Source organism: Pristis pectinata, chromosome 1 (assembly GCF_009764475.1).
Source record: "Pristis pectinata isolate sPriPec2 chromosome 1, sPriPec2.1.pri, whole genome shotgun sequence".
NCBI lineage: Eukaryota > Metazoa > Chordata > Chondrichthyes > Rhinopristiformes > Pristidae > Pristis > Pristis pectinata.
The window spans coordinates 131,406,499-131,478,587 of NC_067405.1; positions in this window are offsets into that span (position 1 = coordinate 131,406,499).

A 72,089-nucleotide genomic window follows, 5' to 3' on the forward strand; every position below is an offset into this window, starting at 1 on the left:
CAGCCAAGATGGACCACGTCATTGGCATAGAAGGGTTGCAGCTACATTTTAAATCTCATTTTGCAATTTTTAATAATAAAGCAGATACAAGTAAGGGGTTAACACGACTCTATTACAGCATCAGCGATCAGGGTTCGATTCCTGTCGCTGTCTGTAAGGAGTTTGTACGTTCTCCCGTGTCTGTGTGGGTTTCCTCCAGGTGCTCCGGTTTCCTCCCACATTGCAAAGACATACGGGTAGGTTAATTTGGGTTTAAAATGGGCGGCGGGGACTCGTTGGGCCGGAAGGGCCTGTTACCACGCTGTAAATAAAATTTTTTTTAAAATTTAAATATATAGTCTGTGCTTAGAGCTGGCTACTAATTTATTTATTTTAAAATATTTTAGTGCAACCAGAATTTTAAATGCTATCGATGGTTTTAAAGGATAATGTGGCTGGCCCAGATGGCCTTAATCTGACTGAGGTCTGAAAGGTGGACATCAATACTTTAGCCAGAATGGTTTGCTCTTGAGTTAAAATTGGTAAAATACCACCTAGAATGAAGTTGGACAGTCCTTATTTCAAAATCTGACGGCATTAATAAATTAAAATCGGTGCATTGTTCACATTCAGGCATCCCGTGTTCCACAATCATACCGCCTTGAATATAAAACAATATGATGAATATAATTCATCAAATGTAAAAACCTTTTAGTAAAACTCAAATATTATGAGGAAATGTTCTGAGATGCCTCATATAAAATCAATTAAAAATGAAAGCAAAGAATTACAAAAACCATTTAAAAATTTTGAATTTCTGCATGGGCTTCAATATATTCGGGAACCAACTCTCTAACCTCTCACTCCACCTATCACCCATGCAACTGATCCACTGATCTACTCGTGCACCCAAATACATTTTGAAAAAGCCAGGGGTAATTAAATGGTTTAGTATTATTAATCTTCCAATTCTTGATGGCATTAAAAATAAAGGTTTTATTTTTTGATGTCATATTAAAAAGCCCACAGTTTTCTTCACATTGATTTCCAGACCAGTTTTAAAACAAAATTTCTCAACAATTTTTTTTTACATGCCCTTGAGAGAATCACTCAAGGACTATGTCATCAGTGAAGACTAAAGTGATACAAATTTTACCACCAATATCCAAGTAAAACAATACACTACTATCCCCATCTATGGAACATAATAGAGTCCATAACTATACTAAATAAAATACAATAATGCAGGTCACCTTACTTAAATCCTCCCAATGGGACTGGGCTCAGTTTCAGTTTTATTACCTTTGAATGTTGTGGTTGAGTTTGAAGATATGTCCATGAGGAGGTCAGTAAAATGATCATCAATCCCCATGTGACCCAAAGATTTCATAATTAACTTGTGTCCCATGGGGTCACAAATTTTAGAGGGGTCTAAGCGAGACCACTGAGAAATCATTGTGGTTTCTTTTGGCCCTTGTTAAGTCATTAATATATCGTACAAAAATCAAGAGACTGAAGCCCTGTGGAATCTTACTTTCAGTCACAAATGCATCCTGCAATAATTACCACAAAACTGATTTTGGATTAGGTTTGTCACTCACCCTTGGATCCCATGGACTTTTACACAGACTGTCGTCTGTGAGCTTGTCACAAACTATGCAGGTTACATTGAACATTCTACCGACCTTGTTAGCTCCTCAAAACCAAATGTGTTCAAGTTACTTTCCCTTAACAAATTCATGGTACCATTCCTAATTAGTGTGTGGATTTCTAAATGAAGCCCTATATCATCCTCAAGAATGGATTTTATTAATTTGTCCACCACCAATGTTAAACTAACTGAACAGTGATTATTTGGTTATTACTTTCTCCTTTTGTGAACAATGGTCTAACATTGGTAGAGGGAATTGAAAAATTGTAGTCAGGTCCTCCATAATTGCCTTCCATTTTTCTTTTATAAACAACTTAAGATATATTGCATCTGGCCCTGATGACTTATCCATTTTCAAAGATAATAAACTGCTTAATACTTCCTCTTTCTGTGTTTATTCCATCCAATATTACACTTGTTCACCTTAGCCTCAAGAATGGATCATTTCACTCTTTTTTCAAGACCGCCACAAAAGATTCATCAAAAAAAACTGTCATTCACATACCGCCTCCATACAATTTGCTTTTTTTGGTCCAGATATTTCCTATTCTTTAAGTTATTCTCTTGTTCTTTATGTACTTAAAAATGTGCCTTTGGATTTTTTTTTCTGAATTTACTTGCAGGTATTACTTTCTTCCACTTTGCTTTCCTAATTTATTTTTAAATTTTACTTATCGACTTTTTGTAGTCTTCCAGACTTGCTGCTGTATTAAGTTCTCATTGCTCCCTCATTTTACCCTCCATGCACCTTGTCATTGAGAGGGTTCTAGATTTGGCAGTGCTAACTGTTTTCTGTATGGAAAGTTGTTTACTCTAAACCCATTAAGTTTCCTTCTTAAATGTGTCTCATTGATTTAGCTTCAAGCAGTTGCTCCCTATCCAGTTTTAAGAAATCATTCTGCAGTCCAGTAAAATTGGTCTTAAGACCTTCCCTTTATGTTAGAAAGTGTAATTAGGGAAAACAAAAAGAAGACTGACCATATTTTGTTTATGTAGCTTTAAAATAAGGTTGAAGCAGAACTGGTGACAACCCAGCATTTAGCAAAGTAGCTTCCTCCAGTACTCAAGTATGAACTCTTATGCCAAGTTCTAATCACTGGAGTCAACAATATTGGGCTCACTTGGTTAACAGAAGGATTTTAGTCTCTTGCTACTATGGATAAATCACTCAGATTCTTTCTAAAGCTGTCATGCTTTTGAATTTGAAAATCACATCACTGTTCCTTAAGGACATTCACCATTTAATTTCACATTTAAAAAAATCACCTGTTCGTGTGTTTTTGCCAATCAAAGCCAATATGCTTAAGTTGGGACCTGAAGGTATATCCCAAAGAGGTCTCAGTACCAGATTTTGACAGTAAAATAATAAGTCTACTCAATGAACTGAGATGAAGCAGATTTCAGTATTAATACACAGCTTTATGTAAGAGTTTGAGAAGGGATTTGTGGTAGCTTGATGTATAATGTGGAGTAAAGCTCTTGACTTTTTAATTGCATTGTCACTAGCACTACAACATATGTAATGAAGTCAGGTATGTGATGGGTCTTCACTTGAATTGCTTCAAGATCTAATTAAAAATTTCATCAAACAGTCCCAAGCTTTATTGACCCAGAGGAATTAAAGGCAACACAGCCATTAAACGAACAAACCATAAATAGCAAACAGGATTTCAGTTGATATTGGTCAAATGCTAACATTTGCATTATGTCTTATTACAGCTGGTGGCTTGGGTCAGCATTTTATTTGGAAGGATTAAGTTCTGCATAAACCATGAAAGTCTCAGGATTTTTCATGACATCCTGGGAATCGTGGTTACATTGGGCACAATTTTCAATGCTAACTAACTACTTGTGTTAAAAGGGCACAGACAGTCCCTTCCTCTCCCATTAATCCTCATGTCTGTTCCATTATTTTAATGGGTAGAAAGCCTAACACTACAGTGATCCAATATCCCCATACATGGTTGGCAGATGAGGATACAATTGCAGCACAACAGCTGATGTGTTTAACACAATAAATATTAATATTGCAATAAAATAATTGAATGGGGAAGATGGAAGTTCCAGCCGCCAGTTTTTTTTCCCAGATCTACAGGTTAGGGATTGCTGCCACTGTAAATATACTTTAGTTGTTCATCCAAAACATCTCTCCACATTTTGATAACAGAGGCTGAACTGCTTTTGTTAAAGCACAAAATAAAAAGATTTAAGTTGAGTATATTCTGGCCTGGAGGCAGCATTTGCTCAGTGGTAGAATTTCTCAGTGAGAAATTTACAAACTTGAGCCATGTTCCGGGGCTGAATATTTCATTGAAAAGTCAGCCTATCAAGATGTCCATCACTTCATTGCCAACATATCCATCCTCTGGAGACCTTAAGTAGCCCAACACAATAGGTACCATAGAACAATTTTAGGAGTAGTAGCAACACTCCTCAGGTCTTTCACTATACAATGATATTTGTGGAAAAATGCTGCATGCAAGTTGTCTGATGTCCACAAAATTAGATAATCTTCAAAAGGCCATAGTTGGCTTTGGTTAAACTGCAATACAAATTAATTCAGAATATATTTTTATCTTTAAAGACCTGTGCTTGAATACAGGAAGTGAGAATGGATTAGCTGTGTTAAGTAATTTGGGAGTTTTGGAGCAGTCAGAGATGATCTGTTTTGTTATTAATTATTGGGATACAAGTGATGTTGGCAACGCTGTGGATGAAATGACTGCCATATTTTTCCTGATAAACTAGGAGGGGATATTTTCAAAAACTCTCTCCTTGTTACCCTGAACAGGAGTGATGAGCTGTCTTCTTGAAATGGACACAGTCCTTGTAGTGAGGATTCTCCCATTGCAGCAGAAGTCTGGAGTCTCCAAGATTTAAATCCAGTGACAAAGAGGTGTGAATACCAAATCTGATACCAGCGATACCAGTCACAAACTGTTCCGCCCAAGCCAACGCGAGTTTCTTGAGTGTGGTTGTAGTTCATCTACTGAGATGACTAGCAAGTATTTTACCACAATCCTACAATTCTGAGAGATCAGCTGGCAAATTATTCACCCTCAAAGCATGTAAGCCATGATATTGAGATAACATCAATTGTTTGGGCATAGGAAGATCCATTTTGCACAGAACTGGTGTGTACACTTGTGCTGCCATTTACCATTTTGAAAAGAGTTGTGGCCCACCCTGTCATATTTGCAGGAATGCAGAGCAGTCACATTTTTATGTCAGTTTCAGTACAATACTGCTTTGATATCAATGAGACATGGCTGCAGGGAGATCAGACCTGGGAAATGAATTTTCAAGGGTATACATGCTATCGTAAGGACAGGAAGGTGGGCAGAGGGGGTGGGGTGGGCCTGTTGGTGAGGAATGAGATTCAGTCCCTTGCAAGGGGGGACATTGAATCAAGAGAAGTAGAGTCAGTGTGGATAGAACTGAGGAACTGTAAGGGCAAAAAGACCCTAATGGGTGTTATCTACAGGCCTCCGAACGGTGGCATGGATATTGGGTGCAAGCTGAATAGTGAGTTAATGTTGGCATGTGGCAAGGGTAATGTCACAGTAGTTATGGGGGATTTCAATATGCAAGTGGACTGGGAAAATCAGGCTGGTACTGGACCCCAGGAAAGGGAGTTTATAGAGTGCCTCCGGGATGCATTCTTGGAGCAGCTGGTACAAGAGCCGACCAGGGAGAGGGCTATTCTGGATTTAGTGCTGTGTAATGAGCAGGATTTGATAAGAGAACTCGAAGTAAAGGAGCCATTGGGAGGTCGTGACCATAACATGATAAGTTTTTATCTGCAATTGGAGAGGGAAAAGGGCAAATCAGAAGGGTCAATTTTGCAGTTGAACAAAGGAGACTATGGAGCCATGAGGGAGGAGCTGGCTAAAGTTGACTGGGTGGGCATCCTAGCAGAATTGTCAGTGGAACAGCAATGGCAGGTATTCTTGGGAATAATGCACAAGGTGCAGGATCAGTTTATTCCCCAGAGAAGGAAAGACTCAAAGAGGGGAAAGGGGCCACCGTGGCTGACAAAGGAAGTCAGAGATAGCATTGTGTTAAAAAGGAAGAAGTATGGCAGAGCCAAGCTGAGTGGGAAGATAGAAGATTGGGAAATTTTTAAGGTGCAGTAGAATTTAACTAAAAAGGTAATTCGGGAAGAAAAAATGAGGTACGAAGGCAAGCTAGCCAGGAATATTAAGGAGGATAGCAAAAGCTTTTTTAGGTATGTGAAGGGAAAGAAGTTAGTTAGGAACAATGTTGGGCCCTTGAAGACCGAATCCAGTGAAATTATTATGGGAAACAGGGAGATGGCAGTCGTATTTAATAAGTACTTTGGATCTGTCTTCACGGGGAAAGACGTAAGAAATCTCCCAGAGGTAAGGATGGACAAAAGGCAGGGGCTGACAGAGGAACTGAAGTGGATTGACATTAGGAAAGAAATGGTGATGGGTAGACTAATGGGGCTGAAGACTGACAAATCCTCAGGTCCAGATGGTCTGCACCCCAGGGTACTAAAGGCGGTGGCTCTAGAAATTGTGGATACATTGGTGATCATTTTCCGATGTTCCTTAGATTCGGGGTCAGTTCCTGAGGATTGGAGAATGGCTAATGTTATCCCACTTTTTAAGAAAGGAGGGAGGGAGAAAACGGGGAACTATCGTCCAGTTAGCCTAACATCTGTGGTGGGGAAGATGCTAGAGTCTATTTTTAAGGATGAAATAGCGGCATATTTGGATAGCAATGATAGGATTGGGTCGAGTCAGCATGGATTTACCAAGGGCAAATCATGCTTGACTAATTTACTGGAGTTTTTTGAGGATGTAACCAGGAAAATAGACGAGGGAGATTCAGTGGATGTTGTATACCTCGACTTTCAGAAGGCATTTGATAAAGTGCCGCACAGGAGATTGGTGGGTAAAATTAGGGCTCATGGAATTGGGGGGCGGGTATTAACATGGATAGAAAACTGGTTGGCGGATAGGAAACAAAGGGTAGGGGTGAATGGATGTTTCTCAGAATGGCAGGCCGTGACTAGTGGGGTGCCACAGGGCTCGGTGCTGGGACCACAGCTGTTTACAATCTATGTTGATGATTTAGATGAAGGCATTGTGAATAACATTAGCAAGTTTGCTGATGATACAAAGTTGGGTGGCAGTGCGACATGTGTAGAGGAAGTTAGGAGAATTCAAGGTGATTTGGATAGGTTGGGTAAGTGGGCAGATACTTGGCAGATGAAGTTTAATGTGGATAAGTGTGAGGTTATCCACTTTGGGAGCAGGAACAGGAAGGCGGATTATTATCTGAATGGTGTGGGGTTAGGTAAGGGGGAAATACAAAGGGATCTAGGAGTCCTTGTTCATCAGTCACTGAAAGTGAATGAGCAAGTGCAGCAGGCAGTGATGAAGGCTAATGGAATGTTGGCCTGTATTACAAGAGGAATTGAGTACAAAAGCAAAGAGATTCTTTTGCATTTGTACAGGGCCCTGGTGAGACCACTCCTGGAGTATTGTGTACAGTTTTGGTCTCCAGGGTTAAGGAAGGATATCCTGGCTATAGAGGGCGTGCAGCGTAGGTTTACGAGGTTAATTCCGGGGATGTCGGGACTGTCTTATGCTGAGAGGTTGGAGAGACTGGGATTGTACACGCTGGAATTGAGAAGATTGAGAGGGGATCTGATTGAAACATACAGGATTATTAAGGGATTGGACAAGATAGAGACAGGAAATATGTTCCAGATGTTGGGGAAGTCCAGGACCAGGGGGCATGATTTAAGAATAAGGGCTAGGCCATTTAGGACAGAGGTGAGGAAAAACTTCTTCTCCCAGAGGGTTGTGAATTTGTGGAATGCACTGCCTCAGAGGGCAGTGGAGGCCAATTCTCTGGGCACTTTCAAGAAGGAGCTAGATAGGTTTCTTATAGATAGGGGAATCAAGGGATATGGGGACAAGGCAGGAACAGGATATTGATTGTTGAGGATCAGCCATGATCTCAAAATGGCGGTGCAGACTCGAAGGGCCGAATGGTCTACTTCTGCTCCTATTGTCTATTGTCTATTGTCTAATACTGTGAAACTAGACCTCGCTGATGCAGCTAACACCATATGTTTAACTCATACTGCAGAAACACATGTTTATGGCAAGAAAGCACCTATCAGCACTGCCATGTACACACACACACACACATACACACACACTCAAGAGACCATATTCACCAAGGACATTTAGTGAATGATTCACCATGTGCTTTGAGGGATAAAGGCTAAGAAGACTATACTTATCATGGGTGCTGAGAGAGCTATGCCATGTACCAACAAATGTGACTGCAGTGGTGTGGTCTAGAGTTGGTGTGGGGACAGAACTGCTTTGCTGGTTGCTGTTAAAGATTTGGCGAACAATTTCCATTCTAGATCTTCTCAGGCTGACACAAGATTGCTTGCAACTTACGGCACAACAGGGAGATCACAGATGAACTCTGCTCCAGTCACTTCTGTCAACCTTGACAGAAAGCACCAGGTAGCAAGACTACATAGATTTGCCTGGATGTTGAACTACCTCAGAGCTCAGGATGCTGCTGACTGCACCCACATGATGTCGAGGGCAGCATGTGAAAATCCTAAATTCTGCAACCAAGAGGGCTTTCAATCCTAAACTGGGCATATGTGACTCCAGACCCACAGCAATGTGACTGATTCTTAAAAGCCCTCTGAAAAGCTGCACCAAAAAATAATGTATACACACTATCAATCACAACACTCCAGAAACCAGTTATTATGCATGAATTCAAGATGTTTTGATGGTTGAAAAAAAGGGTACCATACAATTTTGAAAGGTTGAAAAGTACCATTGTCGAGCTTGCTTAAATTAAGTAGAAACACATATTGATAAGGGCTTTTGTGAAGAGTTTCTGAGTTATTACTCCTGAACAGGTAAACAAAGTGGTGAAGATGAACGGCATACTTGCCTTCATCGGACAGGGCATTAAGTACAAGAGTTGATACATCATGTTATAGAGTCATGGAATAATACAGAATGGAAACAGATCATTCAGCCCAACTCATCCATGCCAACCAAGATGTCCATCTAAGCTAGTCCCATTTGCCTGCATTTGGCCCATATCCCTCTGAGCCCTTCCTATCCATGTTACAGCTGTAAAGGACGTTGGTGAGACTGCACCTAGAATATAATGTGCACCAGTTGCCATGTGATAGGAAGAATGTGATTAAGCTGGAATGCAGAAAATATCACAAGGATGTTGTCGGGACTGGAGGGCTAGAGTTATGAGAGACTGGATAGGCTGGGACAGTTTTCTCTGGAGCAAAGGAGACTGAGAGGTGACCTTATAGGGGGGTTTATAAAATCATGAGGTGCACAGATAAGGTCGGAGTCTTTTTCCCAGGGTAGAGGAGTGTAAAACTAGAGGGCATAGGTTTAAGGTGAGACAGGAAAGACAGGACACCTGAGGGGTATTTTTTTTTCTCCTCACAGAGGGTGGTGGGTATATGGAACGAGCTGCTGAAGGAAGTGGTAGAGGTGGATACAATTACAACATTGAAAAGATGTTTGGATAGGTGCACAGATAGAAACATTTCTTAGAGGGACATGGGCTGCATGCAGGCAAATGGGACTAGCTCAGGTTAGCACCTGGTTGGCATGGACGAGTTGGGCCGAAGGGCCTGTTTCTGTGCTGTGGAACACTATGACTCTATGACTGTAATTTCTTTGTGAAACACATCGCAACACTGCATAATTTACACAGTGGATAACATGTCAAGAATCAATTGAAGGCACTGGCAGGTCAAGCCATATTTAGATTCTGAAAGGTTTGATTCTCTTTTTCCAATACTTTTCTTTAGATAGTACACTTGAGAAATTATAATGCCTTTTTAAACAAAAATCATTATCCTTTGATGATGATTATATGTTTGTCATTTTTAAGCTGCCTTCTACAGTTTCAGGTGGAATCTAGAGTTTTTTTTTAGTTAAATTTAATTTATATTTTTACTGAAGCCCCGAAATAAAATTTAGTCTCAGCTTTTTTTTAAATGGCTTTTAATTTCAGTATTCCAAATTTTTGGTATACAGTTTCAGAAGGTTATTGTCATTAAGTAAATTACTGAGGTTCCTTGGTTGTTATAGCACTGAATTAATCAGATTGTCATTGAATTGAATTAACTTTATAATATCAATGTTCAGACTTCTGATCAACATCTGATCAAATTTAATATTCACTCTCAGTTTCAATAAAGCCCAGCACATGTTCAAGGAGTGACCCATCATCCTCCCAGTGCACACTGTACAGCTCTGTGGATATAGCAATGAATTTGGTAGCTTGATACAATTAAGAATTCACACTTCTGACCTACATAGCCGTTTCTGTTTCTCTTTCCTGCTGGTAATTTCAGATGCATCTTCTTTTATTCACACCTCATCCAGGCCTACTTCATATTATCCCTTAAATACCTTTTCTGATCTTTCTCACCTGGCTCCATCATTACTAGAGTCAATTTATTGCTCCTGCAGCCCCCACACCCCCCAGTGTATCCAGAATTCTTTTCTTCATTCATCTTCTCATTTTGCATTTTAAAAACTTGTTTTATCTCTAACTTTTCCCAACTGGGATGATAGTTTACATTTTAAGTCAGTAACCTTTATCTCTCTCCACTGATGCTGCCTGGCCTGTTTGGTATCTCCATCATTTTCCATTTTGGATTTCCAACATCTGCATTACTTTGCTTTTTTTTAAAACCACATTAAGACTATGTAGTTAAGTTAATGTACTTAGTTATGAGCTGCAACTGTGCCCTAAGGTATCAGCAGACTTAGCACATTTGTCTGAAGTTCCTTTAATCTTTTAATAGGAGAGTTAGCCTGGCATCTGATGTAGTATTAAGGGGATTTCAAGCATTTGAATTCTTATTTTGTACAGTGTGTTTTCGCCCCATGATGTTTTTGGTATAATATAAAGACTTAAATAAATTAGCTATTGCATCATCTTCCTGTTGAAGCCACTATTTTCCACAACTAATTAGCTAAAACTGGAATATAATTTGTCAGCTCATTTGAAATTATTGCTTTGAAGTCAGCAAAATGTGCCATCAATTGCATATGGTTTAGTGTAAATAAAAACAATGAACTCTGATCAAAATATCAAGGGGAATGATGCTGTGGTCCTGAGAGATTCTTCACTTCGAGGGAGACCAGGATGATTGTTAGCAATCAATTGATAAACTGTTTAGATTGGAAGCAGTTTCAAATTAAATCCCAGAGCAGCCTGCTCTTTCAATCATGAAAAGACGTATTTTACTTTGATGGGGAAATAAAAGATTTAGGTTTACCCAAATATTAATCAGCAAACCATCAAGAATTAAATAGCAAAGGATTTAACAGGGTCTCAAAAAAACTGAACTCATTGGGAAGCACTGAAGCAACTCAGAAAAGGTATAAATGTTTAATAACCTGTGTAAAAGACTGAGCAGTACACCAAGATTTGAAATTTCGAGTTGAAGTTGAATCACAGAATTGTTAAGTACCGAAAGAAGTCATTCAGCCCATTGAGTTCCCATTGTCAAGTCATAGAGATGAATTCAAGGACTTCTTTTTTTAAAATGGAATGTTAAAATTCATACACATACAGTTTCAAGATTCTGAAAATAAATACTCATTGCTGATTTGAGCCAGGAAACAGTGCATTATTTCAATATGCTTGATAGCACATTGCTCTTCAGAGCAATGATTGCAAGCCATGGATTCACAGATTTATTCTGTTCATGACATTTATATTGCTGTTTAGATCTATTGTCAAACTTCCACCTGTAAATGAAACAATATTACAAACCATCATCTCCTTGTATTTTATTTCAGTGGGTTGCGGCTTCAAGCTTCAGAACATTGTTGAATGTCTTCTGCTGCAGTGACTTGAATGAGAATAATAATAATATTCAGTTTGCCATTTAACCACAATCAGTTGTGTGAAGACAGAAGAGTGACACTGGATCACCAAAGCTGAATATAACCATATATCCTGCAAATATAATACCTTTCAAAAAGTTATTTGTTAAATTATAGATCCTAATGAAATTGTAAAACATTACAATGTTATTTGATTTTAAAGAAATAACCGTTTTCTTCTTGGAAGCAGGGCAGAATTTTACAGAATTTTCCCCGTTCCAGCAACTTCAAACATTTCATTCTTTAAATAAATGGATGACATTTGAATTGATTGTTTTATGGCATCGTGCCTTCACTTTAATATCACATCACCTGAACATCTCGCATTTTAACATTTTATTTCCTTCCTTTGCAAGTTAAAGGCATCATTGTCAGAACCAGGAGCAACAAACAATATGCTGGAGAAACTCAGCAGGTTGAGCAGCATCTGTGGGAGGAAATGAATCATCAACATTTCGGGATGAAACCCTACCTCAGGAACCCTTCACGAGTCTTGATGCAAGGTCTTGACCCGAAACGTCGACAATTCCTTTCCTCCCACAGATGCTGCTTGACCTGTGGGAGTTCCTCCAGCAGATTGTTTGTTGCTCCAGATTTCAGCATCTGCAGTCACTTGTGTCTCCATTGGCAAAACCAGCATCGGTTCCTCAAAACAATTTCCCTTTAGGAGGCCAGTGGATGGGTTTTCTTGGTTTCCAGTGTTTCTTCACCCATGTGGTTATCATAAGGAAATCGATGAAGCAAGGCAGTGTGCTATATCTGAAGGTCGTATGAAGCAAGACTAAGTGGAGAAAATGGCCTAGTACTGCTGGGTTAAATCATCCCATGTGGTTTTGTCATTGAAATTATATAATTAGAACCTTGGAATAGCAATAATAATCATTCTTAAAAAATGACCACTAATGTAAATTTAGATAATAATTGATATTTAAATGATAGCTCACAATAAGTCTTAATAGTCAGCTTCAAATCAAATTACTTGTCAAGATTTTAATACTAAAAGGAATCTCCAGCAAGGAAACTTATGCCTCTCACATGTCTGTCTCTCACTTGGGCCGACAGTCCAAATGAACCATCTTCCACTCATATCCAGCATACAGATACACTGGGAAAGGAAATCATCATCCATTTCCATTCGTCTACACACAGACCATTGAAAAAAATACAATGAAAGGGATTTGGAGTTTCATTACTTTATGCTCAATGGTAATTAAGTGCTCAAGATTCTCCATATCAACAATGGTGATTGCAATGGTAGAAACAAGGGTTCTTATCTTTTGAGAGGTCATACTTGATCAATGATAAAAAAAGATATCATCAATTCCTTTCCTCTCACAGATGCTGCACAACCCGCTGAGTTCCTCCAGCATGTTGTTTGTAACATAAGATTTCTTTATTAGTCACATGTCCATCAAAACACACAGTGAAATGCATCTTTGGCGTTGAGTGTTCTGGGGGCAGCCCGCAAGTGTCGCCATGTTTCCGGCGCCAACATAACATGCCCATGACTTCCTAACCCGCACGTCTTTGGAATGTGGGAGGAAACTAGAGCACCCAGAGGAAACCCACGCAGACACAAGGAGAATGTACAAACTCCTTACAGACAGTGGCCGGAATTGAACCTGGGTCTCTGGCGCTGTTACAGTGTTACGCTAACCGCTACATTACCGTTAAGTGACAACATGGATATCAAAGAATAAGCATTCTGATGAAATGACACAGACTTTCAAATACTTTTAACATTAATAACTTCCTTGAGAAAGGGACACTCTTCCACAAGATTAGAAGACTCACAAAGTGAAAATTAGACCACCATAAGAGAAACAGTTTTAAAGACACTTCAGACTATCATTCACAGTTGTTAAGACACATTTCAATTGGAAATAATCTGTTAGAGGCACAGTCTGATTTTCATGTGCAGAGAAATATTTTGCCTTAAAATTTAAATGTAACAATGAAGCAGGTTTAGCACTATTGACTGGAATGAAATCAATGAAATGCATTTTGGAGTCAGAATACAATATGCTGTTGCAACAATATAGACCACTCAGGATGACCCTGAATTTCTAAGCAATTCTATTGAAAAAAAGTATAACACAATCAAATAATAGAGGTGAAGATGGTTTCCATAATAAGTATGGCTATTTTATTTTAGGTGCATAGTTCCCATTTTGGAGACCGATTTACAGTTGCAGTTTCACAATATTTCTGGTATTGTGTTGAATGTTGGATGATCACGAGTCACGCAAATGTCATTTAGTTTTGGAGGATGTGCTACAGTCTAAGCAATGATCTTGAAAAAGACTACGGAAGGCCGTCAAAGGAAAACAAAATTACTTTCATTTACAACAAACACTGAAGGTTGCTACCAGCCTCTTACAGTGCCCTGCCTGTCTCTTCCCCACTAACTCACCACCCATATTCATCGTTTTATTTGATCACTGGGTGCGGGATGAGACTGACATCATTCATCTCTTACTGGCCCCTGAAATGAGTGGTTTCCTGGACCATTTTAGAGGGCAGCTATGAGATAAACAGATATGATGGGTCTTTAATCACATACCAGCCAGACTGGGAATGGAAAGCAGATATTCTTCCTCAAAGAATATCAATGCATCAGAGATAAACATTAAATCAGAAAAAAAAAATCGAAACATCCTCTTTTATTCTGAATGCAATTGTGGGATCTAAGTGGGATATTTTTTCTACTACTCACTAATAGCAAATAAAAAACAAGTTGGCCATGAATGAAAATCATGGGCTCAGCGTCCTTGGTTTTCATACATTGGCTTGAACGTTAATGGGCCCTGCCATCATGAATTTCTGATGTGCACCTGTATTGGGTCAGGTACTCATATACTTTGGGATTAAACGTCTACTTGAACAGGCAGAAAAGCACCAAGTTTAAAATGTCTTCCAAAGGACAGGACCCTCTGACAGCACAATAACTGCTCAGTGCTGTACAGGAATGGTCAATCTACATTTTGTGTAAGAGCTGGAAAAGACCATCAAGCTTCAATATGATCTTCACTCTTCAAATGTTAAATTCATTCACCCATGCTTTTTTTATGATATCCTGTGGTTATTTCTCTTAAAAACCCATCTAATTATCTCATTGCTGATTATGACAGGTTACATTTCCAGCTGTTTATTTCACTTTATAGTCACTTATGTCTAAACCTGCAGCATTATTTAAATACATCAGCTCTGTTACCACTCATTATCTTGAAAATACCCATGTGATTGCCACAAAACAAGCCTCGATTTTAAAGTTTCACACTACACCTTAACCTCTTCATATTAGCTGCTCACCTCTGCAATCTTCACATGTAAATCTTCCTATGATTAAGAAACAATTACACATGGTGCTCCAGGTGGCAGTCTCACAGTGATATAATGTTTATATAATAATTGATACAATAGAAAAGGGAAAACATGTTCTGATTTATATCTAGCCTAAGTTGAGGTTATTAACCAATATTGTTACCATATCTTCCTCTGCACTGCAAATATTAACAAATACGCCTAATTCAAAAATAGCCCTTAACAACAATAAACGTGTTAGGTTGATAAATCAACTGCAACAGATTTAATATGTACTGTTCTTTTTTCATATGTACTCCACATGTCATAAAGAAAGTCAAGAATAAGATGAAAGAAGCTCCAGCAAACATTATCCTCCAGAAAGCTGTAACTGTACCAAAGTATCTTGAATACGAATCGCAAGCAAATGGTTATCTGAACTGAAATTTATGGAGCAAGTTCTTGGGTGTCAAGTTTGTACCTCCTGTTGAGCTTCTGTCCCTGAAGAGGATATCCCTGAAAACCTATTGGCCAGAGCCTGTGAAATAAATCCTCTGACACAATTCGGGAAGTACTTTAATTGTAGCAGGAAACTGCCTGTAGATCCAACAGTGAATGTTTTTGATATACGAGTTTATCATGTACTGATGTAATGTCCATGTGGTAATCAAAGAATAGAATTACTTCAGAACAAAGGTCTTACACAATGCAAAATGTGTCCATTAGCTTCGCAGTAACAATTTTCTTTGAATATGACTTTTAAGTTATAATGTATTGAAGTTGAATAGTACTAATGCCTCTGCATTAACAGATACGCAAATCATTTGTCTTAAACAAGAAAAAAGTTTCATCCCTTTCTAACTTCAAATTTAAAACAGAGGCATGGTGGGGAGGGATGATAATTTTAACATAATTGGTATTGGTATTGGTTTATTATTGTCACTTGTACCGAGGTACAGTGAAAAGTTTGTCTTACAAACCGATCTTACAGGTCAATTCATTACATAGTGCAGTTACATTGAGTCAGTACAGAGTGCATTGATGTAGTACAGGTAAAATCAGTAACAGTACAGAGTAAAGTGTCACAGCTACAGGGAAAGTGCAGTGCAGTAAGGTGCAAGGTCACAACAAGGTAGATTGTGAGGTCATAGTCCATCTCAATGTATAAGGGAACTGTTCAATAGTCTTATCACTGTGGGGTAGAAGCTGTCCTTAAGTCTGGTGGTATGTGCCTTCAGGCTCCTTTATCTTCTACCCGATGGAAAAGGAGAGAAGACAGAATGTCCCGGGTGGGTGGGGTCTTTGACTATGCTGGCTGCTTCACCTAGACAGCGAGAGGTAAAGCCAGAGTCCAAGGAGGGGAGGCTGGTGTCCACAACTCTCTGCAGTTTCTTGTGGTCCTGAGCACAGCAGTTGCCATACCAAGCCCTGATACATCCAGATAGGATGCCTTCTATGGTGCATCTGTAAAAGTTGATGAGAGTCAAAGGGGACAAGCCAAATTTCTTTAGCCTCCTGAGGAAGTAGAGATGCTGGTGAGCTTTCTTGGCCATGGCTTCTATGTGATTTGACCAGGACAGGCTGTTGGTGATGTTCACTCCCAGGAACTTGAAGCTCTCAACCCTCTTGAACTCAACACCATTGATGTAGACAGGTGCATGTAGACTGCCCCCTTTCCTGAAGTCAATGACCAGCTCTTTTGTTTTGTTGACATTGAGAGAAAGGTTGTTGTCATGACATCATTCAACTAAGCTCTCTATCTCCTTCCTGTACTTTAACTCATTGCTGTTTGAGATATGGCCTACAACGGTGGTATCATCTGCAAACTTGTAGATGGAGTTAGAGCAGAATCTGGGCACACAGTCATGAGTGTGTAGGGAGTAGAGTAGAGGGCTGAGGACGCAGCCTTGTGGGGCACCAGTGTTGAGAATAATCGTGCCGGAGGTATTGCTGCCTATCCTCACTGATTGTGGTCTGTTTGTTAGAAAGTCAAGGATCCAGTTACAGAGGGAGGTGTTGAGTCCGAGGTCTCAGAGTTTGGTGATAAGCTTACTTGGGATTATTGTATTGAAGGCAGAGCTGTAGTCAATAAAAAATAGTCTAATGTAGGTTAATGAACCTTTGGGAACACCGACGGGATTCAGAATTCTGATGGGATTGGAAAGATTGGTTTTTAACCTACTCGATTTAACTCACAATTCAAATCAGAGTAATATTGGGCGGGGAAACAAAGGACTGCAGATGCTGGAATCTAGATGAAAAACACGATGATGCTGGAGGAACTTAGCTGGCCAGGCAGCATCTGTGAAGAAAAGCAGGCGGTCAATGTTTCGGGTCAGGACCCTTCTTTAGGACTGAAGATAGGAAAAGGGGAAGCCCAATATATAGGGAAGAAAAGCAGAGCAGTGTGAGGTGATGTTGGTATTAGTTTATTGTTGTCACTTGTACCGAGGTACAGTGAAATACTTGTCTTGCATACCGATCATACAGGTCAGTTCATTACACAGTGCAGTTACATTGAGTTAGTACAGAGTGCATTGAGGTAGTACTGGTAAAAATAACAGTAAAGTGTCACAGCTACAGAGAAAGTGCAGTGCAATAAGGTGCAACAAGGTAGATCGTGAGGTCATAGTCCATCTCATTGTATAAGGGAACTGTTCAATAGTCTTATCACAGTGGGGTAGAAGCTGTCCTTCAGTCTGGTGGTACATGACCTCAGGCTCCTGTATCTTCTACCAGATGGAAAAGGAGAGAAGAGAGAATGACCTGGGTGGGTGGGGTCTTTGATTATGCTGGCTGCTTCACCAAGACAACGAGAGGTAAAGACAGAGTCCAAGGAGGGGAGGCTGGTGTCCGTGATGCGCTGGGCTGTGTCCACAACTCTCTGTAGTTTCTTGCAGTCCTGGGTGAAGCAGTTGCCGTACCAAGCTGTGATACGTCCAGATAGGATGCTTTCTATGGTGCATCGGTAAAAGTTGATGAGAGTCAAAGGGGACAAACCAAATTTCTTTAGCCTCCTGAGGAAGGAGAGGTGCTGGTGAGCTTTCCTGGCCGTGACATCTACATGATTTGACCAGGACAGGCTATTAGTGATGTTCACTCCCAGGAACTTGAAGCTTTCGACCCTCTTGACCTCAGCACCATTGATGTAGACAGGTGCATGTACACCACCCCTTTTCCTGAAGTCAATGACCAGCTCTTTTGTTTTGTTGACATTGAGGGAAAGGTTGTTGTCATGACACCATTCAACTAAGCTCTCTATCTCCTTCCTGTACTTTGACTCATCGCTGTTTGAGATACAGCCTACAACAGTGGTATCATCTGCAAACTTGTAGATAGAGTTAGAGCAGAATCTGGCCACACAGTCATGAGTGTATAGGGAGTAGAATGGAGGGCTGAGGACACAGCCTTGTGGGGCACCAGTGTTGCGAATAACCATGCCGGAGGTATTGCTGCCTATCCTCACTGATTGCGGTCTGTTGGCTAGAAAGTCAATGATCCAGTTACAGAGGGAGGTGTTGCGTCCTAGGTCTCGGAGTTTGGTGACAAGCTTGCTTGGGATTATTGTATTGAAGGCAGAGCTGTAATCAATAAACAATAGTCTAACGTATGTGTCTTTACTGTCCAGATTGTCCAGAGCTGAGTGTAAGTCCAGGGAGATGGCATCAGCTGTAGACCTGTTTCGGCGATAAGTGAATTGCAGTGGGTCAAGATTGTCTGGTAGGCTGGAGTTGATTCGTGCCATGACCAACCTCTCAAAGCACTTCATGATTGTGGATGTCAGAGCCACTGGTTGGTAGTCATTGAGGCATGTTACCTTGCTTTTCTTCAGTACCGGGATGATTGTGGTCTTCTTAAATCAGGTTAGAACCTGAAATTGAAGCAGGGAAAGGTTAAGTACATCCACAAATACTTCTGCCAGCTGATTAGCACAAGATCTGAGCACACAGCCAGGGACAACATCTGGGCCAAGTGCTTTCCTCATGTTCACTCTCCAGAAGAATGATCTTACACCCTCAACTGTGATCACAGGTTCAGTTACATTGGAGGCTGTCAGGGTGGGTGGTGACAATCCACTTCCCTTTTGTTCAAAACGTGCATAGAATGCATTAAGTTCATCAGGAAGAGAAGCACTGTTGTTAACTATGCAGCCCGACTTCGTCTTGTAGCCTGTTATGGCATGTAAGCCCTGCCATAACTGGCAGCTGGTCAGGGACTCTATTTTGAGTCGGTATTGCCTCTTGGCATCCCTGATAGCTTTCCGAAGGTCATATTTTGATTTCCTGTACAGATCAGGATCACCAGATTTGTGTGCGGCTGTCCTCGACGTCAGTAGAGAGTGGATCTCCCGGTTCATCCACGGTTTCCTGTTTGGGAACACCCATATTGTCTTCTTTGGTACACAGTCCTCCACACACTTGTTGATAAAGTCTGTGATGGTGGTGGCATACTCATCAAGGCTGGCAGCTGAGCCTTTCAACATGGAACAGTCCACAGTCTTAAAGCAGTCACGTAGGAGCTCATCTGTTTCCTCAGACCAGCACTGCACGACTCTCTGTACCGGATCCTCCCGCTTCAGTTTCTGTTTGTATGCAGGGAGGAGGAGCACAGCCTGGTGGTCTGATTTCCCAAAAAGAGGGGAGGCGTGGTGGGCACAGGGTGGTGATGGGTAGATTCAGGTAAGAGATAGTGATAAGCAGGTGCGGGGCAGGAGGGGAGAGCAGATCCACCGGGGGGATGGGTCAAAGGCAGTGAGAGAGAAGAAAAGAATGTGGAAAAAAAAGAGGCTTGGAAAGGGAGGAAGAAGCATGGTGGAGGCGGGGGTTGTGGGGAAGGGAGGTGGGGATTACCTAAAGTGCAAGAATTCAATATTCATGCCGTTAGGATGCAAGGTTCCAAGACAGAAAATGATGTGTTTTTCCTCCAGTTTGCACTTGGAATTCTCCTGGCAGTGGAGGAGGTCGAGGACTATCATATCAGTGATAGTGTGGGAGGGGGAGTTGAAGTGACTGGCAATGGGGAGATGCAGGTCGCGGTTACGGACAGAGTGATGTAAAGATATCATTCCACCCAATCTCACACTTACTACTTAGGTTAAAATCCACCATGCGTGTGTGGTTACAGATGCAAGAGAGCAGTGCACTAATGCATTGCAATAGCCAGATCCCATCAAAATATTCTCTGATAACTTTAAAGTTTTCTTTCATCTAATATGACAACATTCAGCCTTGCAGAATTTTTTTAGAAGCATCATTAAAAGAATCAGCTGACATTATAATAAATTGATCTGAACCTCACTTGCATTTCAACTCAATATCATTCCAGATATTAAAAAAGAAAAATCAATCAAGCATGTTAAGATGTGCCCCTGCTCATAAATATCAGTGACTGAGATGTTCCCAAATTGAATTACTTCCCTGTTGATTGTGTTACATATTTTTCTCAAGTAGCATTACCATTGCTAGTGTGTTGTGGCTTCACTTTAATGTAAATCATAACAATTATTAACATACCAGAGTATCTCATGGCACTATTTTGTTCATTGCCTGGGGTCCAGATCATAGTTTTGATGTTTAGCTGCTAACTTACTTTTCTCCTTAAGGCTACTGGTTAAGTATTCCTTGCAGTAACTTGAGAAATTGCTGACCCTCGTAATGAATTGAGGTCAATTAAAGGTTAGAAAATTGCCTGTAAATTTCAGGTTAGGCAGCCCCGGGTGTAATGGCAGGATTCTATCAGATTATTTTGCATCTGTTGCAGAGTACCATGCCAGGAGAGCCAGGTGTGAGATTTGTGTGCATATGTATTCATTAACAGATTTCTCATTTACTGTGAACAGTGATATCATGGGGTAGCCTTTGAGTATGGCAGTGTTTAAAATCTAACTGGCCTTTGAAGGGAGATCCAAAAAAGACCCGTGAGCACCGGAAGAAGACTCCAACAGTTCCAGTAGCACTGAACAGGGGACAGATATACTAGGATCTTCCATAAAAGTCATCTAGGAATATGTGGTGTTAGACAGTTCTGGAAGCATTGGAGGGAATTATGAGATCAGGGATCACTGGAAGTTACGGAGTTTGTGAGCCATGATTGCAAAGTTGCTGGATCTGGGAGTGGGAAATGGGGAAGTCTAAAAACAGAAGAGCTCAAGGTAAGTAGCTTGCGGATAAGGGCAGCTGAGGAGAAAGGGGCCACACTGCCAATGGAATCAATTCTTACATATACAGTGTGTCAAGGACAACGTCACCACCTCTTTCCTCATTCCCATGCAGTTTTCATCTTCAAGTTCTTGCCCTCGAGCTTTTAATGATAAATTTCTGCTTGTTAAAATTAATGGGCAGAAAATGACAGGACGAAGATACTGAATATCTTGAGTTAGAAATTGAATTACCACAATTAACAATTTCCACCACCCTTAATAAAAACACATTTTCTTAAACATAAAATAAATACTGAACAAAATGGACGAAGTCCTGCATTTTTACAGTCAGCAAGATTTGCAAAATAAATGAGACCACTCATTCTCTGTGTATGTTATTGGAGGATTTAATGTGTCATTACTCTAGCACAAGACTAGTTCCAACCATCGGCATGGGTGTCAGAGGATCTTTTTATGATCTAGTGACTAATGGCTAAATAGTCCATAGATAGTGTGGAAATGCTTTGCTGGTAAGAGCTCCAGTCATTACCACTTGTTTGATTTTAGCTAATATCTAATTAATGACACTTGGAAACTTTATGACCTTGAAATTATGCTGCAGCGTACCAAATCATGAATACTTAAAATTTCCATCTGAAATTTCTCTTTCCATTATTTTAATGGGAGGCATTAACCCATTGACTTAAAATAATATCCCTGCTAAGATTAAGAAGAAAGAAGCTTTAGCTAAGTGGGTTAATCATTTGCAAATTATGCTTCTGTCATGTAAGTTAAAGATTCAAGGTAATTAGGACCAATGAAGTTTACAATACAGAAATGAACCTTTTGTACAACGATATCTCTGGATACCCACAGGCAAATCCAAGTACTACTCTCTTTTAATGACGCTGCAGCATCTCTGCTTCAATATTTAACCAGTATTTATGTATCTAAGCATTGCTCATGTACAGAGGTTGGACCGATCTTGGTTCTAGGGAGAAGGTATCAAAGGCTGAACAGTCTCTTTTATCCCATAGATTAATTCCGCTCCTGTAGAGAGCTTGTTAGAGATGAGATGCAGTATTACAGTGACCAAGAGTGTTAAGGGATTGGTGCAATTACTCCAGTTTGCACTGGGATTGGGTCTGTTGTGGGCCTATTAGTGAGGATCATAGCTTGCATATCACCATGTAGCAGACAAACAATGATAAACATATTTCTGAGAAGAAGCAAGTTTGTGAAGAGTTCTCCACAATTCTTTTAGCCGATGGAACTGAAGACTAGAGTGGTAGAAAAAAGCCATGAATAGGCATTGCTGCCATCAATTTTGTTAGATTTTTCAGACAGTGAATGTTATGTCCATTACAGTCAGGTATGTCCCCCTACATGAAGGGCATTCTCAAAATTCCATTGTTAAAAACAGCGCCACCTAATCGTGGGAATCCCTGGCCCATGACTGCTCAAAATAGTGATGGAGCATTTGGGAAGCTACTGAGCTTCTCTATAGCAGGAGCAGATGATTTGACACACAGACGAGAGGCAGTGAGCACAACATCCACTACCCATCGTATCATGCGCCAACTGTGCCAGTGGCAGAGTCTACAAATCTTTAGCATCTGTGGAGATGGAGTGGAAGCAAGTTATCCTTGTCTCTGAGGAAATGCCAAAGAAGAATTTAACCATTTTTCACAAATACTGTTCAAGAGAAGTTTTAGAAGAAATTGCAGCAGATGAGTGCACTTCATGTCGTCTGCCCGAACATTTTCTGTGTGAATAGGTGCCCAGTTTTGCTTGCTAATGGTCTAGTAAATAGTCTCCAGACACTTTCTACATTAAAAGATCAGATCTTTAGTCACATGTACATCGAAACACACAGTGAAATGCATCTTTTTGCGTAGAGTGTCCTGGGAGCAGCCCGCAAGTGTCGCCACTCTTCCAGTGCCAATATAGCATACCCACAACTTCCTAACCCGTACATCTTTGGAATGTGGGAGGAAACCGGAGCACCCGAAGGAAACCCACGCAGTCACGGGGAGAACATACAAACTCCTTACAGACAGTGGCCAGAATTGAACCAAGGTCGCTGGCGCTGTAATAGCATTACGTTAACCGCTACACTACCGTGCCTGCCCATAGGCTATATATGTACAAAAGGTGCATATATATGTACAAAAGGGCTATATATGTACAAAAGGTGCAATGACAGCATTTAAAAGATGGCAAGTACAATAACAACATTTAAAAGTTATTTGGATAAGTACGTGGGTAGGAAGAATTTGGCGGGATATGGGCCAAATGCAGCCAAATGGAACTTAAGGTGGGCACCTTAGTCAGCGTGGACGAGTTGGGCTAAAGGGCCCGTTTCCATGCTGTACCACTCTATGACTCTGTAAAAGATCCAATACCCCTGGCTCACTCACTGGCCTTGGTTAAGTATTTCACAAATTAACAACTTTCAAGTCAATCCCCTTTGTTCAATCTCTCAGTGGTCATTTTAAAATGTTGAGCCTTGAACTTTAAGCTCTTTTACTCAAAGTTCTTTATAACTTAATTGTCTAATGCCACTCTTTTTGGTACCTTCAGTGTTTTTATTGATATTTACCAAATGTTTTCATACTGCCCGACTACTCCTGTGGCTCCAATGATGCCACAATTTTATCACCAGTCAGAGTCACTTTCAGAGACTAAGCTCTTGCCAACACATCTGCCCCCAATTGGTGCTGCCAAACAAAGAATGGATAGGGCAGTGCAGACCAAGGACAGCTACTACTATGCAATTCTACAACATTGCACTAGACATGATGGCTAAAGATGGCTTTAGCAAATGCTTCTCTGAAGTACAACTAAAAATCTCATGCTTAAGTCTGCTAGTTAGAAAATGTACAGTTTTGAACGTGCATAAGCATGTGCGAGTATGTTAAGGAGCATCTTGGAACAATATAGTGATACAGTGCAGGAAAAGGCCCTTCATCTCACTGACCGTGTGCCAATCATTAAGCACACATTTACACAAATCTCATTTTATTCTCCTGACATTCTCATCAACTCACCCCAGATTCTACAACTTCCCTGCACATAGGAGGCAAGTTGCAGTGGCTAAGTACTCTATCAACCCATATTTCTTTAGGATGTGGGAAGACATCCGAACACCTAGCAGAAACCCTCATGGTCGGAGGAAGATCATGCAAAAGTCCACACACAACACTGGGAGGTCAGGATTGATCATGAGTCACTGGAGCTGTGAGTTAGCAGCTCCACAAGGACAATGCATGTTGTTTCAAGAAACCGTAGACTGCAATTGGTTTAAGTGCCTTCTGGCATAGGTTTGGCAGTGTAATGGTTAAGTTACGGGACTATCATCTAGAGTTCTGAACCATTGGTCCAGGGAAAGAGTTCCTATCCCACCAGAGCAGCTGGAGAATTTAAAATTCAATTAATACCCAGAACTTAAAAACAATGCTCGCCTTGGTAACCGTTTCTATGAAATTTCTGAACTTTCAAAAAAACTTCAAGTTCACTATCATCCTTATCCGTTATGACCTTTTTGTGACCTCAGACCAACCAAATTCTTATCTGTCCCTCAGTTCAGCATCAATTAGGGTGCTAATCAATAGACAGTGAGAAGTTATTGATGGAATTCAGTTGAAAACATCACATGCCACAGTGAAAACTGAATAATCTTTCCCACATAGAATATTTATAGCACTGACACACTCATTTGCCTAGAAATACTTTTCTATAAGCAGGCAATGTAGTGGAATTTCTGTGGCACAGCATAATGCCTCATTTTGTTGAGGTCAATGGAATGAACTTTTGTGGCAGAATATCCAAGTTGATGTTAATATGTAGTGCATTTTATGCTAAAAACCTATGAATTACCAGGCTGTTATGGGTATTATCTGAAAGATACGAGAACATGCTACAATATTACAAAAAAACTGTAAAAGGACACATGATAGAATAACCAAACCTGTATAAAAAAAAGTTGAAATTAAATTAAAAATGGAAGGATCTGAAATTGCCACACATATTTTCTTTAAAATCTATACTTGTGCTCTTTTAGTATCCTTCCCTCTGCAATAATATTAATGCTGTTTCTGAATTTCCACATCATTGAAAATATTGTTCTAATGCCAGCAAAAGTAAACTTACACACACTTGTGTATCTAAATATTGTATTTCTGGATAATGTTCACCATAACTAACAACACTTATAATTTAAGATATTTCAGCATGTTTCCAAATAGAGTGCATTCTTTCAGCATGGAAAGTGAAAAATGTTGCACATCTTTGTGAATTGGATTTGTGCGTCAATACATTTATCATGATTTGTAGGACAAATTTTAATAATATGAGAATGTGAGCATATGCATGTCAAATCATTTCCAATAATTCTTTGCTTTCACTGATCCAAATATAATTTAGTTTTCTTGTAAAACTGGTTCTTTTGAGATTTTATGATATAACTCAGTTGAAAACTGAAAATTCGCCAATGACACTACTGTTGTTGGATAAATCACAGGTGGCGATGAGTTAGCTTACCGGAGTGAGATAGGACACCTGGTTGAAGGTGCCACAAAAACAACCTCTTGCTCAACGTCAGCAAAACTAAAGACTTCAGGAAGTGGAAGGAGGATGAACATGTACCAGTCTACACTGGGGGATTGGTGGTAGAGAGAGTCACAGCTTTAAATTCCTGGGCATTAACATATTGGATGACCTGTCCTGGGCCCAGCACATAGATGCAATCATAAGGAAAGCGCGCCAGCGTCTTCACTTTCTTAGGAGGTTAAGGAGGTTTGGCTTGCCGCCACTGAACACTCTAACACGCTTCTACAAATGTACTGTTGAAAGTATCCTGACTGGTTACATCATGGTCTGGTACGGCAATTCGAATGCACAGGAACATAAGAAGCTGCAGAGAGTAGTGGACTCTGCCTAATACATCATGGGCACATCCCTCCTCACCACTGGTAGTATCTACAGGAGGCGCTGCCTCAAGGCGGCGATATCCATCATCAAAGATCCCTACCATCCGGGCCATGCCATCTTTTCGCAGCTAACATCAGGCAGGAGGTACAGAAGCCTGAAGTCCCACACCACCAGGTTCAAGAACAGCCACTTCCCTTCAACCATTTGGTTCTTGAACCAACCAGCAAAACCGTAATCACCACTACAGTTTAGCAACACTATGACCACTCTGATCACTTTGCACTAAAATGGACTTTTTTTTTCTTCTAGTTGTGTTTTTTCTTGTAAAAATTGTATATAATTTATGTTTAATTTATGTTTTTCCTGTGAATGCTGGTTATATGATTCTATGTACCTGCAAGTAAGTTTTTCATTGCATTTGTGCATATGACAATAAACTCGACTTTGACTTTGAACTCTTGTTACAATCTGAACAATAAAAAAAAATTACCAATTTCAATGAATGAGTCTGTAGAGTTTGGATGCAATATAAATTATGCCAGTCAACTGAACCATTCATGTCACCCTTTATCCTTCAATGATAAAATCTAAAACAGTTAAGCACCCTCTCTCAACCCTTTATCCTACATTAATCTTGTCAATTTAGTATTGAATGTGGACCTATTTTCACCTTCTATCACTAATACTGAAAATAAAGTGCTTAGCTCTCCCAATTTTTATCTCTTCATGCTCTACTTGTGCAATATTATTGATAAGGCTATCAACTCCATCTCATTGTTTGCAGTTCTGAGAACTGGCTGTAGAAGATATCCCTTAAAGTAAAAACTCACCTCTTGTTGAGTTCCATGATCAGGCCACCTGCGATCAGAGCTCCCAGCTGTCACCTCTCAACCTTTGCCATAACTTTGTTAATTATGATCATTACCCAATATCTCCAGCAGCCAATCGTGATCTCTGCCCCAATTCCAAAGGTCCAAAGCTACCCTGGAGATCCTGAACCTCCTCAAATGGCACATCAACCCTCCCTGTTCTAGCCTCTCTCCATCACGACCCATAAACACAAAGTTGTGTTGAATACAATTACTTGGATAAGTACAAGTTACTGCCCTTACCAATATGGTCTCAGGTTGACAAATATTGGACTAGCACAATGACAGAGCTTGTAGAACCGCTGCTTCATTGTATCAGAGACTCTGGTTTGCATGTTTTTCTGTGGCTATGTGGGTTTCTTCTGGGCGTTCCATTTTCCTCCAACGTCTCAAAGGTATGCAGGTAAATTAATTAGCCATTGTAAATTGTCCCCTGCGTGTCAGTAAAATCTTTTGGCGCATTTGAACGGGAATTTGGGGAAAACTTTTTAAGAAGTGTAAATGGATGTTTGATGGATGGCATGGACTTGGTTGTCTGAAAAACCTTTTTCCTTGTTGTAAGGCCATGACTCAAATTATTGGCCTCCCTACCTCTTAAAAATTTTCATTATCTACAGTAGAAATTTATAGTGATGGGCCTTGTGTGCAAGCCTGCTGCATATCGTATGTTTAATAAACCTTTCCCAGTGCTAAAGAATTTCATTAACAATAACAACCCGAGGTATTGCACTTATGCCTGCTGAGCTTGCACTCCCAAAATCCCTTTGTTCTCCTGCAGCACTATGTTTAGCATACAATTCTGATAGCTTTGTTGAAACCGAAAAAAATTTCACCTCACAGATTTTGAATTTAAATTCCCCTTCTCCTATTTTAATCAATATTCTTCTTCAGCTTTTGTTGATCTTCTAAAGACTGACCCTATGTCTAGAAATTCATCTGCAAAGTATCACTTTATTTCCAATACTTTTTAAAAGAAAATGGTTAGTCCTGGAGTGGAAAACAATTGGAATGAGTTTTGGGCAAAATCACACAGATTTTACCTGGAGGTTAGACCAGGTACTTCCAGTTGCAAATCCTACTTGCATGGATTATCTTTTCCAACCAGATGAGTATGGAAATGGCATCATTCCCAATGAAACTCTCCTTTAGAGTGCTGTTTAGGAACTTTGGTCATATTGTTCTGAGGTGTGCCCATCAATGACCATTAAAGCAGTGAAATTTTAGTTGAACTGTTTCCTGAGCAGATCTCAATCTAAAACTGGGAGCCCCCCTCAAGTGGGTTTTTTTACTTACGTCTGTTACTCTGACGACCATCACCCTCCACCCTGAAACCCATTCCAAGGTCCTGAAAACCCCCTACTCACCGATCCCACATTCCTACTCTCCGAATGCCCTCTTCTTTGCCCCAACCCCCAATTCCTCTCTTACCATTCAACTCTGCAATGATCCTGGCCCCTCAGCATCCTCCTGACTCTCTTATCCCTGACTATCTAATACATTTTTTTGTGTGCTCCACAATGATGTGGCATGCCACTCAGCAGCACCCAATTCTTTGGAAATTGGGCACTACCTCACATTTCAGGAGTCTTGTTCAGTTTCCACAGATGTATTTTCACTTATAGTTATGTATAAAAGACTTCTGATATTTTTATTTAATACTTATATTTAATTTTTCTTCAAACTTCCTCATAATTGACTTAATCCTATTCTTTTCTGTTTCTGCCCCATATATTTAAATCATTTCCCACCTTCTACACTGGCTATTCTGACTTTTTTTGACTGGTTTATAACCTCCTGATTTAATCTTGACACCTCACAACTAAAAAAAGGTTTATTTTCTGTTTTAATGAAACATGCAACTATTGTAAGAAAAATTGCAATGTTCATTGTGCTTTAGTCCTGCCTGCCAATTTCTGCTGCATTTCTACAACCAATTCATTCCACATCTTTCTGAAATTGATCTCACTCCAATCTAATTACTTAGTTGTGTAATTATTTTTCTTTTCCCTTTCTAAAATTGCTTTTAAGACTTTAATCAGATTGTGATTGTTATTGCCAGGGTGCTCCCCTTATTTATCTCACCCTCCTAATCTACTTCATTACTAAAAGCTATATATGGCAACAACTCTACTCCAGCTGATTGATTTACATTTCATTGGTGATAAAAACCTGCAGTTATTTTAAGAATCCCAATCACTTATGCTTCATTGTCTTTTTCACAAACAGAAAATGAATAATACTAAATTCTCCTGCAACAATAAATTTGTTATTCTGATTCATCAGTCTAAATGCAGTCTCATGGGCTGCAATACTCTTCTACTCTGGGAAGTGATTTAAATTAGGAATTTTGAAAGGAATTCTAAACAGCTCGGGTTGATTTTCTTTCAGTTTCAGCCCTGGCTCAGAGACAGAAAGTTGTAGGGCTGTTTCACGCCTGCATGAAAATCCAAGGAGTTCAGCACTTTAAGAGGTGTCATCTTTCACTTAAGGTATTAAGTTAAATAAAAACAGAATATGTTGGAAATATTCAGACCCTTCATCAGAGTGTTCAATCTGAAACATTAACTCTGTTTCTCCTTCCACAAATGCTGCCTGACTCACCGAGTGTTTCCAGCATTTTCAGATTTCCATCATTTGCAGTGTTTTGTTAAGCCAAGTTCCTAATTGTTCTATCAAGTGCACGTCAGTAAGCTAATAAAATAAGAAAAGTTAAATTATCTCCTTGGCTTGCTAATGTTTATACCTCAACCTAGGTTACAAAATTACTAAATAACAAAAACAATATTAGCACATTGCTTTTCATAGGAGCTTGCTGAATGCAAATCACAAGAGTGAATACATTTTAAAAAGCTACTTCATTAACTATAAGTCACTACATGCTGTCCTGAAACAGAGGGAAAAAGTCTTTTGCTTTACTTCCAAGACAGCAGATACAAACTGTCATGTCCCTTGGATAAATAAGGATGTTCTCAACTTTTGATAGCCATTTTTAGCAAAAAAAAAGATGCAGTTGGATTAAAACAAAACATCTACACATTTGGAAAATTTGAATTAGTAATAGGTTATCTGTTTGAGAGGTGTTTAAAAACAGGTCCTGGATTCCAGTAGTAGGTATTTACATAATTTCAGTGGAAGGGTTAAAATAACTAGGTAATTGAAAAATTTCACCATCAGGTCACAAACTGATTGACCTACAATCAGATCGACTAACCAATATACAAAGGATCCAATTTTCCTTTCCGTTGATTTGCCTGGCAATGAGAGATAAAATCTGTCCCAACGATGAGGAGCATCTCTTCTCCTATTTTGCTTTCAAAACATTAGGGGAAGCACATCTCCTTGCTATTGCAGTGGGCAGTAACACAGCAATTGTCTTGATTACATAATACTTAATGGAACAAATAACTGCATAATAATAAATGAATTCAGTTAATGAATGCATTATTGAAGCACTCCAATACATTTCACCCATTTCAAAACCCCCTTGACTATTGTTGTGTAGGTAAATACAACAAACAGCCAGTCTATGCAAGCCAAGGCTAAATGAAGTGTTCCATATATCAAATTGGCTCAGCAATATTCATCCATTCTAAAACACTAAGTACAGGAAGCTGATGCTTCATAATTATTTTGCAGCTCCTGCTCATATGTTATATTTCTTGACTGTTTTCTGATAGGTAGTGAATCTGCCTGCTTCAGGGACACAATCTGACCTTTCAGCTGTGGTATTCTGTCATAACAAATAACATCTGCCATTTAATTGAGATTCACAAGGATTGTAGCTGGGAAAGTGAAGCAAAACAAGAGACAGAATCAAAGTTCACATGAATAATTAATTGTTTTTTTTTAAACACCATATTAGTTTGGCAGTGCATAACAGGGCAAGTTAACCTTTTAAGAATACAAATAGACCTGTGCATTATTCACACTAATTGTTGTCAAATACAGTAAGTGTCAAGATCTCATAGAAATGATAAAATACAACTTCAATTAACTATATTGAATAAAGTTTATAAACTATTAATTTTATTGGTAACTGCAGAAAAATAAAACTGATTGAAATAGTATTCATAGGAACAAATGACTCATTATTCTTGCATTCAGTCAAAATTTTTGGTTTTTGTTACAGTGACATGAGCTCATCCAACACTAGGGTCCATTCAAAATAAAACCACTTCAAACCTGAAATATTATTTGTACATGAGATGCAAGGGGACAGAAACAAATGCTTTAAAGTAAAAGGAAAGATTAAAAAATGGGAATAAACAGTTTGTTTTCTGGAACAGTCTCTAAATTTTCATGATTATCAGCCACATATGGAAAATTGTGGAATAAAAGATGTTATCCAGGTAATCATTTGTCTCTTCTAATTCAACATCTGTGGTATATGAGGTTTCAGTTGATGTTATCTTTCAAAAACTTATGAAGTTCAGGTTTGAAAATCAACACGTAATGAATGGCAGTAAAGGAAAGGCTCTTAAGCCTGTTCACAAACAACCAGGCTTATACCTCACATTGGACACCAGCCCCTCACTATGCCAAAACCACAGCCGCACTAAGGTTTTGTGAATGGATCTGGACAATATTGTTGCCATTGATATCCCAAGAGGCAGACGATCAGTGAATTCTGAGATCCCACCCTAAGCCTCCTCAATGTCTTCATGACCGTTCTTGCTGCAAAGGCTTTTACAATGATTCCAAATATCTCTGATAATCAAAGATGATTAAAAACTGTTGAAATAAATTTAATTTAAAGAAAAGGAAAAAATAATGTATTGAAAATTCATTTAACTGATCTTATTTAATGTCAATATTTTAATTAAGAAAAATAATATTACTTTTCATTTAGCTTTTCCATTCAGATCAGCAACACTATTTAAATAAATTGAGCCACACTTGTGTAAAGTTGAAAGTCTGGATACAAAGTGTGCCCAGCCTTTCAACTACTAAGCTTAGCACTACTGAGCTCTGTCCCAGGTCTCCACAGAGTCGAATGGTGGAGTGGAACATCTGACTTTCAACATATTCTACAGCCCCGTGCTACAATGCAAAACTGCAGACACCAGGAAATTCTGTTAGCCTGTGATTTTCTGTTGAACTGCTGAGTGAAGAGGTGCAGAATCTGGCCCATTATATTGTTACAATACACTCCTTTTAGGAAATTAGGAAACATTTCTAAAAAGAGAAGGATGCAAAAAGTTTGGAACTTTGTAGATGGGATTTAATTCTAAATCAGCTGTTAATTTTAGGTTTGTGTTTAGGATTGTATTTTGTTTAGCAAAGTTAATAAGTGATATGAGGAGTAGGCTCATATGCAGAGTTAGGCCACAGCTCAGCCTTGACAGGCAGAACAGAAGGGGCTGAATGGCCTTTGCTTATTCATGTTTCTATGTTTTCTCTCAGTACCTTTTATACATCTGCTCCAAGTACAAATTTGAGCTGGTCAATTGTCTTAAGGCAAACTTGTGCTATTCCCCTTAGCGGGAAGTTAAGGTTGAGATGATCTGACAATGTGAAATTGGAGCCAAGGTCTATATCTTTGATAGATCCAGTAAATGAATATAGACTCAGTTTTCAGAGTACTGCCAATATTGTCCTAAATGATTTACTCAAAATATCAGATGAACTATTATTGAGATTATTGTTCCATTCTTTTGGCAACAAATAATTCTGCTTGTTCAGCTACACCACACAACTGGTCATTTTTTTTCCCTTTTCCATAGGAGGTTTATTCAGTGATTACAACATCACCTTATTACAATATTACAGTGCTCCATGAGTCACCAGATACAACAGTGCACACAAGCAAAGAGTAACCATTGTGGGGGACACTTTGGGTGTAGCTGGGTAATAAGAATGAAACCAGGCCAGTACAGTCTAAGCCAGATGGAGGATGGTGGAAAGGCATTAAAGAAGGATTGTGTGGTCAACCACACTGAGCTCTCAGTACTCTTCTGGCACAAACCGGATGTGTGACCTTCTTGATACATAATGACATTGTTGTTCTTTTCCACAGGACGAGACATTTATTGTCAGCAGTCTAGTACAGTAGTTAATTGTGTACATTGTAATAAACAACTACAGTCAGCAGGACAAGGAGTCTGTGCCAGCTGGAAGGGAACTCACTGCGCACACAGCACTCAAGTAGTAAAGAGAGTCGACTTCGAATGACTTTGCAAGGTCTGCTCATCTCTATAATGATCATCTGCTGCTTGCACAGATTGGATGATGAACTGGGAATGAGAGCACTGTGTGATATCCGGAGGGTTAGCAAGTCCTAAAGAGTTGCTTCTAACAGTTAAAGCCACACAGCACACTGGAGAGGTTTAGTTTAAAGGATTACAGCCATTGAATCAACATCCAAAATAACTGTGGACCAATACGTGTCAGACCTTGATGAAAAACTGCTTAAGAGATGCACTAAAAGGAGCCTGAGGTCACCTTTCAATCAGATTCAGGGGAAGTCTGTTAGATACATTAAAAAGAAACAGAATAGTTTCCTACATGAGAAAGAAATATGGCCACCTTGGGAAAATTGTCACTGTGTGGGAATCAACAAGTCGTCAATAAATGGAACTTGCCCTCGATTGTTACTGCTGCATGGAGGCACCACAGAGGATGCTCATACAAACTTGAAGCTCTTCAACAAATGCTGATACGTTCCCAACCTTGTTTCAGTGCTTTGATGTTCATTTTTCAGGATGCTGAAAAGCCAGCATTTGTGGCCTATCCCTAATTGTTCTCAAGAAGATGGTGACTAACCACCTCCTTAAGCCATGGCAGTCATTCTGGTGAAGATACCCCCATGGTGCTTATCAGGTAGGAAGTTTCAGGATTTGGACTTGGTGGTGATGAAGAAAGGCAATACATTTCTAAATCTTGGATGGCATCTGTTGTTCCAAATAAATACTGCCTGTTAAAAGCATCAAGTCTGTGACTCTGAAAGATTGACTTGCACATTGAAAGACCATAACCATACATTCTAAGTCATGGTCCAAGCAGGTTCATTGAAGTAAAGCATCAGAACAAGAGACTCATCTGCACCACACAATGCTGAAGAATAAACAGGGTTTATTTATTTTATATGCATCTTGAGAGTTCAGTAATCAGTAATGGATCAGTAATTGAAGTAGTGCAGAGGGAAGTGCATACAATTTCAATTTTTATGCATTTGGAGCCAGGATTATTTATACTTGGGGGGGGGGGTGGTGGGAAGAAAAAACAGCACTTAAGTCAGTGTCTTGATGGATTGAGCCTACCTTAAAGCTCTTTTTATTTTCCAAAGTTATATGCCTAAACTGTGCAGTATGACCTCAAGCTCAACTGACATGAATGCAACATATTTCTACTGTCTCTTCTTCTAATGTAGCAACATTGTGCTCTGTACAAAAGGCAGTAATGATCTTTCATATTTTCACAGGTAATCCAGCCATAGACACTTTAACCTACCTGAACATGAAAGTCAAAAATCATCTTGATGATCACCAATGCCTTATTATATCAAAACACAGCTCTTTTTCTCAAAATTTAAGGGATTATGTGGCAAGATTGTGAAGAATTTCCCTGATCTCAGAGGTGCCATTATCCACTCTCATGGTAACGTACATGATTATAAAGGTAATACATAGATGCTGGACGTCCACCTCATATCTAAACACAGTCCATTCACTAAACTCATCTGTGTAACTAAAACAATATTTACTTTCTTAATTAAGGTTGTGACAACTTAAGATACAGCTGCCAAAATGACACAAATATTAATATGTTGACCCTGTACAGATTTCTGCAAAAAGTGGTCCCAAAGCTAAACTGAGAACTCAGGCAATGATTTCAACCACCAGCCCCTCCTCCTCCCCCCAGCACCACCACACCCTCAAATTCCTTGGAGAACTTGGTTACTGAAAGGAAACAAACTTTTAAAAGGAGTTATTTGCTTTTAAATTATGCTCAAAAGTGACCGATTCATTCATCTAGCATACCTAACATTAGAGAGACTCATACTTCACTGTATTCCAAAACTGGAAAATATCAACATCTGGTACTTTAAATGTCTTCAGAATTAACTTAATTCTTGTAAAGAGAGAGTTAATGAATTGTGCTGTGGTTCAGAATGCTGAATCTCCATTCACTGATCACACCTGTTCTCCTACCTCGTTTATGGCGTCACACCAGCAGAGTACCAGCTGTGATTACAGGATTGAGGTATCTTGTATCACACTTGAGTAATGAGAATAAAACTTGCAACTACATTTTTCCTTTCCAACTCTCAATGTGTCCCATAATTGTTCACAACCAAGGAAGTACTCTGGTGCAATAATTGATTTTTAAATGGAAAGAAACACAGCAACCATATTGCACATGATAAAGTCTTACAGGCAGTCCTACAAACATGGCAAAAGTCCAACAAGCAATGGCGTTGGCTGAGACATAAATATCACACCTTCTCTAATCTGCATCCATTTGAGGTGGTAGATGGGGTCTCTAGAAGTAGTGCTTCTACCAGTGCAGCATTCCTTCAGTGCTGCAGTGGTGTCATCTAGGATTTAGGTCTCATTTAAATCCTCTGGATTATGTTTATATCTGCACCTTTCTGGCTGAGAGGATATGTGCCCAGCAGTGAGTCAAGAATAAGCACAAATATTTTAATTCTCTTGATGGCAGCTGCATTGACTCAGCAATGTCCAGTTACAGTCAATAGCACTAAGGCATTGAATAAAGCAACAAGTATTATGAAAAACAATTGCTGTAAGGCTAAAATAATAAAATGAATAGAAAATGGAGAAAATGCTCAACAGGTCATGCAGTAGGTTGGAGAGAGAATCTGAGATCCTTCATCAAAATCCAGTCCTGCTTCTCTCTCCGCAGATGCTGACTGACCTTTTGAATATTTCTAGCATTTTTTACTTTTATTATGACAAATATCTCATGCAGATGCGGTGAGGACCTTTCAGAGGTGACATGGTGAGGTGATTAAGCTTCAGGGGTTCAGGGATTGCATTGGGAGGGAGAATGGCTCCCAGCTAAATAACTAGATACCATTATTTCATTGATATTTAACTAACACCTATCTGTAAAACTCCAATGGCATAGAAATTGAATATTGTGGTCACTCTTGCATAATTCTGGGTTATGTAAACATTCCAAATCCTCTTGACTTTTCACAAGTGCAACATGTCATCTGTTGACAAATCCAAGTCTTTGAAGTAAGCACATGGACTGATCAAAGTATTCTGTGTACACAGAAGTATGGTGTTATGAATATGATATCAGTTATTTTTTTTTAACTTTTCATTTCAGTTAAATCAAAATACTATGTGACTATCATAGTTTTAGATTCTGTCTTATCACACAAATCAAAAATATTGTAAATTGAAATTTAGGTACAAAGGAAAGGATTTTCAAATTGATTGAGTATTACAGTTTGGAACAATTAAGATGCATAAGATCCACGGTGAATTACTTGTTTGGATTCAGAATTGGATTCAGTTTTCTATGGAGCGGTGGAGGCTGAGGGGATATCTGATAGGGGTTTATAAGACTATGAGAGGCATAGATAGAGTAGACAGCCAGTATCTTTTTCCCAGTGTTGAAATGCCTAATATCGGAGCATATGCATTTAAGGTGAGGGGGGTAAGTTCAAAGGAGATGTGTGGGGCAAGTTTTTTTTATATATACAGAGAGTGGTGGGTGCCTGGAATGCACTGCCTGGGGTGGTGGTAGAGGTAAATATGATAGGGGCATTCAAGAGGCTCTTAGATAGGCACAGGGATATGCGGGAAATGGAAGGATGTAGACATTGTGTATGCAGAAAGGATTAGTTTAGTTGGGCATTTGATTTACAATTTAGTTAGTTCAGCACAACATTGTGGGCCTTAGGGCCTGTTCCTGTGCTGTTCTATGTTCTAACTGTTAACTTTATACAGGTCCTTCCCAGGATATGAACACCCAGCTTATGTACCACCCACACACATGAATGAACAAGCATTTGGGGGACTGGCAGGATGGATTTTCCGGGGCTACAGGCATCTTATGTCACATGGGAATTCAGTTTGTGGCTCCATTTCCGATGTGAACTGTCTGGGTTATGAATAGTTCACAAGAACGGAACTCTGCCGTAGCCTGGGGAGAACCTGGATGGCTCTCAACAAGCAGGTCAAATACTGGGTTTGCATCAGCTCTGGAATTCATGCTCCATAATTTAAAGGACTGTTTTAATTTGCTATAAATTGTAGAAACTTCTAGCACAGGCAGAGTTCATCCAACCATTGTGCTGTTGCTGGCTCTTTGAAAAAACAGGAGTCCTCCACCTCCATTTGTGAGTTAGCCTGCAAGTTCTTTTTGAAGCCCTCTTAACTCAATTCCTAACCTTCTTTGTTTCAATAAAAACAGTCTGACTTTTCCAAAATCTAAGTGTATGCTTCTCCTCCCAATGAAAGCCCAGTAACTGTCCTCTGAAGGCCATCTGCTTAGCTCCTGCCCCCTCACCACTACAGACCATGCAATTTTCAACATTGGTGCCCCACAAGGCTGTGTCCTCAGCCCTCTACTCTACTCCCTATACACTCATAACTGCATGGCCAGATTCTGCTCTAACTCCACCTACAAGTTTGCAGATGATACCACCATTGTAGGCCGTATGTCAAACAACGATAAGTCAGAGTACAGGAAGGAGATAGAGAGCTTAGTGGAATGGTGTCATGACAACAACCTTTCCCTCAATGTCAACAAAACAAAAGAGCTAGTTGTTAACTTCAGGAAAGGGGACGGTGTACATGCACCTGTCTACATCAATGGTGCTGAGCTCGAGAGGGTTGAGAGCTTCAAGTTCCTGGGAGTGAACATCAGCAACAGCCTGTCCTGGTCAAATCATGTAGAAGCCACAGCCAAGAAAGCTCACCAGTGCCTCTACTTCCTCAGGAAGCTAAAGAAATTTGGTTTGTCCCCTTTGACACTCACCAACTTTTACCGATACACCATAGAAAGCATCCTTTCTGGATATATCACAGCTTGGTACGGTAACTGCTCTGCCCAGGACTGCAAGAAACTGCAGAGAATTGTGGACACAGCCCAGTGCATCATGGACACCAACCTCCCCTCCTTGGACTCTGTCTTTACCTCTCGTTGTCTTGGTGAAGCAGCCAGCATAATCAAAGATGCCACCCACCCGGGACATTCTCTCTTTTCTCCTCTTCCATCGGGTAGAAGATACAGGAGCCTGAGGGCATGTACCACCAGACTTAAGGACAGCTTCTACCCCACTGTGATAAGACTATTGAACAGTTCCCTTATACAATGAGATGGACTATGACCTATCTACCTTGTTGTGACCTTGCACATTATTGCCCTGCGTTTTCTCTGTAGCTGTGACACTTTACTCTGTTATTGTTTTTACCTGTACTACCTCAATGCACTCTGTACTAACTCAACGTAACTGCACTGTGTAATGAATTGACCTACATGACCAGTTTGCAAGACAGGCTTTTCACTGTACCTCGGTACAAGTGACACTATTAAACCAATACCAATACTAATACTTCCTTTGTTATTATCTATTACTTTTCACTATTAGTATTATTTGTCAGCATTACACCTGAATTGAGCTCATTTATAAAAATTGAAAAGATAGGACTTCAAATTGATCTTTTGAAGGGGAGGGGGGGAGAGGGGGAGACACCAGATTAGTTACTTGTCTGATAAAGATCTTACCCTCATCATCCTCTATTCCCGACAGTAGGCCAATTTTACATCCATGACACAATTTTCATCTTAATTCCATGGGCTTCTATTTTCTTAATAAGCTCCCTATCTGGCTTTCTGAGAGTCCATTTATGCAGCAGCTATCTTGATCAATCGATTATAAAAGGATGCAAAATGTTACTTTTCAGAAGCAGTTGCTATAGTGCACAAAATGAAAGTTACACTCAATGATGTGTTCTGAATGTCATATTTAAATGTACGTTTGCTGAGGCATTCAAATACATTTGAGTTGAAGGGAAAATTCACCAATGTACTGGTAACAGCTCAGCTGAGATATTAGCATTTACCCATTGTCATAGTTCCAAACTACACCAAAAGCTGGCTAAAGGCACACATCATCAGTACCAAGGTACTGATTCCCTTCAATATTCAGTAGCTAGCAAAAACGTCATGGTGCTGTCGAAAAAAAGCATAGGAAGTTCTCAGCTTGCTAACTAATGGTTATGGGAAGTTTCTTCCATACAATAGCCTCAGTTTTTGCCTGTGTAATAGCAACTAACCCATCCTAAAGTAATTTATAATGCAATTTAGGAATTTGGTCAAAAGGAGCATTATGTAAACATGCATGTCTTGAAATCCATCCCCAAACAGCAGAAGTTAAAAGTTGTACAAAGTAAACGCTGCTTCTGAAATTCAGTTCCTTTCATTATATGTCAATGGTGCTTGTCCCATTTATAAAATTATTTTCAGATTCTTATGGAATATGTCAGATCAGCGAAACAAAATACCAATCATTTATCATGAAGCTATGTTGCTCTCTAGTCACGAGTTGTACAGCTTCTGTAAGGGATGCTTTCCAAACTGACCAAGTTGGCATAGGAAATTTTTAATCCATTTGTGCTCCATTCCTGCCAGGATCCTTTCTGATCAGGGTTTTGCCAGCCAGTTTTAAATTAGGCTATTTCCACCACTGCATCTTTTGATTTCCTCAGTAACACTGGATCTTGAAAGGTAGTAATGGTATACAAGCTGTGATATTTTGTGAAGTGCTTGATGTATTGAAGATGTGGGGACTGACACTTCAAATTGATATGAAATAGACATCTGCTCAGAAGTTTTATGCAGGTTGAATAAAGTGCTTCCAGGTGCCAATGTTGCACTTGTCAAAGGTGGGAAAGGGAGATATCTATAACAGGGTAATACAACGCTATATCTATAACTGCATGTTTCTTAAGTATTGTACAAGAGTGAAAAAGATAAACTGATTTACTGCAAAATTTACTATTCTTGTCTCCCACTATACCCGGCAATATCCTTGTTCAATATAACTTGCAATGTTGAAGGTTTGACATCCTTGTTTTATTAAAGTTCACCTCAGTACACACTTTCTTGAATATTAAGGGTTCTCATATTTGTTTTTTTGCCAATTAGTCTTGTTTTTTTATATAATTCTGAAACTTCTTTGATTCAGAAACTTTAATTACAGTACTGACCGATCTGTTTCTCCCCCACACAGATTGTCGGACATCTCATGTTGAATTTTCATAAAATGTTAACTCCAGATTTCAACAAAGTACACCATCTGTGCGCCTTCCATATGGTGACATTTTATATCCCTTTTTCTACTTTGTATGTTAATTCCTATGAAAGTGGTACCTCTAGGTGGATTGAAATTGTCACCTCAGGCCCTTGTATACAAAGTAAAATGCAAGCAGGTGCTTTCAGAGTCAGTGTTTTCACAGTAGGAAAAACTTATCCCATCAAATGTTGATATTTTAGATGTTAGCGGGTTAATGATAGTCTAGATTGTACAGTCTGACCTTATGACCCAGATACTTAAAAGGTCAAAAAGCAAGTAGCAGCACTTTTCAACGACGAGGAAAGCTGGAAATATGAGAATGGTGGAAATCAAGTTGAACTTAATGGGAATACTGTATTAGGATCTCTTTATATTTCCACCTGGTTGCCAGCTTATGAGTTGGTTGCTGGGTTGGAAATTGAAGAGGATTGTAGACCATGTGATTGGCGTGAAACACTACAGAATGAATGGAATGAGCTTGTATTGTTGTGAAGATGGAGAGAAGAGTGTGAAATTTGGAAGAAGTCGGGTTTAAGGCAGCAAGGATGGTTGGGACAAGAGAAAGAAAATGATCCTCCTCCTCCTGGCCACAAGAAATGTTGGAAAGTATTTACTGGTTAGATCTGTGGAACCCAACCACCCTTCAACTGCTGGGTCTCTCCAAACCCTGAGAAACCCATTGTGGGTGAACCTATTTCAAAATACTGATGTCATCTGAGGCATGAAACCTTGGTTGTAAATCACAATTAACCACCAGGCAACCTTTTCAGAACATGTTATACAGCCCAAGATTTGGTAGAGTTAAACACATTTGTGCCGAGTTCAGGGTCAGGATTTCCATTTTTAATCACTTAACCTCATCTGTTCAACTCTTCCCAAGGGAGGGACAAAGTTCCTCTATTTCACTCTCATGCTTGTGTATGAATAATTTCTGATGGAATAGAAGCTTTTACCATTTGTTGCCTGACTGAAGTAAATCCTCACAAGGATATGAAGATGGGTTTACAGATTCATTTCTATAAATGTAGGTAGATTGAAGATTTTTTGTTTCCTTCAAACATTTACCAAGTACAGTAGTTATTCTTCATGCAAAGAAGTGCACTGACATAAAAATGTCACCACATATATGATAGGCCAAGGGTACCAAGAGGAATTAGGCAGAAACTGACAGAGACCATGTCCATATTTACCCTAGTTTTGGAGACAAGAATTATGTCCAAGGACTGCTGGCTGTTGAATTGCACGTCCCTATTCATTGGGAGTGATAACTCAAGGAAGGGGATGAGTTTTCACAACTATAGACCACCTTAAAGTGCAATGCAGCCAGAGAAGTACTTTTAAAGTTTACGCACTGTTCTCAGGCAGAAAATATGGTTGCTGTGCTTAGATTAGCTGCATTTCATAAATGGCATTGTGATTAGATTAGTGATATTTATTGGGGAATAATATTTTCAAGGAGAGCAGGATAACTTCCCTGTATTGTTCAAGACAATGCCATTTCTTCCTACAGTATTACTGGCAACTACCATAATGTTTTAGCATTAAGGAGATACTCGTTTCCTTGTATCTGGCTTGGTTAGATAAGAGATTGGGGCTTACATATTTTCATATTGGAAAAGACAGCACTGCAAACATTGTTACATTTTATATTGGATTAAGAGCCTATTTTTTTTTATTTTCAAGTGCAAGAAATGGGAACTGAACTCAAAACTCTGTGAGTCAGAGGCAAGGGCAACTCCACTGAGCTACTTCACATTCCACTAATACAACACAGGAAAATATAGCTAAGTTATTCTTTACACTTTTGTCACTTCATGCAGAGAACAAGTATATTTCAAAACTAAATTGAAAGAAATTTGATTCAGGGCTAGGGGTAATAACTAACCATTAAATATTTCTACACATTCTGTTGGGGAAAATTGAACAATTGAAAAAAAATCACTCAAGATCTAGGTCTGTTACAAGTGTCAAAAGGTTTATTACTACGCAAGTGGAGAAAGAGCTCCTGAATATCCCAGACAGCTTCTCCCTTCTGGTGTAATATTAATACTTTGACATTTGTAATGGACTTGGGTCTCGAATAATTCTTCAGTCATTTGATACATGCATTTATAAATGGACAAGAAATGGTTGATTTTGTAATATGTTCCACACTGAACTTCATGTATTTACCTTTGTAAATGGTAATGTAAAGAGGTGCCTTTGTAAAAGATACTTGGACAGGTAAATGGATAGGAAAGATTTAGAGGGATATGTGCCAAATGCAAGCAAATGTGACTAGCTTAGATTGGAATATTGGTCAGCATTGACTGTTTCCATGTTGTATGGCTCTATGGCTCTAGTACCAATGTTTGGCGTGTCTGAACACTGAAGTCCTGAACTAGCCAATACATTCTCACCAATAAATCCTTCATTAGACAAAGCATATATTTACTTAAAATCCCAGAATTTAAGCTGGGGAAACTGCTCATGAATCCCATACCAAGTTCTAATTGACACACTATCCATGAGCCCATTCATTTGAATGGAGATTTAATGGAGGTAAATTAATAAAAAGTAAAAAAAATGTTATGTAATTTTTTTAATTATTTGTGATTAATATAGTATTCCTCAATGCTTTTCAGTGCTTCTGGAAGTCATTCATTACTCCATCTGTTTTGTGAACACTGTATATGTTGGAGCATGTGAAGTAGCTAGTGAGAGGCAATAAAGATGCAGCATGATATCTCCATTCTGCTGAGCTACAATGTACTTGTTTAATCACTAATATAAAAGCTAAATCAGAGTTTACAATTGTAATGATTTTTGTGTCATAAAATGATGTTGGAATTCTTCATATCTTGTTACAGTCTTCCTTCCCCCCTCAACAGACATTACACATCCATCTTCTCTCTGTATTTAAGATAAAGTTCCATCGTTTCCTGCAGCCTTTCTAATGCTATGGAGTTAATTGCCTTTTCAAACCCATTTACAAGAGTGTTTTGTTTAAAGCTTCTTGGCAACCCAAAATCTGGTTTAAAGTATATATTTCAAGCATAAGACCATAAGACATAGGAGCAGAATCAGGCCCTTTATGTCTGCTCCGCCATTCAGCCATGGCTGATTTGATTCATAAACAGGATGACACGCAGAGAAACCCTCCTTTGTGGGTCTTAGGTTGGTACAAGTGGTGGCAGCAGGTAAATGGGAAGAATGTGTCATAGACTTTGTTTAAGCCCCACTTCACCAAGATACATGTGAACAACAGTTAAGTGGCTAAAAAGTTTCAAGGCAGTGATAAAAGTCAGTAGAATGCAAAGTATTTTTTTTGTCCAGAGACTAGCATCAAGTCTTATGTTTCTCTATGTGCAATTCAACATTACCTTCCTTGAAACATTTCTAAAAGTGATTTAAAGCATCAAACTAAAATATCACACACTCAAAGGATAGATTACTGATGTTTTTTTGTCATTAATGCTAGTCAACTGGCTTGTCATGAAGTGTTAAAGGATCATTATTGCAGCTGCTTCAAGACTGACTGCATTTAATGGTCCCCTAAAATCAAAATGTATCCTACAAAATTGTTGGTTTCAAAGTACTGGTATTAAATTTTTTTGACATGTCAGGAATTGAAGCATCAAATTACACTGCACAAAAGGTGACATTGGCTCCATGAATCACCTAAACAATTAGTCCACAATTTAATAGTGATATTGTATCTTCTGGAGAATATACTGCAAACAGTAACTGGATATAATGCAAAGAAAGGGAGTGCTAAATGGCACTTTCTTAAGTTGTTTTAAAAATTGCTTATGCTTTACTCTTGGGCTAAAAAAGTCTTGAGAATCTTTCAAGTACGCCTCATAATTTGTGCTGGCTCATGATTCATTTGCTGTGTAATACATTATTCGCACTAAATGTGTATTAATATCAACTAATATTGTAATTACAATGCTTTTACTCTGTAATTACATAGTTATTCATGGGAAATAAAATATTACTGGAATCCTGTTGTGCATGAAAATTGTATAGTATGTAATTGACAGTAATTGAGAATAGTTTGAAGAAAAAAATCTTCATTAAAATTTTATGTGGATTTATAAACTGACAACCAACATGGTTACATTTATGGCAGACTTTGATCTGCCTCATGTAGGCTTAACCCTCAGGTCATTCAGTCACTACTCCTAGTCTTGAAGAATTATAGCTATAAAGACACTTTAGCCCAGCAGTTTCACTTTCTACATAATCCAGCCACATAATGTGCCACTTAATCTCTCATTTTTCAGACAAACGTCTAAAATTGCTTTCAAGGTTCACCTGGAGGCCGGCTACCACTCTCGCCTTGTGATGCAAGGATTTCTTTCAGGACACGCTTAACACCAAACTGCTGCTGAGAAGCTCAGAATGGGATTACGCTTTACAGTCAAGCCAAAAAGATTTACAGCCATCACTGCTGACATCAAAGAGACAGCTGACCTCAGTATATTCAGCACTTTGGTCCCGCTGTTCAAATGTTGGCTTTGAGCATAGCTATGTGTATCCAGCTCTATACATCAAGGCTTTTTATTGCAAATTGAATTAACCATATTCTGCAATTGCCAACAGCTGTTATATTGCAGTTTACTGGGGGTATTGCTAAATTTATGATAACATTGAAGCTGTAAGCATGACCCATTAGATATTGATATCAGAAATTATGGATGGTGCTATATTTCCATTTCAAAATATGAACTTAGATACATGAAATTTTATCAGACTGCAGTAAAACAATTCTGTTTATTGGGTTGGTATTATACAGGGCCAATAATGAGACCCTCCTTGGGGAAAAGAAAGAAGAAAAATATTCAAGCAAACTACTTTGAGAAACACTGAAGGATTATCTCCATCCTCCAGTGCCTGCCTTTGAAGTTTCTTCATAAATGTTAACAGTTCCAGACCAATAGTTTAACTTGGGAATAGCCCTTGAAATCTATTTGCAAAGGCTTTTCTCCCCCCCACCCCCCACAGACACTGGCAAGAATCAATTTAATAAAGAGGTAAGAAAGCTAACATTGTTCATTGTTTCATGTTAAAAGAAGGTTCATAAATATTTATCCTTGGCTGCGTTGCATTTATATATTTGCCTTTTCTAAAAGCTTCTCAAAAACTTTAAAATGAGTATTAAACAGTAAAAGAGGAAGAAAAGAGATAGGTGACATCTGTGAGTGGACAGGGGTGGTGGGATATAGGTGGAGCAGGGTTAGCAATTCAGGAGGATAATCTTTCATGATTTCCTTATGACCTTTCCTAATATTTTGTTTCAGGTTTCCAGCATCTGCCGTTTTTGATTTTCAATCCCTGGCCAACTCGGATACAACTTGGTTGTTCTCTCTCCACATATGCAGCCTGATTGGCTGGATATTTCCAGCATTTTCAGTTTTTATTTTAAATGTTTTTTCATTGTGTAACATTTGGTTCCTGTCTTTTCATCTTTGAGATTCCTATAAGCTGCAGAGAAGAGGGGATTCACATAAAGCTAACATCTGCACCCCATTAATTTGTGACTACCTCAAGCTGTTGATACTAAAGCTCCTGGTATTCAATTTATAACTTGAAAATTTGCAGTGCTTTGGAAAAGGAACAATTAGATACCTCATTCAAAAGGTAAGAAAGGCTGGAAATCTTCCATCTGAATTAATAACTTGATGGATGATGTTGATTTAGATGTCGTTCTAGCTTCTGGAGCATCCATATTAAATTTTAAGATAAGATAAGATATCTTTGTTAGTCACATGTACATCAAAACACACAGTGAAATACATCTTTTGCGCATAGTGTTCTGGGGGCAGCCCGGAAGTGTCGCCACACTGCCGGCGCCAACATAGCATGCCCACAGCTCCTAACTCGTATGTCTTTGGAATGTGGGAGGAAATAAAAATGTTCCTTCTTATCTCCACCTTAAATGGGCAGACCCTCATTCTAATGTCCTCCAGATTTCCTTCAGGTGCTCTGGTTTCCTCCCACATTCCAAATACGTACGGGTCTATAAGATGTCTTATGTTACAAACAACATCCTAGAGGAACTCAGTGGGTCATGTAGCATCTGTGGAAGGAAAGGAATTGATGACATTTCTGGTCGAAACCCTGCATCAGGACTGAGAGTGGAGAGGCAAGGTGACCAGCATAAAGAGAGGGGGAGTGGCAATGAAGGATTCCGAGGCGACTGGTGGACTGAGGAGGGGTGTGAGATGACAGCAGGTAGTGCCAGGGAGGGGAGGTCAGCAGGGGTGGAGTTGGAAGACTATGGCAGGTGAATGACAGATGGAGGCAGACAAAGAAAGAGGGAAAAGAGATAAAAAACAGATGGAGCAAGGTGGGGGGCGGGAGGGAGTGTAAAGATGGGAGACAGCTGCTGGAGGGAGATAGGCAGAAACACAAAGCAATACCAGAGCTGTATTCAGATAAGTAAAGGAGGTGAGAATGGGAAGGATTACGGGAGAGGTGAATGATAGTTGGAACTAGATGGGGGGTGGGGGGGATGGGGGTGGAAGCCTATGTGTGAAGTGGGTGGATAAAGCCAGGAGGGGAAAGGGGATGAAGATGAGTAAAGGGGGGCTAGGAGAAGGGTGAGAAAGGGGACAAAAATAGGAGGACCAGAGGACAAGGCGAGGGAGCGGGGGTGGAAAAGGGAGGGCGGGCAAAAAGAAGGGGTGACCTAAAATTGGAAAACTCAATATCCATGCCATTGGGTTGTAGACTATCCAGGCAGAATATAAGGTGTTGCTCCTCCAGTTTGTGGTGGGCTTCATCCTGGCAGTAGAGAAGGCCAAGGATGGACAGGTCAGTGCGGGAATGGGAAGGGGAGTTGAAATGGTCTGCAACTACAAGCTCAGGATGACCATTGCGGACTGAGTGTTGGTGTTCTGCAAAACAGTCGCCGAGTCTGCACTTGGTGTCACTGATGTAGAGGAGGCCACATCAGAACCAACGAATGCAGTAGACAAGGTTGGAGGAGATGCATGTGAACCTTTGCCTCACCTGGAAGGACTGTTTAGGTCCCTGGATGGTGGTGAGGGAGGTGGTGTGAGGACAAGTGTTACACCTACTGTGAGGGCCAGAGAAGTGCCAGGGGTAAGGGAGGAATGCGTGTGGACCAGGGAGTCACGGAGGGAGTGGTCCCTGTGGAAGACGGAAAGGGGTGGAGAGGAGAAGATGTGGCTGGTGGTGGGATCTCATTGCAGCTGGCAGAAATGACAAAGGATGAAATGCTGGATGCAGAGGCTCGCAGGGTGAAAGGTAAAGACCAGGAGAACTCTATCTCTGTTCTGTCTGGGAGGAGGCAGGGTGAGAGCAGAAGTACAAGAAACAGAGGAGATGCGAGATTGAGCTCCATCATCCACAGCAGAAGGGAAGACAGGATGCTAGTGATTCAGTCCATATCCCCCTATACCTGCTTCACACCACCCCACCCAACCCAACCAGAAAAGATAGATGATATTCATATGCCTGCTCCCCTTGTCCTGAGGAAAGCACACAGAAGACAGCCAAGGTTGAAGTTCAAACAGTGAACTCTTATTAGACCAGTGTAAACAACAATTGAGGTAATTATTGCAAAATTTTAAATCAACTTTGATGCAGTTCGTTCAAAACTTTAAATAAACAACGAGCTTAAAAGTTTAAATAAAATGAAGTAATTAGTCATTTTCTACTTTGAGAACAATTATATCATGGTGGTATTAATTTCTTCCAAAATGGTCCTGAAAGACCTCTGAATAAGCATCTGAGAGACACAAAGAGGAAATAAAAGCTTTGTACATGGAATTTTGTCCTAGCACCTTTACAAATGCTAATAGTCAAAAGTTATCAAATCAGCTGGATCTAGAAAGAAAGCAGAGCTTTATTCACTGAGGACTAAAGGGGGAGGTGAAGTGAGAAATGCTGTCGGATCAAAGGGCAAACTACCATTACAAATGTTTATGGATAATGGATAATGGGTTTTTACCTTAAAAGACAAACCTATTACACATGAAGTTATTGCTGTTAGGAAAAATGAGCTTCTGTTCTTAAAAAGCATGTTCAACTCAAAATATTAATAAGATTTTTCTTTCCACAGATGCTGCCTGACATGCTGAGCGTTCAAGAATTTTGTTTTTGGTTAAGGTGAGCTGGTCAGTGGATCATTAACAAATTAACATATTATCTTGAATATATCCAGGGATCAGCTCAAAGCAGTGGTAGAGAAAGGGAAGGATATTTTAGTTCATCTAATACATTAAAGTTACAGTAATCTATTACCTCAAATAAGGATATTTCACCACAGAACAAGGAATTCTGTTTCTTTTTGTCATTTACTAAAAAATCCCCAGGCGCAGCATCAGTACAGTCAGGCGTAATTCAATTACTGGGCCATTGCAAACATAACTAGGCAGAGAAAAATACCAGGCCTACATATTCGGGTGAAAAAAAACTCCTTAAATCCACTCCAGTCCATCTTCCAATTGCCATGTACCAATGTCCTTCATTATTGACCTTGCCGCCAAGTGAAATAAGTTCTTTCTGATCATCCTGTCGAGGCCAGTCATAATTTTGTGTACTAAGTGTCTAAATGTTACTAATGCTTCTGATTGAATTGCAGGATGCATCTTCACTAATTACTGCCATCTGGTCAGAATTTCTCTTGGTCAGCTTCAGATACTGTTCAAATGCCCTGCAGGGGGTTTCCCACTGTGCAATGAAATGGGCGGACCCCATTTGTTGCTCTGCTGCCACTAATTCCATGTAGATTTTAAATTTGGCAATGGAAATATAGCAGGCAACAGATGCAAAACAGCCTGCCAGCTCAATGTTGCCCTTTTTGTTATGCCACAGAATGAGAGTACTTTCCTGATGTTCCCATCCAACACAGAGGAAGTACATTTAACATAAAGGCTGGTCTGTGCTGCCTGTCACACCGATCGATACAAAATCAATATATCAAAGAGAAACCTCGATCACACTGATCCCTTTGTGTATATTTTAAAAACAGTATTTTTGCAAAAATGGATTGTTGGTCCAATACAAACTATTCAATTCCATGGTTGTGTCTTGATCCAATATGTTACAATGCACTCCAGTTCATGACGATGTGTGGTTGATTTCATAATTTATATTCAGCTGTCAATTCCAACATTACTTTGAAACACGCAATCTGAAGTTACAATGTTAAACTATAGATGACACTCTCAAACCCATATTTAATTTACAGATACATTTGTTATTGTATAAAAGCATCAGCAACACATGTAGTATGCTTATGAGACATTGCAAATGGTAACCATTATATAAGAACATTTTTTTAACAAGTGAATTAGGGACAATGTTCTGGAATTTCTAAAACATGTGGAAAGATGTGTGGAAAAAATGTTCAGTGTACTCTTATTAGTTTTCTACTGGGTTATAGAGAAGCAATAATTTTATCGTGCAAAACACACATAGTCATGTGCCACAAATCTCAGGCCTCCAGCTGAGAAACAGTCTACAAGTTTGAGAAACAGATGAAGAACAAAAACTTACAAGCATGGTTGCTCAATGTGACAGAAGATCTTAAAGCCGCAGTTCTCAGCAGGAGCCATTGATTCAAGTAGCAGAGCTCAAGTGCAATGTCTAAAGTAGGGACAGCTAGCCACTGTACTGTCCTAATGTATGAGTAGGTAGTGGTAGGGAACATTGGAATAGTCAAAGCCCTCCCCCTCCAAAAAAAGGTAAGAACTTAAATTTACAGGGCAGTCCTCACTAATGAAAATAACTTGCCATTTAAAAATAACACTTTTATGCAAAGTACTTGGGGAAAAGTTTGTCAAAGTTCCTGCCTGTCCTATGTTTTTGGGCAAAATTAAGGTGAACAACAGAAGAAATGACACAAGGTCAAAGTTCCAACAGTAACAGAGTGGAATTATACAATTTCCTTTTGAACATGATGAGTGATATAGATATCAGTGACCCAGATATGAAATGAAGGACTGAAACCATTCATGTATATGATCTGATGTCACTTGATCGATAGGCTGCAGAAAATGTTTTCTCTTGGTACCCGATGCTGGTGTAGGTAAGAGGAAAATACAATTCATAAACCAAAAATTAATCCATAAAATCCAAGAAGGACAAAGGGGAAGAAATATTACAAGTATTCATTGAGGGGTCAGCGGCGGAAGGAGTGAGCAGCTTTAAGTTCCTGGGCATCAACATTTCAGAGGATCTATTCTGGGCATCAACACATTGATGTAATCATGAAGAAGGCACGCCAGTGGCTCTACTTCATTAGGAGTTTGAGGAGATTGAGTATGTCACAAAAGACTCTTGCAAATTTCTACAAAAGTACAGTGGACACTGCTTACATCACCGCCTGGTATGGAGGCTCCAATGTGCAGGATCGACAGAGGCTGCAGAGGGTTGCAGATTCAGCCAACTCTATGTCAGGCACAGCCCTCCCTGCCATCAAGAACATCTTCAAGAGGCGGTGCCTCAAGGCGGCAGCATCCATCATTAAGGACCCTCACCACCCGGGACATGCCCTCTTCACATTACTACCATCGGGGAGGAGTTACAGGAGCATGAAGACCCACACTCAACTTTTCCGGAACAGCATCTTCCCCTCCGCCATCAGATTTCTGAGTGGTCCATGAACCCATGAACACTACCTCGTTATTCCTCTTTTGCACTATTTAGTTTTGTAACTTATAGTAATTTTTATGTCTTGACTGTACTGCTGCAGCAAAACAACAAATTTCATGACATATGTCAGTGATAATAAACCCATTTCTGATTCTGAAATGACTGCATGGACTGAATCTCCAAATTCAAACATGCCTTTGAAAATGATTTCAGAGATTTGTCATAGATCATCAGCAAAATTTCACATCAAAGCAGCAGGCACACATCTCCCCACATAAACTCTATTTAATATAATGTCTTGTTGCCAGTGGAAGTGAACACTTCAGTGTCCCACCAACTAAGGAACCATCAATACTTTAACAAAAGCAAGTGTTAATACAAGAGATCAAGGCCACGTTTCACAAGGATTCACTGGATAGCACGGAGCTTAAATGAGCAGGAGTGAGTAAAGGTGATAGTGAAGAAGGATTTATTTGCTGAGCCTTGGGAATGGAACCCTGATGTGCTTGAAGTATAAAAAAAATACTTGCAGCTTCCATGTTCTTTTCAGCCTATGGAATATTTTTGATGTATAACACTGGTACAATATAAGAAACATTGTAAGCAACACGTCCCAGGCATTTGCGTAAAAAAGAACTTGCCTCAAATCTCCTTTAAACTTTCCACCTCTTACATTAAAACTATATGTCCATTAGTATTTGACATTTCCAGCCTGGAAAAAATACTCTATCTACCCTATCTATGCTTTTCAATTTTATATACCTTTATCAGGTCAAAATATACTACCGTCAGGTTTCAACTAATGGAACAGAAGGGGTGGTGGGAATGACCTGAAATTGGAGAATTCAATGTTCATGCCCTTGGATGGTAGGCTACCCAGGTGGAATATGAGGGCTTCGACTTCAGGAAGTGGGATGGAGTACATACTCATCTGTATCAATGATGCTGAGGTGGAGATGATAGAGAGGTTCAAGTTTCTACTTGTAAATATCACTAACAATTTGTCCTAGTCCAGCCACATGGACGACAAATGCACACCAGCATCTCTACTTCCTCAGAAGGCTAAGAAAATGCGACATGTACCCCATGACTCTCACCAATTGTTAGATGCACCATCGAGAGCATCATATCCCGATGCATCACAGCCCAGTCCATCACCCAAATCAGACTACCCACCACTGGCTCTGTCTACATTTCCTACTGCCTTGGGAAAGCAGCCAACATGATCAAGGATCCTTCCCACTCCGATCATTCCCTCTTCTCCTCCCTCCCATCGGGCTGTAGATACTAAAGTTTGAGAACACATACCACGAGGCTCAAAGACTGTTTCTATCCCACTGTTAAAAGATTCTTGAACAGACCTCTCATATGGTAAAGATGAACTCTTGATCTCTCAAGTCTATCCTGTTATGGCCTTTGAGCTTCATTTGTCTACCTGCACTGCACTCTCTCATACCTGTAATACTATATTCTGAATTATGCTTTTTTTTCTTTTGCACCACCTCGAAGTACTTATGTATAGAATGATTTGTATGGATAGGGTGCAAACAAAAGCTTTTCACTTTATCTCGGTTCATGTGACAATAATAAACCAATTATCATTGGATGTGCTGTTCCTCTAATTTCCATTTGGCCTCACTCTGGCAGTGGAGGCAGCAGAGGACAGAGAGGTCAGTGTGAGAATGGGGAGTGGAGATGAAATGGCTTGCAACTTGAAGCTCAAGATGTCCATTGGATTGAGAGCATGGTCATGTAGCGGTTAGCATAATGCTTTACAGCGCCAGTGATCCGGGTTCAATTCCGGCCACTGTCTGTAAGGAATATGTATGTTCTCCCCGTGTCTGCATGGGTTTCCTCTAGGTGCTCTGGTTTCCTCCCACATTCCAAAGACATACAGGAAGTTGTTGGCATGCTATGTTGGCACCGGAAGCGTGGCGACACTTGCGGGCTGCCCCCAGAACACTATGCAAAAAAGATGCATTTCACTGTGTGTTTCGATGTACATGTGACTAATAAAGATATTTTATCTTATCACAATGCAAGAGTCCAGTGACCTCACTGCTGCTCAAGGTTTGCTTCCACACTGATCATGGAAAACGTAATGTCAATTACACCTGGTTGTCCCGGATGTCGGACTTCTACACACTCTGCCCAATCACTGGTGAAAATAACCAATGCACAAGTTTCTGTAGAGAATCCATTTATGACAAAAAAAAACTTATTTTGTCATTAATGATTCCCTTGCCAACTCAATATTCACAAATCTGGAGATTGTGATAACAACTGACTATAAACATTCATAGCACTATTCCTAGTCCAATGAAAGATATTTACTGTACTGAGACATTCCACAACATTGATTCCTCAGGCAAAGATACTCAGCTAAAGATCAACCTGATAGCTCCGTCAGTGCTGGATTGGCACGTTTCAGGAGCAAATCAGCTTTGAGATAACAGTACGAGAGTGACAAGAGTTACATCTTAATCATTGGTTTGTACCATTGAGCTCAACAGCAGGAAACAGAGCAAATGGGAGCGAAGTGCCCAAATGCACACATCAGCCGAAACTCCCAAGAGCAGCAAAGTCGGAGAAGAGGAAATTAAACAGGAATCAGATGACAGTGAGCAGCACAAGGACAGACACAGAGCATAGACATGAGCAGGACAAAGAGATAAAGATTTATCTTGCAAATGAGGTTTTAAATGTGATCTTGATACTTGAGGAAATGCAGCAATAGTCAGCAGTAATGTTAGTCAGGAAAATGCTGGAATCTATAATGAAGGATGCATAGCAGAACACATTGAAAATACAGCATTGAGCAGAGTCAGCAGAAGAGTTAAGATTATAATCAGCTAACCCTAACCCTAACCCTAAGGCAAAGATAAGGGGTGGATTTAAATTTTCCAAAGGCTTTCAATTAGGTCCCACACAAGGTTGGTCAACAAAGTTAGAGTGTATGGAGTTCAGGGTAATGTACTGATATAGATTGTTTTCTATCTAATAACCAATTCACAGAGAGTGGAAATAAATGGATCCTGTTGGCAGGTTGTGACTGGTGGGGTATCACACTGTTCAGTGCTTGGGCCCCAGCTGCCACAATCTATATCGGACACTTGACTGGGGGTGGGGGGGGGGGGGGGGAACCAAATGTTTTATTTCTAAGCTTGCTGATGATACAAACAGAATGGGATGATGAGGATGTAAAGCAGCTTCCAGGGAGATATGAACAAGCTGTGTGAGCAAGAAAATGGCTGATGAAATAAAATGCAGAAAAATGTCAGGTTATTCACTTTGGTGCACAAAGTAGAAAATCAGAATGTTTTTTTTAGAAATGGTGGGAGATTAGGTAGTGTTGACATCTGACATCCAAAGAGACCAAGGCGTGTTTGTACGCGAGTCACTGAAAACCAATGAGACTCAACAAGAAAATGGTATGTTAGCCTTTATTATGAGAGGATTTCAATACAGAAGGAGGTCTTGCTGCATTTACAGAGGGCCTTGGCAAGACCATGCCTGGATTATTGTGTAAAGTTTTGGTCTCTTTGCATATGAAAGGAGGATCTCAGTGACAATGCTACATAAGTGCTTGCCAGAGGGAGAGGCATAAAGATTCATTATGTTGGTTCCATGGATGGCAGGTTTGCAAAATTAGGAGAGATTGAATAAAGTAGGCTTGTATTCCCTCAAATTTAAAGGAATGAGAGGAATTTTACAGGCCAAATGCAGGAAGAATGATTTATCTGGTTGAGGAGTTTGGAACTAGAGGTTACAGTCTCAGAATAAGGGGTAAACTCTTCCGAACTGAGACAAGGAGAATTATCTTCATGGAGGGTTTTGAACAACCTTTCCCTCAATGTCAACAAAACAAAAGAGCTGGTTATTGACTTCAGGAAAGGGGGCGGTTTACATGCACCTGTCTACGTCAATGACGTTGAAGTTGAGAGGGTTGAGAGCTTCAAGTTCCTGGGCGTGAACATCACCAACAGCCTGTCCTGGTCAAATCATGTAGAAGCCACGGCCAAGAAAGCTTACCAGTGTCTCTACTTCCTCAGGAGGCTAAAGAAATCTGGTTTGTCCCCTTTGATTCTCACTAACTTTTACAGATGCACCATAGAAAGCATGCTATCTGGATGTATCACGGCTTAGTACAGCAACTGCTCTGCCCAGGACCGCAAGAAACTGCAGAGAGTTGTGGACACAGCTCAGCGATTTACCGACACCAGCCTCCCCTCCTTGGACTCTGTCTTTACCTCTCGCTGTCTTGGTGAAGCAGCCAGCATAATCAAAGGCCCCACCCACCTGGGACATTCTCTCTTCTCTCCTCTTCCATCGAGTAGACGATAAAGGAGCCTGAAGGCACGTACCACCAGACTTAAGGACAGCTTCTACCCCACTGTGATAAGACTATTGAACGGTTCCCTTATACAATGAGATGGACTATGACCTCACGATCTACCTTGTTGTGACCTCGCACCTTATTGCACTGCACTTTCTCTGTAGTTGTGACACTTTACTGTGTACTGTTATTGTTTTTACCTGTACTACATCAATGCACTCTGTACTGACTCAATGTAACTGCACTGTGTAATGAATTGACCTGTATTATCGGTTTGTAAGACCAGCTTTTCACTGTACCTCGGTACAAGTGACAATAATAAACCAATACCAACACCGAATGTATGGAATTCTCTCCCCTAGTGACATGAGGAGGCTCTGTGATGAATTCATTCAAAACAGAGGTTGAGGCCATGGGGCTAGTACAAGAAATGGCTCTGAGATAAAAGGTCAGCTATGACCTTTTTGAACTGCAGAGGATGCACCAAAAATAGATAAATAGTGCAAAAGAAGGATAATAAGGTAGTGTTCATGAGTTCAAAAACTGTTCAGAAATCTGAAGGCAGAGGGGAAGAAGCTGTTCCTGAAACGTTGAGTGTGGTTCTTCAGGCTCCTGTACCTCCTCTCCGATGGTAGTAACATGAAGAGGGCATGTCCTGGTTGGTGAGAGTCCTTAATGATGGATGCCACCTTCTTGAGGCACAGCATCTTGAAGATGTCCACGATGGCAGGGAGGGTTGCACCCGTGATGGAGCTGGCTGAGTCAACAACCCTCTGCAGCCTCTTTTGATCCTGCGCAGTGGAGTCTTCATACCAGGCGGTGATGCAACCAGTCAGAATGCTCTTCACCGTACATCTATAGAAATTTGTAAGAGCCTTTGGTGACATACCAGACCTCCTCAAACCCCTAATGAAGTAGAACCTCTGGGTGTGCCTTCTTCATGATTGCATTAATGTGTTGAGCCCAAGATAGATCCTCTGGGATGTTGACACCCAGGGACTTGAAGCAGTTCACACTTTCCACTGCTGACCCCTCAATGAGGACTGATGTGTGTTCTCCCGACTTCCCCTTCCTGAAGTCTACAATCAATTCCTTGGTCTTGCTGATGTTGAGTGCGAGGTTGTTGTTGCAACATCACTCAACCAGCCGATCTCTCTCACTCCTGTCCGCCTCCTCATCACCATCTGAGATTCTGCCAACAACAGTGGCGTCATTGGCAAATTTATAGATGGTGTTTGCGCTGTGACTAGCCACACAGTCGTGAGTGTAGAGAGAGTAGAGCAGTGGGCTAAGCACTCATTCTTGAGGTGCGCCTGTTTTGATTAACAGTGAGGAGGAGATGTTATTACTGATCCACACTGACTGTGGTCTCCCAATGAGGAAGTTGAGGATCCAGTTGCAGAGGGAGGTACAGAGACCCAGGGTTTGAAGTAGTTGATTAGCACTGAGGGGATGATGGTGTTGAATGCCAAGCTGTAATCAATAAACAGCAGCCTGATGTATGTTTTGCTGTTGTCTAGGTGCTCCAGAGCCAAGTAGAGAGCCAGTGAGATTGCATCTGCTGTAGACCTGTTGTGGCAGTGGGCAAATTGCAGTGGGTTCAAGTCCTTGCTCAGGCAGAAGTTAATTCTGGCCATGACCAACATCTCAAAGCACTTCATCACATGGGAGTGCTACTGAACTATAGTTGTTGAAGCAACTCTCTCTGCTTTTCTTGTGCACTGGTATGATTGATGCCCTTTTGAAGCAGGTGAGAACCTCACACTGCAACAGAGAAAGGTTGAAGATGTCCTTAAACACTCCAAACATTTGGTCGGCACAGATTTTCAGTACCCTGCCAGGTACATCATCGGGGCCCGATGCCTTGCAAGGGTTTACCCTTCTGAAGAATGTTCTGACATCGGCCTCTGAGACAGAGATCACAGGGTCACCAGATACTGTGGGGATTCATACAGGCATAGTGTTATTCTCCTTCAAAGTATACATAAAAGGCGTTGAACTTCTCAGGAAGTGAAGCAACATTGCCATTTATACTGTTAGGTTTCCCCTTATAGGAAGTAATGATATGCAAACCCTACCACAGCTATCGTGCATCCGACTGGAATTGCCTTTTCACTCTCATGATGGCCTCCATGGGTCATACCTGGACTTCTTGTAGTGTTCAGGATCGCTGGTTTTGAACGCCACAGATCTAGCCCTCAGCAGACTGTGTATCTCCTGGTACATCCAGGGCTTCTGGTTTGGGAAGATTCAGTATGTTCTTGAAGGCACACACTCATCCACACAGGTCTTGATGATGTCGGTGACAGCCGTGGCACATTCAAGCACATCCGAAGATGAATTCCTGAATAGGGTCCAGTCTACTGATTCAGAGCAGTCCTGTAAACGCTGCTCTGCCATCCTCACCACTGGTACAGCAGTCCTCAGTCTCTGCCTATATGCTGGGAGTAGAAGTACAGCCAGGTGATCGGACTTTCCAAAGTGCGGGCGTGGGATGGCACGGTAAGCATTCTTGATGGCGGTGTAACAGTGATTGAGTGTGTTGGCTCCTATGGTTCCACAGGTGACATGATGGTGGTAGTTGGTCAGAGACTTTTTCAAACTGGCCTGATTGAAGTCCCCCGCAATGATCAAGAAGGCATCAGGCTGTGCTATCTCGTGACCGCTGATCATGGTGCTCTGCTCTTTTAGTGCCCTGCTCTTTTAGTGCCAGCTTGATGTTTGCAAGGGGTGGAATGTACACTGCTACCAGGATGACAGTGGAGGGACTAAATGACCCACTGCTGCTTCTATTTATGATTTAATATAGTTACATGGAAGGCATATTATACATGGGTGTTAGATTTCTTCTTCTGCAAAGCCTTTGTAAACGAACTGGGTTTCCATGACATTCATTGTCATTTTAACAGCTGATAACACATTTCATCAGACTTACTGACTGGCAAATGACGATATTTACACTCATGACTGCATATTTTAGTTTGAGGAATCTTGTAATAAACAAGTAGTTGTCAATGAAACCCCTGCTCCCTCTCACCACTGCTATTTGTCATTAACTTAAATAGAAAGAAAAATTAAGTGGGGCCCTAATCAGTGGCCTAGTAATTTTTCACACTGGTACTTAGTGAAAGTTATTCTTTGAATGTTAGCCCAGACCCTTAACCACCAAAATTTCATATTATTTCTTGAAATTGCTAATACATTGAGAAAGACACTGTACAAAAAGTGCTGCTAAATTCATTACTGAGAAAATTGTTCTCAATAGTCATATCAGCTAAAAACTAATTATTTGCCAATATATTCCAAAAAGGAATGTTGGACAGGGAATTTCATTTCATGCACATCAGGAGTGCAATGGTGTCTCACTCCAGGAAGGACCAGGTCAAATATATTGAGTGACTTTTAATGTCCTGTTCTTTGTTAAACTCAACTCTGGGAGGGGGTAAAACTGATTTTCAATCAAATAACACAGAGGTAGCACCATTGTGTTATTGAATTTCTAGGCACGGCTCTCCAACACAGGGAGCCAATCAGGGTCATTACTGCTCCCATTATCATCCCCGCATATGGTGCAATATTTTGGGTAACAGTTATGAGCTGGGAAAAGCTGTGCATTGCTCTGTATGATACTGGAATGCTGCACTTGCTCTTTAGATTGGACCTTAGAAGACATTTTTCTGAGGATTGCAATAAAAACACACTAATGTCCCAGCATGAGAAATGCATTGCACTTAACAAACAAAGCTGCCAGCTGCTGACTTGATTATATGAAATACATGTACAACTCTCTTATCTGATGGACAGTGATAAAAACATCATCACTGCACACTTCATGAACTAAGTAAAACAAATTACATATTAAATTATACCTATAACTGAATTTCAAGGCCCAAAAGCTGGCAAAACTGGGTACAGTAACTGCCCAGTCATATTCTACATTGCAGTGTGGGTAACTTTTAGCAATATTTTGACTGAAAAATTAATTCACAACCTTTCCAGGTATTTTGATAAATTAGATCAATCCTCTAAAATCATTCACTTTTGGCTAAAATCTGTATTTTCTTCAGCCTTTGATATTAGAATTCTTAATAAATTCCCCCAGAAGGAAGTATGATCTTTCTTTCTTGCTAACGGTTTGTGTACTCCATGTAAACACAGTTCCCAAAATATTTCAAGGGGACTAAATGTGTGCTGAAGATGAACTGTTTTAACAATCAGCTTTCTTTCACACTTGAATAAAAAATTGAGTTCTGTGTATTTTCTTTCTCCAAGCCTAAATTATTTTACTTCTATTAGAAGCCTTCCATGTGTTACAGATTTTTTTTAAACAATACTTTAGTTTGGGAGCAATTTCAATAAAGTATAGATTATGGGAAGAATTATAGTAGAAGGACAAAATCTTGAAAAATTAAGAAAATGTCATTTTATCAAAATTGTTTGGCACTAAGCAGAGGTTGGTTTTATTTTCCACGTTACCTGGGTTTACTGTTACCACACAAATCCATACCAAAATGGGGGGGAAAAAATCACCTTAATTGCACCTTGCACTTTGCCTCAAATTCCACAGGATCGCAGAAATAATCACCATCAGGCATGGTTGAAATCTTGAAAGTAGCTCAAGGCTTCCAAGGCCTTGCACAAACAGTTTGAAGGCTGCTTGCAATTTTGTCCATTTGCTAAAATAATACAGGATTTCAATATTTTGATTTCTTCCAATTGTACCACAAACAGATGTGTTCTCCTCTTTTCTCATCAGGTCTTGCCGTAATCAGCTATATGCATTTGCCAAAAGATTTCCCCAAAGAAATCTTGCTTGGTGAACCGAAAACGTGACCTTCATTTCTCAGAAGGGATACAGAGTCTAAGTGGCTACCATATATATATAGGCAACTGCACCTGCAGTTCACAGTTCTGTACGAGAACAGATGACCAGCTTCAGATTGAGTTTAAGTAAACAAGCTAAGGTTATGAAGCACACAGTCAGAAAATTCCAGAGGGGAATGGAAATTACATTTACAAAACTTCAGAAATAAATTCATCATTCACAACAAGCTGAATGATATGAGCCAACCAAACTCTCTGGATTAACAAAGATCACTGAACCAAAAGGAAAAGTGTATTTATGTCCACAACCACCATGGTTAATTTATTATGAAATTTATAGTTCAAACATTGTGCTAAGAGGAATAATTAGACAGGTACCAGACCACCAATAAGATCATGCACCTCAGAGCAAAAGTGTGGGAATGTTTGGAGAAATTGCAAGTGTGTGGTCTCAGACTATGTGGCCAGGAATCTTCCAGTGAAAGTTGGGACTGCTTCAAATTTAAAGGGCAACTGAAAAATAATAATTAATGTCTTATTTGACTATTTAACTGAATATTTACCAAATTCTCAACCAAGATAAAAAGAGTATCTACATAATTATAAAAAGATAAGAACTTGGGAAACAGTTACAATAATTTTTATTTAAGATGCATTTGTGTCAGTATCTGGGCACTCCAGACATAATTTTATTCAAAATTCAAATAATGAAGCTACTTTATAATCGTTGAGGTTATTAGCAGTGGTTGAACTCTCACTTCTGAGTCAGAGAATAGTAAACAAGTCAAACTGGGTGGCTTTTTTTATGGCTGGTATGACACAATGGGCTGAATGGTCGCCTTCTGTAACATAAATTTTCCATGGCTCTTGTATTCTGTGAACAGAGCGTATAATCTGGATTTGCACTCCATTGTAGGCCAACAACACAGCAAGAAGTCCAAATAATTCCCAGATTAGACCTGGCACAATTGACAAGCCCACTTATCTGAATGGGGTTTTTAGGGCTCCAAGAAAGAAAAGTAAGAATAAGTTACATGCTTTTTAATATTATGTTTTTAACGAAAGTGTTGATTTATTGATTTAAAAATTAGTTTTTAAAATTTTAACCTTTTTAATGATATTTAAATGCTCCTGAATGTGGCAGGCATAACAGATGAAACAATATTTCTGGAATATATGCATTAATAACAAAATGACCAAGTTTCCTCTATCGGAATGTTGATGGAACAGCATGAAATTGTATTTGCAGGCCACATCCAATCTACTAGATATTTCTTACAGCCTGTTATGAGAAATCCACATGGCCGTAACGTGACAGTAACGACAATGACCCCCACTGACTGGAGGACAGCGTTGCTCCTCTGATCGGAAGTGATACTACTGTCAATCAAGGTGCGGCTCCACCCACCCCTCAGGTGTGAGAGTACCTTTTGCCTCTGAACTTGCCTGACCAGTACCTTTTGTCTCTGAACCTGCCTGACCATTGGCTGTGGCAGGACCCTTTGTCTTTGACTCCCACACCATTGGCTCATTTAAATCACAACAGTGAGGCTCCACCCAGCCTCCTAGCACCATAAAAAGGGCTGTATCCCCTAGCCCTTCCTCTTTGATGACCCCAGGACTAGTGAGACAATGCTGTAGAGATCATTGGTAAGAGTGCTTCACCACATGGTCAGGGAGCATTTCACTCAGACTCAGGGAGTGTTAAGGGCCAATGCTAGTGTGGGACAGGCATTGAAGTGTTATATTCTGAAGTTGTACATTGTTATTGTGTGCTCGTTTGTATCTGTGTGTGTGTGTGTGTGTGTGTGTGTGTGTGTGTGTGTGTGAATGTATTTTACCCCAGTTGCAATTCCCCTCTCATGTTCGTGGTATCCTGTGCGTGAGTGAGTGTGTGTCTGTTCCCATCCATTCTGTCCCGTGTTTGCCTTTGTGATTAAACTAGTTTTGGTCAACAAAGCTCGTGTCCAGAGTCCTTGATACTTAAGACAGAAAAGAATGATTTCACACAACACAGCCTCATCCAGAGCATCTGATATGGGAGCAAGGGCAGATTAGATAGGTGGTCCCACTGGTCTTCTCAGGTGTAGTTTACTGTTGGAGGTGTAGTACTGTTGGTCTAAATTACCTCCAGTACTATCCCTGAAAATTTAGTGATTTACTAACTTTTCTGAGGACCTATATGCAAACTTGATGAAATAAGTTTAGAAAATTTGCCTACTAGTTGACAGGGCTTAGGCTCTTATTGATGGTGTTGGGAAATGGAATGTACAGCATATCAAACAAGCAGAAATTCCACAAGTTCAAGCTTTTCTGTAACTTGACATAAAGAAACTGCTATTATTCTCAAAAAAAATTTTGGTCAGAGATTCAACTGGCTAACAATCATAAAGTTAGCATTAATTAGACGGGTTGTAGGCGAGGGTCAATGGAAGGTTAGCTGCTAAAGCACTTGCATTTAATTTTTTTCCACTTTCAGAACCATATATTCACCTTAATGCTATCAAAATTTTGAAACATTCACATTAAATTATTAAAATGCCAGAGAGCTATGAGTTTAAAAGTGATTTTAAGAAAATGTTGCTGTCAAACAAAAAACAACAGCAGGCACAATTGGCTGCGTTCTAAATACGGAAACTATTATTAGTTTGATGTTTTAATAGCACTCTGAGCAAATTCCAGGCTGTTAGTAAATTATAGTGATTCTATCCTCATATAGATGACTTAAAGTATCAATACTTGGTTATATATGGTGAAATAAAACTCTTCAGAAGTTCAACCTGGTCAGCAACACTTTGTGGTATGTGGCATTTGAGCAATATAATGGAACGTATATCAGACTTTTCCTCCAAACTTTGAGAACAAGCTGCCAGAGGAAGTGGTAGAGGTGGGTACAATTATGACATTTAAAGAAGGTATTTGGACAGTTACATGAGTAAGAAGTTTTAGAGGGATATAGGCCAAGGGCAGACAAATGGGACTAGCTCAGTTAGGCAACTTGGTCAGCATGAATGAGTTGGCCCAAAGGGCAGTTTCTGTGCTATGTAACTCCATGACAATGACTATAACTCTGTATCGAGCATTCAATCCTCACCATTTTAAAAAATGTCACAGGGAGCAAGTTACAGCAGCCACTTAGCCTATTAATACACACATCTTTGTGATGGGGTTGGAATCTGGAGCACCCAAGGGGAAACCCACGCAGACACAGAGAAAACATGCAAATTCCACACAGACAGCACTGAAGGCCAGGACTGGGCCCAGTATGTGAGGCAGCAGCTCTACTGGCTGTGCATTTATTTGTATGCATTCTGAATTTACCGTTCATTTCCTCAGTGTTTCCTGGACTGCTCCAAACTAACATAATACTATTTCTTTCTCAAGCATTACCCAACACTCTCACTTCCTTGTACTTTTTAAGCTTCTGGTGCCCAACTCACTGCCAGTTTAATTATTTGAAAAATTCAATTTAAAAAAAATATTGAATTATTTCACTGTATGTACACTGTATGTTACATTTTTCTATAGATGATCCACCTCTGACAACAAAAAGGTTTGGGTTAACTTCTGGCAAAATGATTTCATGTCATTCAGTAACCTGAGAGAATAAACAGAGCTATCTGTTACTCTCAGTGGGCATATAAAATACAACATTTCAAACTGAATTAAGAAGTTACAGAAGTCTAGACATAATTAAAATTGGAACAGCATGTCTGTGAAAATCAGTTTACGGATAAATCATAATCTGCGTCACGCTCGGCCATCTTAATGTTTTGTTGGTTTTGATAAGAACTTTGGGGCAGGCACTAATAAATTCAGGATAATGCTCAGGGATCCAGAGTACTCCGTAGCATTTTTAAAGAGCAGAGGAACTTTTCCATGGAAGTCTTGACTTGTATCTATCCCTCAAATATCATTAGAATGGATTAGCTGGTGCTTTATCTCACTACAATTTATGGATCTTGCTGTGTGTCATCCAACTCTTCCATACAGCTGTTATAGTATTGTTCAATGTAATTCATGGTCTTTTGAGCACAATGTGGTGCACCATCATTAAAGGCACCGTATAAATGCAAGTCTTTTTGACTTTATATGGTAAAAATAGGCTGTGTTCTCCACACTACTATATAATATTACAACAGAAGCTAAGTGCACTGACACAGCAAATATTGGAAGAGGCTTCTAGCTTCACTGAATGGAAATTTTCTAACTCCTGTTCCATTCTGTTGTATTCACATCCTACTGTTGGATACCCATATTGAGGAAGAGATTATCAAAGATTAAATGCAACTCCTATAACAAAAGCACAGGGTGCAAATACTTAGGCTATAATGGACCAATATTACCCTATTTAAAAACAGAAAATGCTGAAAATTCTCAACAGATCGGGCAACATCAGAGGAGAGAGAAAAAGAGTTAACTTTTTAGGGCAATAACCTCTTCAATTCTGTCTTCCCAGTAATCATTTGCTATGTCAAAGCTCAGAGTAGAATTGTGGTCTTTTAAGTCTGGTATCAGGCTTGAATGATGTGGCCTACCCATCAGAGCCTCAGTGCTGAGGGTATTAGTCTGGGTAAGGATACTGACCTAGATTCACTTAACCTGTCAGTAGATTTGAAGAATTTCACAGAGGCAGCATAAGTGATATCTCTTCAGTATATCGAAATGCCTGCTGTAAATAGTCCATGTCGCAGAACCATACAGAGGAAGGTAACCACTGTTGCCTGGTGGTCATGACCTTTATTGTTGACTTTGGAGGTCTTTGAGCAATCGTTTCCTCAGACAACCTAAACTGTGCTGATGCACTGAAGGCAACGGTGAATTCCATCATCAATATTTGCCTTCACTAGAGGTGGCTCCTGAGATATGGAAGATGGCTCATGTTTTTCAAGATCTTGTCATGGACGTTTTATTATTAGGTGGGCAGTGTTTTGCAGTGGCAGCAGGTTGGTAGAGGATCTTTAGTGTGAAGCCCAGTTTGTTGCATGCCTCAGTGGACAAGTCAACAATGCATTGGAGCCTGACCTCCAAATATGTACATGTGAAAGCAAGGTCTGCCGAAAAACCTAGACTGATGTTGGAGTGACTTTGGTTCCAGAGTCGAGGTGATGTAGGTGGAATGGTTTCCCAGTAATCCTGTAGATTTATCCACTGGAGCAGGAAACAAGTTGGAGGAGAAGTGCAGTATGCAATGAGAAAGATTGAGATGTTGGAACGTTGGCAGAGCTTTGCTTAACCCAATTTGCATTGGGGTTTTGTCCATGGTGGACCCATTGGTTAGAATGATGACTTCTATATGTTTTGTGATGTGAAAAAGAGACAAATTTCTAAAGGAATCCAAATTTGAGATGAATTTTCCACTGTTCCTACCCAGGTCAATGCTTTTGTAGTGTCAAAAAAGGCCATTTTTGGCTGCTGCTTTTATTTTCCTTGGTATTGACACACTGAACTTCATGTCTATGGTTCCTTTAGTTGAATGGAACCTACACTGATTTGGAGAGCAGCTATTCAGTCACTGGGAGAGTACAGTTGAGGGCAGCCTTCCAATGACTTCTCCTGTGGTAGACAGAGGGAGATCCCTCTACAGTTACCCACAATTGGATTTGCCTCCTTTCTTGAAGGAAGGTCACAATTATGGAATTGCTGGGGTTCCTTGGCAGGTTCATCTCCTCCCAGACACGAGACATGAGACTGAATTTTTTTCTGAACTTCCTTTCTACCAAGCATCAGAACTGATTCCAGAGGCCTTGTTCCTTTTCAATTGACTAATGGTCTTTTGAACTCTTGCCGGGCTGGGTTAATGGCAAGACTGTTCCAGGTAATGTGTTATTGGCTGGAGTTGAGAGCATTATGTTAATAACAGTACCTGTTGTGGCATTTTGATCTGACAATGTTCTTGAACTGACCTGCACAACCCTAATCCTACCTCAGCAATGGAACACCACAGACCACCTCTTACACTACCATGGACTTGTCTCTGATGGTGTCTTTGGTTTTTTTTTTGCATTAATATTTTTTATTTTCTTCACTGTCTTGTATAACTTATGTATAAGATTTCTGTGTGTGGCTAAGCACAGCTCCAATACCATCTATAAAATCACCGCCGACAGCACTGTTTGTTGGATGAATCACGGGTGGTGATGAGTCAGTGTACAGGAGTGAGATAGAACCTCTGTTTGAGTGGTGAGGTAATAACAACCTCACGCTTAATGTTAATAAAACCAAGGAGCTAATTGTTGACTTCAGAAAGGGGAAGTTGGGAGACCACATGCCAGTTCTCATTGGTGGGTCAGAGGTGGAGAGAGTAAACAGCTTCAAATTCCTGGGCATTAACAGCTCAGATGGACTGTCCTGGGCCTAGCACATAGATGCAATCAGAAAGGCAGCATGCCTGTGCCTCTACTTTCGAAGCTTAAGGAGATTTGGCACGTAACCAAATAATCTGATAAATTTCTACACATGTACTGTTGATAGTATCCTGACTGGTTGCATCGTGGCCTGGTACGGCAATGCCAATGCACAGGAACGCAAGTGGCTGCAGAGAGCTGTGGACACAGCAAGCTGCATCACAGGCACAGCCCTCCCCACAACTTAAAGCATCTATGAAATGCTGCCTCAAGGTGATGGACACCCACCATCCAGGTCATGCCCTCTTCTCAATGCTACCATCATGGATGAGGTAGAGAAGCCTGAAGTCCCACACCCCAGGTTCGGGAATGGCTACTTTCCTACAACTATCAGGTTTTTGAACCGACCTGTACAGCCCTAACCCTACCTCAGCAATGGAACACTACGGACCACCTCTTGCATTGCCATTGATCTCTCTGATTGTGTCTTTTTATTCCTCTCATTCTTCACTGTTGTATAATTGGTATTGGTATTGGTTTATTATTGTCACTTGTACCGAGGTATAGTGAAAAACTTGTCTTGCATACCGATTGTACAGGTCAATTCATTACGCAGTGCAGTTACATTGAGTTAGTACAGAGTGCATTGATGTAGTACAGGTAAAAACAATAACAGTACACAGTAAAGTGTCACAGCTACAGAGAAAGTGCAGTGCAATAAGGTGCAAGGTCACAACAAGGTAGATCATGAGGTCATCGTATAAAGGGAACCGTTCACTAGTCTTATCACTGTGGGGTAGAAGCTGTCCTTAAGTCTGATGGTACGCATCCTCAGGCTCCTGTATTTTCTACCTGATGGAAGAGGAGAGAAGGGAGAATGACCCGGGTGTGTGGGGTCTTTGATTATGCTGGCTGCTTCACCAAGGCAGTGAGAGGTAAAGACAGAGTCCAAGGAGGGGAGGTTGGTTTCTGTGACGTGCTGAGCTGTGTCCACAATTCTCTGCATTTTCTTGCGGTCCTGGGCAGAGCAGTTGTTGTACCAAGCTGTGATGCATCCAGATAGGATGCTTTCTATGGTGCATCGATAAAAGTTGGTGAGAGTCAAAGGGGACATACCAAATTTCTTGAGCCTCCTGAGGAAGGAGAGGTGTTGGTGAGCTTTCTTGGCTGTGGCATCTACATGATTTGACCAGGACAGGCTGTTGGTGATGTTCACTCCCAGGAACTTGAAGCTCTCAATTCGTGTATAATCACTAATTTGTGTATAACCTATGCATAATTTATATTCGGTATGTCATCTGTTCCTATGTGCCTGTGACGCCGACGTTAGCAAGTTCTTCATTGTCACTGTACCTCAACGTACTTGTGCAAATGACAATAAATTTAATTTGATTAATCTAACAAATGCCAGTGACTGGATTATGTGTTGCCATGGAGGTTTTGTGCTTGACTCTCTGGTAAAACAGGGTGTGAGTTAGGACATTGTCATATTCCAAGCATTTCATCAGGAGGACAAATCTAGTGTAGTTAGCTATTCCTACTTCTTTGCCAATCACACCTTTCCATAGGCTTGGCTTCTTTTCATCCCAGCACTGAAGGACGATCAGTTTGTCTCCCTCTGGAACGTGAGCAAGTCTTGTCTCAAGTTTGGATTCGAAATCCTCCTTGATCTTATCCAGAGGAGGATGAGGTTTGAGTACTACAATGGTTTTAAAAGGCAATAAAATATGCAAATCTTTTGAATAAAATGCAATTTAAACAAATGACAGAAGTTTGAAATTCCTTTCTTTAAATTTCATTTAGGGAGTTATGGATTCATTCAAAGCAGAGGCAGGTCATTAAACTCACTATACTTCTACCATCTTTATGAAAATTCTTATTATCCTTGAGATTCCCCATAAACTATTGTTTTTACATATATATTTAGCTGGTTTCACTTTTAAAACAAAGTCCATTTCGGTTTAGACTTCTACGAACTAATTGCACATCTTTGTAAACCTCCTCTGAAAATAAACAGACAAAAAAGTTCTCTTCATCTCCCTTTCTTTTTTCTTTGTGATTGCCTCAAATTTATGCCCCATAGTTACCAACCCACTAACTAGAATATACTTTGATCAAGAGTCCTTTCAACCATCTTTGATCTCCGGAGGCCATACTAGTTTTTCTAATTCATTTTTCATAACCAAAGTCTCTCATCCCTGCAATCAACTTGGCAAGTCTCTTATTCTCTGCAGGGCCTTGAAGTCCTTCCCAAGAGAGGGCATACAAAACTGGGAGTAATCTGTCCTCTGCATTGATTTCTATTATCTGTAACTGGTGCTGCACCCCAGGGATCTGTGATGGGGCCTCAACTATTTATAATGAAGCAACTGTGTATTTTTTTCCATATGTATTCATCTTAGCAAGGTCAACATTTATTGTCTTTGAGAATGTGGCTTTTTTTTGCCCGGTTGCAGTCATTCTGGTGTTTAGATGAGTAGGGAGTTACAGGATTTAAACCCAGTGACAGTGAAGGATCAGAGAGAAATTTCCAAGTCAGCATGATAGGGACTTGGAGGGAAGCATATAAGTGATAGTGCTCCCATATACCTGAAGCTCTTATTCTTCTTCCTGGTAAAGATTGTATTTTTATGAGGAGTAGCTTAGACAAGTAATTGCAGTGAATTTTGAAGCCACCACATACCAAGACAGAAGGAACATTTAAGGTAGTGGATGGGGTACCTATCAAGGAGGCAGTTTTGTCCTGGCTTGTATCCAACTTCTTGAGCATTGTTGGAGCTGAACAAAACCAGGCAAGTGAAGAGCAACCATCATACTCCTGGTTTGTTCTTTGTTCATGGTGGAAAGGCTTTGGTGTGCCAGGAGGTCAGTCATTCACAGAATACTCAGCCTTTCAGCTAGTCGTGTAGCCATAGAATTCTAGTGGTTGGTCCACTTGGAGTTTCTTATCGATGGTTCACCTTAAGAATATTGATGGTAGGGGAATCCATTATGAAAATGGCATATATAATGTCAAGAGTAGGTGGTTGTTGTGGAGATTTGTTAATTAAGGATCCAGAGAAAACTACATTTCGGTCTAATAGAGGAACAGTGACATAGAGAATACAAAAGGAACAAAGGTTTGTAAATCACTTGTTAGGAGGTTTGCCAGATGCAAGATGAATATATGATAGTTCAAAAAATGTATAGAAAAAAGTAATAGAAGGGTCATCAACAAAAGATCTCTAGTAAAGCTCAACGAAATAATTAGGCATTTATGTTAAAATCTTTTTACACCTTCCCATTTGTACTAATGATGGAATTTTTATATTCTAGGATTAGGGACAAAGGTCTTGGACTTCCAAAATTGGAAGTCCAGATTTCTTTATCCATTATAAAGAAATTTAAAGTTTTTGTTTAAACATCCCTAACGGGACCACACCACCAAGCATATCTTCCTCTACCACCCCTTTCTGCCTTTTGCAGGGACTGCCCTCTCCACAACTTCTTAGTTCACTCCTCCCTGCCCCCTCACCCATCCTGCTCCCACCCCGGGAACTTTCCACTGCCCCTACACCACCTCCATCCAGGAACCCAACCCGTCCTTTCAGGTGAGACAGAGATATCATCTATTGCATTCGGTGCTCCAAGTGTGGCCTCCTCTATACTGGTGAGACCAAACACAGACAAGGTGACCATTTTGCAGAACACCTCACTCCGTCCGTAACTGCAATCTGCATCTCCCTGTTGCCAGTCACTTCAACTCCCCCTCCCACACTACCACTGATAGTTTTTCCCTCCTATATATTGGGCTTCCCCTTTTCCTATCTTCAATCCTGAAGAAGGGTCCTGACCCAAAACGTTGACCACCTGCTTTTCTCCACAGATGCTGCCTGGCCTGCTGAGTTCCTCCAGCATCATTGTGTTTTTCATCTGAATTGAACATCTGCAGTCTTTTGTTTCTCTTTTTTTTTAAAAAGGAAGCCAGTGATGATCTTGTTCCTTTATCTTTCAAACCTGTGGCAATAAATTTAGGAGGATTCCATTATTAAATATAAGAATTCCAATTATCTTAGGGTTGATGTTGTTAATGATGATGCTTCAAATGTTGTTCCAGCAAGTGAAGCTCTTCATATTAATTCCAACAACTGGCACAATAAGGAGTTTGATATTTGGATCTGGTCGCCCTGTCATTTAAAATAATTCATAGTTGAGCAATTAGATAATGAGCTTTGTCCTTTTAAGGAGTCCAGTTTTATCACTGCTCTTTTTTTTAAGATCCAACAAGGTACTTGAATAAAGGTGGCATAGAGGTATAAGTAGTTAATGCAGGCAAGTGGGATTAGTCAGAGTCAGATCTATTATCACTGACATATGTTGTGAAATTTGCTGTTTTGTGGCAGCAGTACAGTGCAAAGTCATAAAGATGACAAAATTACTATAAACTACAAAATAAGTAAATATTGAAGAAGAGGAATAATGAGGTAATGTTCATGGACCTTTCAGAAATCTGATGGTGGAGGGGAAGAAGCTGTTCATGAAATGTTGAGTGTGGGTCTTCAGGCTCCTGTGCCTCCTCCCTGATGGTAGTAACATGAAGAGGGCATGTCTGAGTATAGATTGGCATGATGGTTGGCAAAGACACGGTGGGCCATTTCTATGCTCTATGACTCTATGACTCCACAACACCAAACTTGTGAAGAATAATTTAGAAATAGCTCCACATGAAATGAGTAAGGATTTGTAAAAGGATTTTTAATCTGGTCAGCTAAATGAAACTTTGAGATATGTTTCTGGGTCATATCATGTTGTGAAAAATTCCAGGGTCAAAAAACATAACCAAATGCTGGAAATTTTACATAATAAGGCTTTCCAAGCCAGCTAAACCTTTTTAAGAGAGTGTGGCGACTCACCGTCTAGTCGGGCGAACCGGCTCGGCAGTCGGGTCGCGCGGCGTCGGAGCGACGAGGCCCAAGATGGCGGCGGGCCTCGTCTTTCCGAGCGACGGGGAGAACCCGCGCGCGGGAAAGTCCTGATGACGTAGGACTTACGTCATTGCCGGTTTTTTTTTGGGCGGGAGTTTTTCTCCCTTAAAGGGCCCGCACAAGGCGGGAAAATAAACCAGTTCTGTTTGGCAATCCTCCGAGTAGAGTCTTGTTTTATTCCGCGGTAGCAACCGCTACAAGAGCCACAATTTTTAGATGCTGCTGGTATAATCTGGATTCTGGATGCCCACTTTACTGTGAGACTCAGCTGTAGTTGTGGATCTTTCTGTCAAATCCCAACATAACCCTCTGCATGAGTATTTATATTTTAATATACATTCATTCAAGGGATGTGGGCTTCACAGGATGAGCCAGCATTTAATTGCCCATCCCTAGTTGCTCTTGACAAGATGGCAGTGAGCTGCCTTCTTGAACCGCTGCAATCCTTGAAGAGTGAATATACCCATAATGCTGTCAGGGAGAGTTCCAGGATTTTGACCCAGTGACAGTGAAGGAACAATGATATATATGACATGATATCTTTATCAGTCACATGTGCATCGAAATGCACAGTGAAATGCATCTTTTGCATAGAGTGTTCTGGGGGCAGCCCGCAAGTGTCGCTATGCTTCCGGTACCAACATAGCATGCCCTCAACTTCCTAACCCGTACATCTTTGGAAAGTGGGAGGAAACCAGAGCACAGACGCAGGGAGAATGTACAAACTCCTTACAGACAGCGGTGGGAATTGAACCTAGGACGCTTGCGCTGTAATAGCGTTACGTTAACCGCTACACTACCATGCCTTTTAAGTCAGGATGATGTCTGGCCTGGAGGCAAATTCCAGGTGGGGATGTTCCAATGCTTTTGCTGCCTTTCTAACTGGTAGAGGTCATGGGTTTGGA